Consider the following 70,039-nt stretch of genomic DNA (forward strand, 5'->3'; position numbering starts at 1 on the left):
CTTCTGGGCGAACAAATTCTCAATAGTATAACAAAAGTGTCAGCAGCAAAAAATACAGGACACAAAGTAAGCATGAATCTAACACAACAAGAGCTATGCAGAAGATGAACAGTTTATTGTTTCTGAGCAGCATTCATGATAATTTTCCTCAGGCCATCCTTGAGCTCCTGGTTCCTCAGGCTGTAGATGAGAGGATTCAGGGCTGGAGGCACCACTGAGTACAGAACTGACAGGGCCAGATCCAGGGATGGGGAGGAGATGGAGGAGGGCTTCAGATAGGTAAATGTGCCAGTGGTGATAAACAGGGAGACCACAGCCAGGTGAGGGAGGCAGGTGGAAAAGGCTTTGTGCTGTCCCTGCTCAGAGGGGATCCTCAGCACAGCCCTGAAGATCTGCACATAGGAGAAAACAATGAACACAAAACAACCAAAATATAGAAAAGCACTTAGCACAAGAAGCCCAAGTTGCCTGAGGTAGGAGTGTGAGCAGGAGAGCTTGAGGATGTGTGGGATTTCACCAAGGGGACCCTTGTGACACAGCGGGGGCTGATGGAACCAAGGAGACAATTGTGACAGTTCAGAGCCTCACAGAAACAAGACTCCATTGTGACACTGAAGGGAATTATGGAATCCAGATCACTGTGACACAGCCAGGCCACATGGAACCAAGGAGACCTGTGACATTTAGGAACCTCATGGAACCAAGAGTCCACTATGACACTGCAGAAACAAGGAGACCATTGGGACGTTGTGGAAGCTCACAGAACCAAGCAGCCCTTGTGGCACTCCAGGGCCTCATTGAAGCAGGGAGACCACTGTGACAGTCCAGAACCTCATGGAACTAAGGCTCTCTTGTGACACAGCAGGCTCCCATGCAACCAATTGTCCATTGTGACAATGCAGATCCCAGGAGACCATGGTGACACTAGGGAAGCTCATGTAACCAAGGGTCCAGTGTGACCCAGCAGAACCTCTTGGAATCAAGGCAACCATGTTACACTATGGAACCTCATGGAACCAAGGGTCCAGTGTGACCCAGCAGAACCTCTTGGAATCAAGGCAACCACGTCACACTATGGAACCTCATGGAGCCAAGGGTCCAGTTTGCCATTGCGGGGCCTCACTGGAGCAAAGGACATGGTTGATGGGACAGAAGCTCATGGAAACGATGGGATATTGGGACATTGCAGAGCCTCATGGAACCAAGGAGACCACTGTGACACTGAGGAAGAATTATGGAAGCAAGCAGCCACTGTAGAACCAAGGAGAGCACTGTTGACAGTACAAAACCTCCTGGAACTGAGAGGCCATTGTTCTACAGCGAGGCCTCATTGAACCAAGGGGCCATGGTGACACTGTGGGGCCTCATGAAACAAATATTCATTGTGACACAGCGGGGCTGCTTGTAACCAATTGTCCATGGTGATACTGCAGATCCAAGAGACCGTGGTGACATTATGGCAGTTCATGGAACCAAGGGGCTGTTGTGACACACCAAGGCCTCGTGGCACCAAGGAGAGCATTGTGGCAGTGCAGAACCAAGGAGGCCATCTTGACAGTACAGACCCAAATGGAACCAAGGGTCCACTGTTATCCAGCAGGGCCTCATGGAACCAAGGGGCCCTCGTGAAGGTGTGCAAGGGGCATAATGGAGTCAGGGACACCACTGATACTGAAATCTGCTGGATAGCAACTTTTGAACACAGTTTTGAGGATTTGAGAGCAGGTATTCTTTATGACACCATGGTGGTCACTTGGGCAATCCTTCATCTACTCGAGTGCACTGGGCACCAGGCAAACAGAGCTTTTATCACTCACACTGATGATGTATTCATTAGCTGTCACAGTGCTCGCCCCACAAGGCGTGTCTGCAAGCCTCTCCAACCCATGGGCTTGGGGTGGGCAAGTGTTCCTGAGGGAACAGGGATGGGACAGCTGGGCTGGACTGGCCCAAGGGATGTTCCATTCCATGTCACACCACGACCAGCAATCAAGTGGGAGAAGCAGGGATGGAAGGGGGGTAGAGGATTAAATTTTTTTAAGGACTTTTTCCTTTAAAAAACAGCATCTGCACCGAAAGAATTCTTTCCTGCCACAAGGTGGTTAAATATTTCCATCTGACAAGAGATTTCCTGAGGATTTGCTTTGGCTCTCGTTGTGGCCTTTGCTTTTTCTGGTTGGTTCTGGGGTTTTTACATTGTTGTGGGTGGATTTCGCTTTGGCTTCTTTGGTTGGGTTTTGTTTTTTTTTCGGTTGGGTGTGGTTCTTTTCCCTAGTGAACTGCCTTTCTTCTGATGCATAAGTTTTTTCTGCCTTTTCTTGTTTTTGGTTGGCACCTGACAGCAAGAGAAATTTACCTAACACAGTCACCTGCACAATTGCATTTAGCAGTCACCATTATTAGATGAGTTTGGTCACAGACTCCCTGCCATTTGGCAGCATCCACAAAGGAACTGAAAGTGCATTTCATGCCATTGTAGAGATAATAGAAACGTTCCACAGTGGTGGTCAAGGGCTGGTCACTGAGGGCTGTCACCAGGCAGTGGCTGCCAAGAGGACTCTGTGCCATGGATGACATTTCACCCTGATTGTTCAGCCAAATTCCCACCCACCCCATGTTCCAGTCCTGCAGCCCGGCTCTCTCCAGTCTGGCTCTGAGGAGAGCACAGCAGACCATGTCCCAGGCCTGGCTAAAGTCTGGGCACACAACATCCCCTTCTTTTCCCTCCCACGGGGGTTCTGCAATCCCTGCCTTGTGCTGCCAGTGCCTGGAATGGCTGCAGGAGGATTTGCCACCTGCCCTTCCCTGCTGAGCCTGACCAGTCTGTGACTGTCCCAGTGCCCCTCCCTGCCCTGTTTGCAGACTGGTTCCACGTCTGCCCTTCCCAAGTGCCCAGGACCCTCTGAGATGGCTCTGGCCTTTCCAAGGTGTTTGAGAGAGGACTCACAGTGACTCTACCCAGCCTTGTCACCATCCCTGACACCAAAGGCTTTTTCCACATCCCTCAGTTCCAGGTCAGAGCCCAGAACACAGTACAGCCCTGTCCAGGTCCTCGGGGTGGCTGAGAAGGGAGGCAGCTCTGATTTCTCCCCACAGACCATCACTCCAGTGGTCTCTTTGTGCAGTCCATGGCTGTCCTGAGCATTTCTTCCTGGAGCCTCCCTGCCCAGGATGTTTCTCTCTATGCAGTCCCAACCACAGCCCAGTAATGAATTCAGGTGGTTTCCCAGAGTGTAGTGGCCTCAAGGGACTCTTTGTGCCACCAGAACTGTGCCACCCCCGAGTGCTGGTGATGGTGTTTGTGCCCAATCATGTTCATCTCCCCACACACACACGATGCACTACTGAAATCTCCTCAGTACAGGGCAAACATGGCCTGCTGGCCTGGTCACTCGGTGTCCCTCCATGCAGGGACAAACAACCTCCTGCAGCTGGGGGAGAGGCCAGTGCTGGGTGTGGAGTTTGCAGGGGCTGGTGTGGGACAATTGCCCTGGGGCACCTTCCCAGGTGTTCTGTGCCCAGAACAAAGACACAGCCCAGGCCCTGCTCTGCTGCTCCCTCAGGTCCATCCCAGGAGCTCTGGCTGTGCCAGGACACTGCTGTGTGCCCCCTGCACACTGCCCCTCTGCCCCAGGCACTGGGCTTTGCTTGGCCAGGGCATTCCTGGAGCACATTGCTGACAGCAGCTCTGGAGGAGAGCAAAGCCTTCCTGCCCTGCCCTCAGGAGATGCCCTTTGCTGATGGAGCTGCTGTGCTGGAGCCCAGCTGTGTCCCAGCAGTGCCCATGGCCTGTCCCTGCCTGTGGGCACAGCACGGACACGCAGCAGGACAGGGACCAAGCTGCCAGAGCACTGCAGCCTCACAGCCACAGAAGGGCTGGCAAGGAGAGGGTGGAGCTGGGAAGAGCAGATGTGGGAAGAGCCAGGGCCATTGTCCCTGGCTGTGCTGCTGTGCTGGGAGTCTCTTCCCTCCACCTCTGCTCACAGGCACTGCCCTGCAGAGAAAGAGAAGGGCTGAGGAAGAATCGTGAACACACAGGACAGGGCAGGCACTTGCTTTTATTTAAATACAGAGGGACGAGACCTCATGCAAGTCTTTGTGTTCCAAAAGAAATGTAGATTATAATATAGAAATACAATGAGCAATGTTACAGTATTTTGTATGAAACACAAGAACAGTAGAAAAAATTACTAAATAAAAAATGGACAAATAAGAAAAAAATTAAAAAGAGATTGTGAAGAGTTACATTCTAAGGCCTCTGCAGAAGAAATGAGAGCATTTATTGCTTCTGAAAATGAAGATTGATAAAATTTCTCAGGCCATCCTTGAGCTCCTGGTTCCGCAGGCTGTAGATGAGGGGATTCAGGGCTGGAGGCACCACTGAGTACAGAACTGACACTGCCAGATCCAGGAATGGGGAGGAGATGGAAGGGGGCTTCAGGTGAGCAAACACTGCAGTGCTGAGGAACAGGGAGAGCACAGCCAGGTGAGGGAGGCAGGTGGAAAAGGCTTTGTGCCGTCCCTGCTCAGAGGGGATCCTAAAAACGACCCTAAAGATCTGCACATAGGAGAAAACCATGAACACAAAACAGCCAAATGCTAAGGAGGTGGTGAAAGCAGAAGCCCCGAATTTCCTGAGGTAGGATTTGGAGCAGGAGAGTTTGAGGATCTGGGGGATTTCACAGAAGAACTGGCCCAGGGCATTGCCATGGCACAGGGGCAGGGAAAATGTATTGGCCGTGTGCAGCAGAGCAGTGAGAAAGCCACTGGCCCAGGCAGCTGCTGCCATGTGGGCACAAGCTCTGCTGCCCAGGAGGGTCCCGTAGTGCAGGGGTTTGCAGATGGACACGTAGCGGTCGTAGCTCATGATGGTCAGGACATAATACTCTGCTGAGATGAAGAACAGATAAAAAAAGAGCTCAGCGACACATCCTGGATAGGAGATGTGCCTGGTGTTCCAGAGGGAATTGTGCATGGCTTTGGGGACAGTGGTGCAGATGGAGCCCAGGTCAGTGAGGGCCAGGTTGAGCAGGAAGAAGAACATGGGGGTGTGCAGGTGGTGGCCGCAGGCTACGGCGCTGATGATGAGGCCGTTGGCCAGGAGGGCAGCCAGGGAGATGGCCAGGAAGAGGCAGAAGTGCAGGAGCTGCAGCTGCCGCGTGTCTGCCAATGGCAGCAGGAGGAAGTGGCTGATGGAGCTGCTGTTGGACATTTCTGCACTCTGGGCATGGTGGACTGTTAAAAGAAAACATTGACAACCTGGGACAGGTTTCTGTGGGTTACTTCTATGCTATTTTCTTACATATTCACTGAAAATTTTCTTTGGGGAAATTTCACTTTTATTTTACTTTTTTTTTTTTTTTTTAGTTAAGCTTTTTGCTGCTGAGTTACTGCCTCATCTTCAGCATTGCTCTCAGCCTGAATACTGGGAAGCCCAGAGAGAAAACAGGGCTCCCTGTGCCCCACTGCGTTCAGACCTGCTGGTGACACACAGGTGCCGTTTGCTCATTACACCTCCCACTATTTCAGGGTGACCTTAGTTAAAACATATTTGAAAATAAAGTGGACTTTTTGATGACTCATGCTTAAAAATCGTTTTCTCCAAACCCTTCTCTCTTTTCTTGTGCAGCTGGACAGGAAGGGATACCAAGGGTTGCTCTGGCTCTCTGCTGCCTGCAGTTGTGCTTACGGGGAGCTCTTTCTCTCTATCCAAGCCTTGTCTCTGCCAATGCTCCCAGATCCCAGCCCAGCCCTGGGGGCTCAGCTCTGCCCTGCACACCCCTCCCAGCACAGGGCACTGCCCAGGGCCATCTCCCTGCCAGCAGGGCCTTAAAGGCAGCTCACACAAACTGAGATGCTGCAAGCCAAGGTGCTGCTGCTGCTGTCTGTAGGCACAGGAGGGTGAGGAGGCACTTTGTGAGGGAGATGGGAGGCAGATGTGCTGATGGCCAGTGGGACAGTGCAGGAGTGTCAGTGACACAGACACACCTGACAGCCCCTTTGCCTTGCCTTGAGGAGAAAGCTGAGAGCAGCCCTGGCCATGCAGCACCATCTCCACAGCAGGAGGAATCTGCCCTGATGGGGGTGGCTCCTTGCACCTCCAACTTCTCCCCACAGTCCATGGGGAGCTGCCAGGCAGGCTGAGAGGTGCCCCTGGCTGGTGGCACATGGCCTGGGCTGGCCAAGAGCCCTGAGGGCTGCAGGAGCTGCTCTGCAGGACAGCCCTGGGCAGCCCTGGCTGCAGCCCCAGCTTCAGCCCCTGCAGCCGTCCCTGGCAGCAGGAGCCGTCCTGCCCTGTCCCTCTGACAGTGCCCAGGGCAGTCCCGCTCTGCAGCACATCCTCATCTTCCTCCTCCTCCTCCTCCTCCTCCTCCTCCTCCTCCTCCTCCTCCTCCGTCTCAGAGAAACTGGGAGAGTCCTCCTGACACATCCCCCAGGCTGTGGGCTGTGCTGGCTCCAGGAGATCCCTCCAGGAGCACAGGGGACATTGCCCTGCACCCACACACTCACCATGTCCAGGGCTGTGAAGATGTTTCCCCAAGTGCAGTCTCAGCTCAATGTCTTCCCAGTCCCGATTGCCTTGAGCCTGTCTGTGCCTGGCTCCTGTGCCCTCAGTGCCTGCAGGCAGTGCCCTCAGCCCTGCTGGGCTGGGAGAGGAGCTGCTCCTCAGCACAAATGTCTTTTTGAAGCTTTTCTTGGTTGCCAGGAGCTGCCTCTGTGCCAGGAGCCCAGCCCAGCTCATCAGCACAGACACAGCACAAGGATTTTAATTAATCTCTTGGGGCTCTGGTTCTGTTTACTTCATAATCATTCCCTGAGAGAGTGTTCCAAAAACTTCTCAAGAACTCAAACATGAATTAAAATGCTCAAGTTTCTTCAAGTTTTAATGGGTCCCACTGAGGGACATGACTGAGAAAGTGTCATCAAGTTCCAGTTAGAGTAGGAAATTGGAGGCAGAGATGACAGGTGGGCACAAAGAGAAGCCAAGTCTCGGTGCCCTGGGGCACAGCAGGGTCTGTGCCACCAAGGGCTGGGAGGAGACACCTTGTCCTGAGCCACTGGGGCCTCCTGGCACAGCCCCAGCAAGGCTGGCCACTGTCACCCCTTGTCCTGCCCTCAGCATCCCCCCACATCCCAGTGGCCTCAGGGATCTGCTGGGACCAGTCCCTGGGGAGCCTTGGTCAGGAATGGCCCTGGGGGCTCCTTCATGCTCCCAGGGACTGCAGGTTTTTCAGAGCACTTTGGGTTTTGCTTTTGCCTTGGAGTCTCTGAAAGTTTTGTGCAATCATGGCCTCCAATTATCTGCTTTAATTCGTCCCTTGACAGCCTTTGTCAGTAATGATACTCAATGGGGCTCATTAATGCTTCAAGGTACTCAGTTTTTTAAGGTACTTGGAGTTTCCCTTTTTACAGGAACTCCTTTAGTAGTTTATGCAATCATGGTCCCAATTATCTGCTTTAAGGAGTCCCTTGAGAGCTTTGTACTGACACTCAGTGGGGCTCATTAATACTTCAAGGAACTTCAATTTCTTGAGGTACTTTCCTTTTTCCTTTCTTTTCTCAGTCTCTGAGAGGTTTTTGGGCAATCCTGGCCTCCAGTTCTTTCCTCCAAGCAGTCCATGAGGAGCCTGTGGTGTGGATGGACATCAGTGGGACCCATTACTGCTTCGAGACACTTTGGCTTTTTCTTCTGACTTGGACTCCTGGAAAGTTTTGTGCAATCTCCTTTCAGGTCCTGAGGGTCAAGGGCTCAGCACCAAATGCACCACGGGGCTGATTGGGATCAAGCAAGTCCTGACAAACCATGGCTCTGCCTTGATTTCCCTCTGGTCAAGAACATATCCAGCAATTGCTTAGATTATTTTGACTACTTTGATCTTTCCATTTTCATCACAATTTTCATGACCTATCCTTGGTAAAACTAGAGGTGTTTCTGGCAAACAAAGATTCTGGCTGCCTATCAAGATACAATTTACAGACATCAGTAGTACTTGAATGACATGGTTCTTCATTCTTTTTCCTCAGTCTCATTTGGGTTAGGAACAATAATTTTGTTGTCCATGGAGCTGATCCCTTTTTAATTCCAGAATAATGTCCCCAAGGTCCTTTGCTGTTCAGCTCTGCTGCACTGTCTGTGGCTGACAAGGCTTGGTGGGGTCCTTTCCCCTCGGGCTGGAGAGGTGCCAGGTCCCAGTCCCTGAGGGCCCCCAGGCTCCTGGCTGGAATTCATGTGCAAGTCCCTCAGTGCCACATCAGCCTCCACATGGAGCCCCATGGATCATTTTCCAAAGAGCTGTTGGGGCAAAGAGGGAGATTTGGTCTGGCAGGATCTGTAAAACAATATCCCATAACATCCACTTGTTCTGGCACTGAGCACTTGGCTGCAGGGACACATTCCCATTGCTTCTGCCCAGGTTTCAGGAGTCAAACAGTGTTGTCTTTTCCCCAGAGCTGTTCCTTCAGCTGGCTCGGGAGGGCCATTGGGCCTCTGGACCCACACTCTGCCTCCATTATTAGGACTGCTGCATCCAAACCCTCTGTCTCTACAAACACAGGTGGATTTGAGGTGGAGCTCCTTCTTTCACAATTGTTGTTAAAACTGCAATATCAGTAACTGTGCCACCCCGCCATGGGGTTGAATAATCCAATCTTGTTCACTATTACTTCACCGAATTACTTAAATTTCTCCTAGATAATCTGCATCAGTTCTTCCTTCCATGACATGAACGCTTTGTAAGGCCAAGCTCCAGCGAGCAGTTATCAAACCAAAGTGTCCTGGAGGAATCTGAATTCCTGTTCCTGTATTGTTAAGTCTCATTTGTTTCTGATTTATCCTAATTAATTCCAATGCATGAAGGCCCAGCCCTGCAGCCTCTAGGGGGGCCCTGCCAGGGGCCATCACACCCAGAACCATTTCCCAGGCAGTCACAGGCTCACTGTCCATGGCTGTATTTGCAAATTGGGTGCAGCCATGCACAGCGAGAGGGTTTCCATTGTTAAGGGCATGGAGCACATCTGTGAGATGGGTTCTCCACTGGGACACGTTCCCAATCTCCTCATATCTTCAACTACTCTTTTAACAATCCCTTCATCTCTTCAACCAATCCTGCAGCTTGTGGATGATCGGGTATATGAAAAACCCTTATGTCTTATTCACTGCATTTTTCACAGGAACACACAAAGCATTCCACATCACAGTATCAGCAAACCCCATAAAAATAGCCAATTTCATCCCTTCCTCCTTCATTCCTTGTATACAATTCACAAAGTTTACCACTGATGTTTGGGCCTTGGCTAGTCCTTTTCTGTAGGGTATTTAGTGTCACAGTGAGCAGCCAAAGCTGACATATTAGCATTGTCAGCATTATTTTACATTAGCAATTTTTAATGATATCTAAAAAGGAGAGATCATGTTATATTTTTATATAACCATTACTATGAATAATAATATTATATTTCACTTGAACAAATGAACATGAGCTCAAGATTTAAACCCTCCTCAGTCACTCCATGTGGGAGTGTTCCAAAACCAATTCTTCCTTCTGTTGGTGCTATTTCCAACGTGCTGTCAACAAAATCCATCCCTGTCTTCCCAAACCCAAAAAAGTTCTTTTCCTTTTCTGAGATGCAATTTTTGGATGCTTTGATAGTGCTGAATGAACCAACTGACAGCGCTTCTAGTGTGGGAACGTCTGGTTTCATTCTCCTCTTGGGTCCCTCCCAAAGCCTGGCCAGGGCTCAAGGAGGACCCAAGGGAGCTGACTTTGACCATACAGCCCCAAACAAGGCCAGATGTCAGATTTCGTGGCCTTGTCCCCTTTCTAAATGCAAAAAGGTCAATCCATGTTTGGCTAAGGAGTGGATACATCTATCACAATGCTACTGATCCTGCATATTTCAGGAATGAGTGGATACAAAGATAACCTTTGCTTGGAAGGTTCATTGAGACGTCACCTTTGGCTCAGGGCCTGTTGTTCAGGCCTCACTCGGGCCTTGGCACTTCAGGACTGGGTTTAGTGCTGAACTTGACACTGCTGGGTGAATGGCTGGACTGGATGAGCTCAGAGGTCTTTCCCTACAGAAAGGATTCTATCTGCTGCATTCAGCTAGGTCCATGTTAGCAGCATTACTTAGGTCCAAAAGTCCCCTCTTGGTCAGCTCTTGTGGCCTAAAGGCTTCAGCTCCTTTAGCTCCTGGTGCTGAGCTGCTCATGCTGAACGAGATGACTCAGAGAGAAGAACACAGTTCATCCAATTCCTTCTGGGACACTGAGAGGGGAGGCTGTGGAAACAGGAGCATTGTTTGCTGTGCTCTCCTCCCTGCCCTTCACACCTTTCAGCACTTTGAACCAGCCAAGAGCTTTCTCCAAGGGTGCAGTGAAGCAGCTGCTCCTGCTCCCAGCTCTGGCTCTTCCCACTCTCTGACCTTGACTGGTTTTGTCCCTCTTGCTGTGCCCTCTGTTCCCCCTGTGCTCGGTGGCTGCTGCCCAGGACTGTGGGACTGACACAGATCAGGGGCTCCAGCCCCTCCTTTCTGTGCCCTTGGAGCTGCCTGCTCACAGCAGCCTTTTCCATCTGGAAGCTCCACACGGACAGGGAGTCCCCACCTCTGTTCCCTGCACAACCTCCAGGAGCCCAGGGCTGCCATCTCCAGTCCCTGCTGGCCCTGGGGGCTCCCAGGTGGCCCAGGCTGCTGTGACACCACTGCACACGGGAGGGAAGAGTGGCAGGGGCTGTGCTGAAAGTCAGGTCCATGTGCTGCTGCTGCTGCTGCTGCTGCTGCTGCTGCTGTGGGGGTCATTTGTCCAGCCCTGCCCCAGAGTCAGGGATCAGATCCAGGCCCTGCTGCTGCTCCCTCGGGATCAGCCACAATTTGGGTGTTGCTGTCAGTGCCAGCAGAGGCCGTGGCTGGAGCAGCTGGTGCTGACACTGCCCCAAGCCCCGGGGCCAGAGGGGCTGGGGGGAAGCTGCCCCTTGTTCTCCCTCTGCCCCACACACAGCTGGGCCGGGCACAAGTGGGGCAGCACAGCAAACAGGGAGCCTGTCAGTCCCTTCCAGCCATGCCTGCTCAGAGTTTGGGCCTTGGAGCTCCAGGTGGACAAAGGCAGCTGCTCCTGGTCCCTCTGTGTGTCCCCGTGCTCTGCAGTGCTGCTCCACCAGTCTGTGCCCAGCAATGGGGAAAAGCCTCAGCCCTGCAGGGCCAGGAGCTGCCGGGCTCTGCCTGAGCAGCTCAGCCAGCGGGAAGGAGATGCTCCACATGGGAACCAGGAGCATAGGACGCTTCTTTTTATGGCATATTTTCTGTTTTAAGGAAAAGAAAAAGGAAAAAGAAAAGGAAAAAACCTCTATAAAATGTGAAAGATAAAAGCAAAACCCAAAAGTGCTGTGAAAAATCTTCTGTACCTTTAAGAGGTAACTGATCTTTTGCAACAGAAAACTCAGTTATTCACTTTGCAAATGAGTCAATGGCATTGATGCATCTTACTGGCCTCCGTAACATTTTTAAAAAAGATTTTGGGATTTGTTTCCAATATTGTTATTTGAAATTGTGGTGAAATTGGTGTGAAGCAAGAAGAAATTGCTTTGTGCCCTGCCAGCTCCTGGCAGGACTGGCAATCTCAACTCTGTCACCACCCAAAACTTTTAGAAGATTCCCTTCCTTCTCACCCTGTGAATGAGCTGCACATTCCCTTTGAAACTGTCAGAGGCTTCTTAAAGACACAAAGTCCCACTGAGTCTCACTCACCTGCAAAAGCACAAAGCTCAGGTGGAGTGCTCAGAACGGGCTCGTCTGAGACAAAGCTGTCACAGCCATGTGAGGGCAGGGCTGGCCCAGCCGTGCCCAGGCCTGAGCCCAGCAGAGTCCTGGCAGAGCCCAGAGCAGCCTCAGCATCTGCAGAGCCCGGCTGCAAGGAGAGAAACCAGAAACCACCCGTCAGCTGAAGGCTCCTGTCCCCCTTGTCCCAACAGCCCGCAGTGCCCAGGCCATGCTGGCCCTGCCCAGAGCTGGGCACAAACCTCCCAGTCACTGCTGCCTCTGGGAGCAGAGCAGGAGGGCGGGACTGTGCCCAGCCTGTAGCCAGCCATGGCACATCCAGCCCCTCAGCAGCTGCCCAGAGCCAAAAATCAGCTTGGCAGCCACTGAAGAATTCATTGCATCTGCCCCAGCAATTGGGGAAACCTTTGGTGCCCGGCCAGGCTGTGCCATGCCCACATCTGGCAGCATCCCCCTGGCTGTGGGCTCACCTGCAAATTGGGTGTGGAGTGTGTCTGTGAAGAAGGTGCCAGAATCAAAGTCGATCATCTTCAGCTGGCCACGTCGAGGAAGAGATTCTTGTCATTGAGAGTGTCCTTGGTGTCTCTGGTAGCAGCCCCATCTGGAACAGCTTCTCTAGGGGCTCCTTCTCCTTCCCTGGGGGCCAGACCAGGCTGTCAGTGATCTGCCCAGGGCCCCAGCCATCAATGAACCAGACAAGCAAACCTAGGGGGGATGGTGGCCACCAGTGCTTGCCACACCAGCTCTCCAGCTCAGCTCCAAGAGCTGTGTGTTCCCTTCTGATGATCCCTGCTCAGAACTACAGGCACTCTGGTTTGCTTTGCCACTGATTGCCAAGAGATGTGTGCAGCTGTTACCTGCCAGGCCTCTGGATCCAGCTGTGCACGTGGATCTCTCCCATCTTCTAGGGCAGATGAACACCCTGAATCCAAGGGTCACGGAAAAGGTCTTCTAAGGATGGCCTGTCCAACGGTTGCATGGACAAACACCTCTTAATAACATCTTGGCACTCTGAAGACAGAAACCAGAAATCACCAGTACGTTGCAGAAGTTGCCTCCCCCCCATCCCGTTCCCATGCCCAGGCCATGATGGGTGTACACAGGGTTGTGCCTAAACTTCCCCATGGATTCTCTGTTTGGAGGAGAGCAGGAGAGCAGGACTTGTGCCACCTCCTCAGCAGCTGCCAGAGCAGGATGCTCACACCCTGCTGCTGTCTCCCAGCACTGCTATTCCCCCCTGCCCAGGGATGGGGATCCACCTTGAGAGAGCCGTCGTGGGAACAAGATCCGTCCCCAGATGATCTCCTGGCCCCTCCTGAACGGCTGCTTCCCCACGACCAGGTGGTACAGCAGGAGGCCCAGGGACCAGATCGTTGCTGCCTCGCCGTGGTAGTGCTGGTGCTGGATCCACTCTGGTGGGCTGTAGGACAGGGTTCCTATGGAATACAGATGGAGTTCAGAAGGAGGATGCTGCTGCTCCCAGAGCCTCGCCCCAGCATCCCTGGGCATGCAGGGGCTGCCCCAGTGGCACACGGGGTGACTCGCTGCCCTCTCACCAGCACTTGGGACTTGTGTACAGACTCGGGGCTGGAAAAGAAGCCACTGGTGCTGGAAGAGGGCAGCAGAAGCCTTGAGAAGGCCCAACCATGACACGCAAAAGAAAAACCCACCCAGGGGTGGAGAAAACCCACTCTCCTCCTCGCCTGCACGGCCCTCAGAAAATGTTAGTAAGCCAAGGCAAACAAGGGGAGAGGTGCAGTTCGAGCCCTTCCTCGCCTGCACACCAAACCAGCCAGGGCACACAGTCAGACCCCCCCCTCTCTGCTACCCCCATGGGGGTTTCTGTCGGCCTGGCTGCCCCAGCTCCAACCCCAGACCAGGGCACAGTGGGTGCTGAAGGCTCTCAGCAGGGCTGGGAGCTGGCCCCCCTCACACCCCCACACAAATCAACTTGGCTCCAGCATTAATCCCATCCCGGCTCCAATAGGCAGAAGCCTCAGTGCTGCAGCCCGGCTGGGCCATAAGATGCCCGGGAGCATCCCCCGGGAGGGCTCACCTGCAAACTGCGTGTAGGCTGTGTCCTGGAGGAAGGCGCCACAGCCAAAGTCGATCAGTTTCAGCTGTCCGGTGGCCAGGTCGAGCACGATGTTCTCGGGCTTGATGTCCCTGTGCAGGACCCCGCAGCTGCTGCAGTGCCGCACGGCCTCCAGCACCTGGCGGAACAGCCCCCGCGCCTCCTCCTCCGGCAGGAACCTCCGCTCCGCCAGCAAACACGAGAGCTCCTGGCACCGCTCCGGACGCTCCAGCACCAACAAGAAGCTGCTGGGCAGCTCAACCCACTCCAGGAGCTGAATGACAGCAGCACACCCAGAGGACACCTTGTCCAGCAGCGCGATCTCCAGGGGCGCACGGGCGCCGTGGGGCTGCGCCAGGACCACGATGCCGTCAGTGGGGCTGAGGCCGTGCCAGGGCTCTGGGACCCCTCAGCCAGCCCGGGATGCTCCGCATGCCCCGCTCACCCCACGCCCGCTCTCCCTGCAGGGCTCCCGGCGGCTCCCACCCTGCCGGGCCCCAGCTCCTCGCCGCCCGGCACGCCCCGCCTTCGGCCGCCGGCCCCGCTCACTCACCAGCTCGCCCCAGTGCCGGATGCCATCCCGTGGCACGCATTTGATTGCCACCTGTGAGTAAGGGGCAGCAGCGGGCTGAGCTTACCGCCCGCTCCGCTCCGCCGCGCCCCGGCCTCCTCCTCTTCCTCCTCTGCCTCTCTTCCTCCTCCCCCGCCCTCCTCCTCCTCGTCCTCTGCCCGCCGCCGGCCCCGCCACTCACCGGGGCGCCGTCCGCGAGGCGCGTCCCCGAGTAGACGCTGCCGAAGCCGCCGCTGCCCAGCAGCGAACCCAGCCGGTACCGCTCCTGCAAGGCCTCCTGCGCCTTCCCTGGGGGCGACACGCGGCCGTCAGCGCTCGGCCCGGGACCAGACACGGGCCCTGAGCGCCCCCCGACCGTCCCGGGCCGGGCATCCCCACCCGCCCCGGGCCCCGGCGGCTCAGGGCCGGCGGCCGCGCTGCCGAGCGGCGGAGCTCGGGCCGGGGAAGCCGCAGCGGAGGCGGCGGGAGCGGCCGCGCCGCGTGTGTCCTCCGCGGGCCCCGGCAGGAGCCGAGGCCGGGACTGGACCCCGCGTCGGGGCCGGCTCCGGGCTCGGGACAGGCGGAGCCAAAGAGCGGCGATGCCGCCCCCGGCCCAGGCACTGATGCCCGCCCAGCAGCGCCAGCGCCAATACCGCCAGAGCCGGGCGGAGGCGAGACCGCGGCGGGACGGCCGGGGCCGGGGACGGGGCAGCCCCGCCCGGGGCCGGGAGTGGGGCGGGGGCATGGCCCGGCCTGGCGCGGGGAGAGGGAGGGGCCGGGACAGGGACAGCGAGAGGGGAGGGGGAGACCGGCAAAGGGATCCTGGGAGAGGCTGCGGGACACCGCGACAGAGTGTGGGACAGCGGGAGAGTGAGACGAGGAACAAGAGAAGGGACGCAGAGGGTCTGTGGGATCGCTTCTTTCCTGCTGCTGCCGCTGCCGAAGCGCCGCGAGCGTTTGTCCGCGTGTCCGTTGTCCGCGTGTCCGTTCCGCCCCGTGCGCCCCGGGGCAGCACGGGCCGCTCCCCACCGGGGTCGAACCGGAGTCACGGAGCATCTCTTCCTCCTGCACCCACTGAAAACCACCGTCTTGTTTAGCTGCTTCTTCATTAGCTTGGAACTGTGATAAATGTGATTCGTGCTAACTAAATTGTCACTGTATTAGCAAAATTGTATTTAGATCAATAGAAGACAATTGTTACAGACTGAAGGGGGAGATGGGTGAGACAGGGCAAAGGACATCTTCCAGATGCTGAGAGTCGAAGAAAAATGTTGGAAGGGAATAGTAGAAGGACATAGTTCTGACAAGCAGCATCTACAAACAGAAAGTTTCGACCTTAAAATGGGACAAAATGGGATGATTCCAGGCATGGGACTCAAAGTCTTGCTATGGAAAACATCTGCTCAGTCACATAGTGGCCATGCGCTCCCTGCAGGTTACACAGCGGACACTGAGGAAGACGATGAGCCTTCACTGGAAATAAGACCCTCAAAAGGATGAGAGAACCCCTAACCCATTAGTAGAGCATGCACCATACAACACAGTGACATAGATTTTAGGAATAGAAACTAGGAGGAGTTTTGTAGAAACTTCTGTAGCATCTAGTATATAAGTGGGATTGTCAGCCTTGATGCTTTGGTAGGTGAGGAAGGGCGAGTCCCTCCTCGTACCCCTGGTAGGGGGAGGGCCCCCTCCCTGGTCAGTTATGCTTATGCTTTATACAAACCTCAATTATACTAAATTACTTACTCTCAATTTTTACTTATCCTGAAATATATGTATTCAATATTCATTTTAATACTTTGATTGTATTAATTTCCAATCCTTTGATATTTTTTGTATTCATCTCTAATACTTTAACTGAATCCATTTATAATTGTTACTATTAAAAATTTGCTGCTACATTTAATCTCGTTGCTTGATAAATTGGAAAAATAGAATATCATTCCAAACAGAACTTTAAGTTCCGCAGGCTTGCAACTTGTCCCTCGTGCTCTCATGCCCCGGGCGCTATCCCGCCCGCTCGCCCCGCGCTGCAGTCTGTTCCTCACAAGCAAGCAAAGCGCTGTCCGCACTTTCCCCTGGAGCAGAGCAAAGTGCCGAAGGAGGAGCCTGCCAGCGCCAGGCAGAGCCAGCCCCGTGGGAGGGCAGAGCAGCACATGAGGAGCGAGACATGCAGCCCTTGCGGGGCAGCGCTGCTCTCCGGCCGCTCGGGGTGGGCAGCGGCTGTTCCTATTTTCTTGTTCAGTTCCGGGTGAAAATCGCAGACTGCCGACAGGAGAATTAAAATAAAAGGATCAAACTGCTATTTTTGCCGAGTTTGGATGCCAGTCCAATACAGCAGCTCAGCTGCCTGCCTCCTCCCTGCCTATCCAGCCCTTTCAGCCTGGAGCAAAGGCCCTCTCTGCAAAGAAACTGCTGGCTGCTTTATTTGTCCTGCTGTTCATCGACACAGCTAGAAAAGCACACTAGTTTGGATCCTGAATCTGTCAAAACACGTGAACTTTGCCATATTAAGTCAAGACACAGAGCCTTGAGCCCTGCACAATATCCTAGGAATCACCTTTGTTGCTGCTGTGTATTGTCACTGCTGAGGGTGAAATACTGTGAGAGCACATGCCCTGTCTCTAGATCCCATAGCTGACCAAAGCACTATGCTCTAAAGTCTTGCATTTGCAGGTTTTTGGTGTCTCCAGCATTGCTTTCAAAGCAAAACAGGGAGAAGACAAACTGTGTGTGGCTAATGATAGTGCAGAGTGCATCAAACTCGCTAAATCCTAGGTCTTCGAGGTAAGATCAGTTGATGTAGAACCAGTGCAACACAGAAAAGGGGAGTGTATAAGGAAAGGAATTAATAGTATATGTGAACATCTTGGGTTGTTTCTTTCCATTGTCATTTCACTTCTGGAAAGCTGCTCTGCTTTTCCAAGCATTTTCTCTACAGTGATGTTTGCTCTTTTCACAAACTTTTCCTGGAGGACGAGCTCCTGTCACAAGACGTGCCACCAACTGCAGAGTCTCTTAGCTTTCCACACTGTGCGTGCTGCACTGTCCTGCAGCAAAGCAGGACAAAGGTTTTGAGAACTTGAAAACTTGTCCTTTCTTTTGCTGGTGGGCTGGGGAGTTGTGCCGTGGGTAAGGTTTTCACTGTTACTGTTCTGATCGAAGAAAACAGGAGGTGGTACCAGGAATTGTTAGGGAATGCAACCCTGACTGAATGCAGGGAAAGAATCTCCAGGGCCTGCAGGCAGAAGTGGAGAGTTGTGTGATAATCATTCCAACCTCCCAGTGGACATCTTGAAAATTATCTGGAATGTGAAAATGGTCTGACAGAGAGGGTTTGTTTCTGAGTTCTGTGCAGACGATTCCACATCTGGTGCATTGGTGCATAAATCAAGAGTACAATCTGCTCATGATAAGCACCAGAACAAGCTGGACCTCTCAAAGTAGCCACCTAAAAGAATCTGAACAGGAGAAATGTAGGGAATGACTTGGTTAGCCTTGCCTATGTTATAGATAATAAAAAGATTTAGCCGAATTGAGTGTAATCAGAAATAAGTGATAATTTATTTCGTGGCCGGGATACGGTCCACGACAGCCACAATCACAAAGAGCAACGTCGAGCCCGGGATTGGCACCGGGTAAACACACTATGATCCAAACTCCACTGCTCCGGATTGCCCAATGTTCACAAAACCACTTTGGTCAGCCCAGTTTATATACAGTTTTTCATAGCCTGGAGCAGAGATCTTTGTCTCCTTTCCTCGCTTTGCATTTTCATGTGGTTTCCTTTCTCTGCCTTTGGCTGGACAAAACCATATTCTGGGAGACCATGAATTCTGATGAAGGCAGGCCTTGGTTTAGGGAAGCTGCTATTGAGATGTATTTTTCCCGATTAATCCCGGGTGCTTGGCTCTCAATGTCTGGGTGTTCTCTGGACTGTCTTTGAAGAGAGCCATCTCCTTGTGGCCACGTCCATTCACTTGTTAATTTGGGCTGTCCTGCTTTTGTTGGCTGTTACAATGTTGTGGTGAAGCAAGCGATGTTGGTTTTTTTTTTCCATTTGTGGTTTTCTTTTTGGTTTCTGAGTTTATTTTAGTCATACAAACACTGTTCATTAACTTACAACTTTACACGAATTACATCATATATTGCCCCCGGAAGAGGGCAATTTTTTCTAATAATTACTAATCCATTCCCTTGGCTTTTGGCTTTCTTAGCAAGGCCGTTTCCATCCCAAATTCACCATGAAGTGAGAAGCCTGAGCTTGTGGAAGTGCCTGAAAGATGCCGTGTTCCTCTGCAGGGACACTCAGGCTGAAAGAGGAGCCTGAGGCCTGTGTGGGGAAGCCTCCTGGGAGCTGGAATTTGTGCCGTGCTGGGAGAGGAGGAGCAGGGGGAGAAGGCTGGGCGCTGTGTGGCAGGAGCAGGAGGTTTGGGCTCAGGACATTCCGCCTGCGCCGCTGCCCCGCAATGGGCGGCCGTGCCCGGGGCTCTGGGCCTGGCCCCGCGTGCGCTGAGCTCCCGACACTGCGGGAGCTGCCCGGGCTGGGCTCAGGATCCCGCTGGGGCTGGGCAGCAGCCTGGGCTCCCACTGGCATCAGCAGCAGCTGGAAATACCTCGGGGCATCTCCATTTCCTGCTGCTGCTGGGAAGAAGCAATGAAGCTAGTCGAGAAGTTCTGGTTTCTGTTTCCCTGGTGGATTTTTTAATTTAATTCCACACCACAGAGACAATTTCTGTGATGGCTTCTGTCGGTTCAACAGTGCCAGCAACAGGGCTGTGTTTGGGCACTGCAAACGTGGCCTGTGTTGCTTTAATTCCCCTTGACTGAGTGCTCAGGGGCTGGTAGGCATTCCGGTATCTGCTGATCTTTATGCTTGGAACAAAAATACTGACTTCACTGTCATGAAAGCACTGTGGATAGCATGAATTAAAAGAGGCACTTTCAGTTTTATGGATTAAATTCAAGTGGCAAGCAGAAGAGGGGCAAGAGCAGGCATGATCTACAATTCTCAAGGCAAAGGCAACGACAGCCTCCTGCTGTCAGCTCAGGGTGAGTAAAAGAGGGCTGAAAGCAGCGCTGGGACCCGACCCTTTCTTTCTCTGCAGGCTGGGTCAGGGCAGCACAGGCGGGCCCTGAGGAATCAGGGCTGGGTGTGGGTGATTGTTGCTGTGATAAATGTGATTCGTGCTAATTAAATTGTAACTATATTAGCAAAATTGTATTTAGATCAATAGAAGACAATTGTTACAGAGTGAGAAGGGGGGAGATGGGTGAGACAGGATAAAAGACATCTCCCAGATGTTGGGAGTCGAAGAAGGAGGTTAGAAGAAAGTCAGATAAGAAGAGTCGAAGGACGAAGGTCTGATAAGCAGCATCTAGAAATACAGCTTCAACCTTGAAGCTGTCAAAAATGGAATGATTCCAAGCATGGGACTCAATTAAAGTCATGTTATGGAAAACATCTGCTCAGTCACACAGGGCGCCTGCGCTACCTGCAGGTCACACCTCGGTCACTGATGAAGATGATGAGCCTTCATCGGAAATAAGACCCTCAAAAGGAGGAGAGACCCCCTAACCCATTAGTAGAGCATGCACCGTGCAGTATAGTTACGTAAATTTTAAGAATAGAAACTAGGAGGAGCTTTCTAGAAACTTCTGTAGCCTACAGTCAATAAGTGGGATTGTTAGCCTGGATGCTTTGGTACGTGAGGAATGGGAGCCACTCCCCGTATCCCCGGTCGGAGGGGGGCCCCTCCCCGGTCAGTTTTGCTTGTGCTTGATACGAACCTCAATTATACTAAATTACTTACTGCCAAATTTTGTATATTCTTAAATATATGCACTTTGATTGTTTCATCTCCAATACTTTAATTGTCATCTCCAATACTTTGATTGTATTCATTTTGTTACTATTAAAAACTTACTATTAAATTTAATCTTGTTGCTTGATAAATTGGAAAAAATAGAACATCATTCATAACATTGCTGTAGTCCAGAATTGCCCTGGACAAAGGCCTTGGAAGCCGAGGCAGGAGCAGGTGGGAAGGGGCCGGCGCTGCTGCTGCTCCTGCCCGGGAGCCCCGGCTGGGCCGGGCCGGCGCCCACTGCGCTGCGGCTGCTGCTGCTGCCAGAGCCGGGCGGGACTCGGGGACAGGGAATGGACACGGGGGGACAGCAAAGGCCTTGGGGGCTGCAGGGATGTTGGTGCTGGGGCAGCGCCAGCACAGAGCTTCAGCCTGCAATGAACCCCGAGGGAAACGCTGGGGAAAGGCTCCATTTCAGCCTTTCTTTACTCATTGCTGTGAAAGGACCGAAATAAAAGGGGAACAAGCAGGGCCCGACCCCTTCTCCTTTGGGAGGAGCCATGAGGGGCCGTGAGGGGCCATGAGGGGCCATGGGAGGCCAGGCACCTCATGGAACAAAAGGTCCATTGTGACACTGTGAAAGCAAGGAGATTGTTGTTGGCAGTACAGAAGGTCACAGAACCAAAAGTCCATTGTGACATTGTGGGGCCTCAGGGAACCATGGAGACCATTATGACACCTCAGGACCCATTGGAACCAAGGGGCCATTGTGACACTCCAGGGCCTTGTATAACCAAGGGGTCATTGTAGCACGTCAGGGCCTCATGGAATCAAGGGGATCGTAGTGACACTGTGGGGCTCCAGGAGACCATGGGGACACTCTCAGTCTGTGAAACCAAGGATACCATTGTTACACATTATGACACCAAAGGGCCATTGTGGACTGCAGGACCTTGTGGAACCCATGAGACCATTGTGACATGGCAGGGCCTCACGGAACCAAGTGGCCATTGTGACACTCTGGGGCCTTGTAGAACCAAGGAGACCATTGTGACACTGTGTGGCACCATGGAACCAAGGGGCCATTGTGACAGTACAGGGTTCCATGGAACTAAGAATTCATGTAACAGAGAGAGGCCCAATGGAATCAAGGCATCATTCTGTACTTCAGGGCTTCATGGAACCAAGGTGGCATTTTGACATTGTGGAACCGAAAGAGTCCATTGTGACACTGTGAGGCCTCATGGAATCCTGGAGACCATTGTGACACTATGGGTCTCCATGGAAGCAAGGGGACAGTGACACAGCCAGGCCTTGTGGAACCAAGGGGCCATTCTGGCATGTGCAGTCCCATGGAACCAAGGAAACCATTTTGACACTGCAAGGCCTCATGGAAGCAAGGGACCATTGTTCCACTGCAGAGCCAAGGAGACCATTGTGATACTGCTGGGCCTCATGGACACAAAGATCTGTTGTGATACTATGGGGCCTCATGGAACCAAGGGGCAATTGCGATGCTGCAGGGCCCCAAGGATACAAAAACATGGAACAGGTCTGGCTGGCTTGGTCTCCTGGGGACGGCCTAACTGTTCCAGTTGACCTTGTCATGTTGAGGGTTGCTTCTCATTTGCCCCTGAAACCTCTGAGTTTCATGCTTTTCTTCCTGTGGGAAAGAACTTTCCTTCTCCTCCAGGTGCCCAATGGCCAAAATTGGGATACCTCCTCCAAATTTGATTATATTCTTGGATGGCTCCCATATGAAACCTGCCAGGACAGGCAACTCTGGCTGGCCATGGTCTCTTAGGAGCCACCTTGCATCGGCTTTTAAAACAGTGAGAGGCCATGCTTTTGTTCCCATGGAAAAAAACATCTTTCATGTCCAGGCATCTGTGGCCTAAATTGGGAATCTGCCTCCAAAACTCCTTATATCTAAGGATAGCTCCAAGACAAAAGCTGCAAGAAATGTCTAAGTTCCTTTGGCTTCCTGAGGCCCAGCTCTCATCTGCCTTTGAAACACTTGCCATGAAGAAGAACTGTAATTCCAATCCAAGGACCCACAGCTGAAATGGAATTCCACCTCCAAAACTCCACAAATATCCAAAAGTTGCTTTCAGAAAAAAACTGCAAGGACAGACAGGTCTGACTTGCCTTGGCCTCTGGTGAGTGTTTCTCATCTGCCCTCAAAACCCTGGAGTTCTCTGGTTTGATTCCTATGGAAAAGAACCATCCTTCTTGTCCAGGCGCCCATGGCCTCAGCACATGAGCACTGTATAGGGACAAAGAAGCTCTGTGCTCAGGGGAGTGGAGATGAAGGACAGTGGAGGAGAGCCCTGGGAGAGATTGAAGGGTGGTTTCAGAGATGGTGGACCCTTTTGACATAATGGAAAACAGCCAGAGAAAGAAAGAATTAATGCCAAGAACAGATGGGGTGGTCCAGAGGGAACCCCAGGAGAAAGGAATTTCTCTCCCAGGGCAGGGCTGTGGTGCAACATGTCCCCCAGAAGGAGCCTGGAGCAGCCCAAGGCTTTGTGTGTCCAGGCAGAGGCAGGCAGGAGGCAGAGCTGTCAGCAAAGGAAGGGGCCAGCGAGGTGGGGCAGCCGGGGGATGACGACAGCCTGCAGGGACAGAGGCGCAGGGCATGGACACCGTAGGACAGCCTGGGCTGCAGAGGGCACAGGGATGGGCAGCAGCTGAAAGGCCCTGACACAGCCAACTCCTGCAGCACTTGGGCCATGCAGGCTGGCCCTGGGCCTGAGGCCAGCAGGGGACAAGTGAGCCTTGCTGTGCTGGGGCCTCATTGCCTCCTTGTCCCTGCTCAGCAGCCTGGCAGGGGCCGCCCCATGGTGCTGCCCTTGGCATTGCACATGGCCAGAGCCCAGTGGGCCGGGAAGAGCCCTGAGCAATGAGGGAGGGACAGGATCTGCCTTGCCAGGGGCTGGGGCTCAGCCCTTGGCCCTTTGCATTCCTGAAACACATCCAGGTTTGCTCAGCATCACAGACACCTTTCTCTTGTTTGTCCCCACCTGTCATCGCTGCCACACATGTTCTGGTCTAACTGGATCCTGGGGACACTTTCTGAGTTGTGTCCCTCAGTGAGACCTGTTAAAAGTTGAAGAAACTTTGGAGTTTCAATCTGACTTTGAGTTCTTGAGAAGTTTTCCTTCAGCTCCCTCTCAGGGATTGATATCCAGGGACTCAGAACTGTTGGAAAATCCCAGCTCTACAGAGACAGGGAGACTGAGAGGTTTTTTTTTTTAAAGATCTTCTTCCATTATCAGTCTCATTGAAGCGTGAAGTATAAGAGATGTAAAACTCAATGCCATTCTATGAGAAGCCAAGTTATTTCCTGGTTGCAATACCTTATATATATTTGTCAGCCTCTTAAGCTTTTGCCACACAATGGTGCTAATATTTCTAACACCAATCACCTATTATTTTACCCTACATGGTGTTGCCACAGTGCATCTTTCACAGTTCTAATTCTCCAAAATTTCTGGTCTTTTTTCAAGACCATAGTTTGAAACTTGTTTCTATTTCAATCTCTCTCTCAGCAATGTCTTTTTTGTTCCAAGGCCTTTCTGAGTCAGCACACCTTATCTCAGAGTTTGCATCCAGATGTACAAGACTGCGTCAGCTTTCTGTCAGGCTTTGACAATCCTTTACAAATCCATTGCTTGCAAATATTAGTCACAAAACACTGGAATTGCCTCTGCTCTAAGGAGAACTTTAATAAAACAAGCCCTTGAAGATTGGAATGGATATTTCTAATAAGCTCTTTGACATATTTCTCCATAATTGGAGTTGAAAACCTTCCAAATGATCTGCACCAGACCAGAGGGATATCAAGACAGAGCCATGGCTTGCTAGGAAACCTCTCAAGAATTCAGTCAGAATCAAACTCCAAAGTTTCTGATCGCGTTCATGGGTCCCACTGAGGGACACAACAGAGAAATTGTCCCCAGGTTGCAGTGTGAGCAGGAAATTGGAGGCAGAGGTGACGGGTGGTGTGAGAAATGCAGGCACAGAGAGCTCTCAGGCCATTGTGTGTACAGGCTTAGAGATAGAGATGGATCCCGTGTTTGACCTAGTACATTGGATAAAGCTTGGAGAATTAGAGCATTAAAAGTAAAATAGATAGGAAAGAAGAATATAAGTTTGTAGTTTAAGTAGAAATATGCTTTAAGCAAACAGAAATATGTATCATGTAAGCAAAGCAGTATGTTAAGATAGTAAATGATTTTAAAGTTTAGCAATAGATTCCATTATAAAGTTAGAAGCTTAAGATGTATTAATGTGGGTTTGTGAAGTGTTATATGATTGGTTGAAAAATGATGCATTGTGGAAGAGCCATGGGGAGCAAAGCAATTAATGATTGATGTAAAAAGACATTAACAAACCTCATAGAAGTATGTGATTGGCTAAACAACTAACAGATGGCATTGTAACTAATAATTAGGTGATTTCTGATATTATGACATTGGAGCTAACACCTTTAATGTCTCACTTTTCTATGGGACTGGTGCAACCAAGTAACAAACCATCTTTCACAACATCTCTCAGTTGCCCCATCGCTTGTAGGATCAATCTCCCAATAGGGATTATTTGGACATCAGGTCTACCCATTGACATCACTGTAGGGACACCAGGTCTACCCTACTAAAAATCAATAAGGATTTAGGGAAACCAGGTCTACTCATTAAAGTCAATGACGATTTTGAGGAAATTTGGTCCTAAAATAGGGAAAATTGGGTAAATTTGGGGGAAATCTTGGGCTGAATACCGGGAATTGCTGCTCCAGGATTGTGGTGGTGATGCTCTGGAAGTCCTGGATGAATTCCTGGAAGCCAATCCCAAATCCCTGATCCCACACCTGTAGCCTGTGCTGGAGCTGTGCCTCTGAGTAAGTCTAAAAATCTCTGTTTTCACCCCAAAATCTGGGAATTCTGAGCCAAAAATTGGGATTTTTAGCATCAAAATTTTTGGAACATCAGGTCTAGCCACTGAAGACAATAGAGATTGAAGGACACCAGGTCTACTGGACTGAAATAATTTGGGAATTGAGGGAAATCAGGTCTATCTCTCAATCAAGTTGGATAAGGAATTGTTGCTGGTTAAACTGGGAGCACTGGCAGCCACTAAGGGGGCCTTTGTGGTTACTGGGAGCACTGGAAAAAAAGTAGGAAGACTGGGAGGGATCAGTAGAGATAAATGGAGATAAATAGGACCCCACTTAAGTCAATAGGAATTTAGGGACATCAAGTCTACCCATGAAAGTCAAAGGGGATTTAGGGACACCCGGTCTACCTGATCAAAGCAATGAGGGATTTTGGGATACCAGTTCTGGGGTGCCCCAGGGGTTTTGGATGATCCAGGTGTCCAAGAGGAACCCAGTAATTTTTGGGGCACCTAGGTGATTTTTGGTGGTACCCAAGTGTACCCAGGTGATTTCTGGGGATAGCCAGGTGATGTTTGGAGCACTCAAATGTCACGACTCACCTGGATGGGCCGGGAGAAGATGACGGCCACCCATTGCATCCTCCCGGTCGACAAGGACACAGATGACCCTCGGCAGCAGAGTCCTGTCAGGGGGCACCCCAACATTCAGGGGGTACCCCAAAACTCCAGGTGAGGGCCCCAGGGGTGGGAGGGAGCCCTGAGTGACCTCGGGAGAGGATGCAGCACAGGTACACCCAGGCGCTTTGGTCCGTGGGTTTGGTGAAGACGGTGTTCTGCACCAGCTCCAGCTCTGGGGGTGGCAAAGGGGACACCCCAAAATCTCAGGGAGGCAGCAGGGTCACCCAAACTGATGCACAGAAAAACTCTATAATCCACCAAGTAAGTTATAGGTGTGTATTTTATTCAGCACTGAGGTGCATGGGGCATAGCTCCTCCAAAAACCTGCACACCTTTGGCAACCTGCACCTCTCTTTTTATTCTCTACAAACTAAGATTGCACAATACACCTAATACACATCCAATTCCTAGCCCCGCCTGTCTCAGCTTTGTATTAAAATTACCTCCACGCCTCTTTGCAACTGCAAACTGTTCCTTGTTGGTTGCTCTGGTGGTCATCTGGGGGTCCTTGGGAGGAAGCAGTCTTCCCCTCAGTTGAACTTTTCACCTTGCCTTGTTGTGCATGCGTATTAGTCTTTAGTCGTTTTCCAGACCTTGATACCAGTCTTTGCTGGCTCAGGGGTCTAAGGAATCCCCCTTATCTGGAAGGGGCCTCGCTCTTCCACCCTGTTTGTGCAGTCTTGGCCCTCTATCTTATCTTGCAGCCTTGCTCTGTGCTCCTGTTCTTGCAAAGACAGCCAATGTTAAACACTCATAGACTCGTGTCAGTCTCCTTCTAGTCACAGCATCCTCCTATTTTTACCCTTCACTCGAATTTTAATTTTAATGCTCCCTATTTCAGTGTCATAATGGCTCCTTGGTTCTCTGGGTCCCACAGCTTCATCCTTGACCCTTGGTTCCACGGGAGTCCTGAGTTTCACAATGGTCCCCTTGATTCCATGAGGCCCCACAGTGTCAAGACTGACCCATGGTTCCATGAGGTTCTGCAGTGTCACCATGGTCACTGTCAGAGGCTGGATGAGATCAATGTCCCCAGAGGCCTCGGGATGAGCTGTCAATCTGTCACACAGTGGGGTGGTGCTGACCCAGGCTCTCATTGCCTGAGCAATTGCAAGTCCCAACTGGGGGGACGCCCATGAAGGCCCGGGGGATTAAAACACAGAGCAGCCCATGGTCCATCCCCTGCCTTCTCCTGGGGTCTGTGTCTCACCCACACTGGAACCCTAGGAGTTGGTAGCCATGTGTGTGTCTTTCTATAGAGCTTCTGACTCTCTGTCTCTCTCTCTTTCCTCTCCTTCTAATGCTCTTTATATGGAACAGTTTTGGGTACCTCAACAACTTAAGTGTTTAGAGGTTTCTAAGGTTAAAAGGGCAAAGTTCATGAAGTTACTGGCATGATAAGTGTTTTGTGTTGAATTGGATGTTGTATACAATCTTTTTCCAAAGTTCCTTGATTTTCTGTATTTTGCCAGTAAAATTTTGTGCCATTTTAACCTCTTGAGAATATCTGGCTGGGGTTTCTCCAGTGCATGAAACTCAAGTAAAGGAACCTTTGGTCACCCCCAGCATTTCAGTGTTCTGGGCTGTTACATCCCCACAGGCTCACCATGGCCTCTTGTTTCCATCAGGCCCTGCTGTGTCACACTGGCCCTTGGTTCCATGAGCATCTGGAGCGTCACACAGCCTGATGACATTTGTCCTTGCTGCCTCTCCCATCCCAGTGCCCCAGGAACAGCCCCGAGCCACCTGTGAGGGACAGGCCCTGCTGGCCCAGGCCTGGGCTCAGGCCTTGGCCTTTCTGCTTCCTCCACCCAGCCCAGGCCTTGCTCAGCATTGCAGTTCCCTGCTCACAGCCTCGGGCTCCTGCAATCCTGGCCCCAAGGATCTGCTCTCACCACTCCCTGGGGAGCCTTTGGCACTCCCTGCCCTCAGTGGGGCCAGTGATGCTCCAAGGGACTTGGAGTTTTGCTTCTGCCTCCTTGAGCAGCTTCTTCAACCTTCTCTCAGTGCCTGGGGCTCCTGGACTCAGCCCCAAATCCACCCTGGGGATCATTAAAATACAGAAAACCCTCAGGAGCTCTTTGTCTTCTTTTCAATGTCTTCCAGTCTCCAGGCCTTGTGCAGCTGCTTGGAGTTCAGTTTGGAGTTCTCTTAAGGAGGAAGATTTCAAGGTACAGCTCATGATTTTCAGTTTTATAAAAGGGAGTACCTTTTTCTTTTTCGGTTCAAAGAAGAAGCAACTTAAGCATTCCCCAGGTGATCTTGATGCTGAATGTCTCCTTAGGAGGTCTGCATACACAGAAGAATGAGCCCCTTGCAGGCTGACCCTGTTTGGACAAGCTGCTCCCCAAGCCCAGCCTCACCGTGTCTGACATGGCCCAGCTGGGACTGACATGCCTGGCCCTGCACCAGAAGCCCTTCCCCCTGAACTCTGCAGCTGGCTGTCCCTGCCCACTGCACCATGTCCCACGTGCTCTCCTCAGGGCTCTGCCTGCATCCAGGCCCGGGAGAAGTTTTCCTGTTGGTGAGGAAAGAAGGGAAAAGCCTGAGCAGGTTTCCTAAACGACAAACTCCCACTGTAGAAGCACATGCTGAGTACAGGCTGCCTGGAATGATGACACCTTTCTACTAGGGACAGTGGGACCAGAAATGATGTCTGGATGCAGAATTCTCAGAGTCTTCCAGCTGAATTCTCTGTCCTTGTCCTTTCCCTGCATCTGTGTTGCAGATGGAAGCTGCTGGTGCCTTTCTCAGCTGTGACCTCTCTTTTGAATGCAGACAGATGTTCCCAGGTGTGTTAAGCAGGTGCTTTGCAATGTTTATGCAAAGCTTTGGTGTGCTCATGGAACCAAGGGGACCCTTGTGACACAGCGGGGGCTGATGGAACCAAGGAGACAATTGTGACAGTTGAGAGCCTCACAGAAACAAGGCTCCATTGTTACGCTGAAGGCAATTACGGAATCCACATCACTGTGACACAGCCGGGCCACATGGAACCAATGGTCCCTGATGACAATGCAGATCCAAGGAGACCATGGTGACACTGTGGGACCGCATGGATCCAAGGGGCCACTGTGACACTGAAGAACTTCATGGAAGCCAGGGTGCAGTGTGACACAGCGGTGCCTGATTGGAACAAAGGAACCACTGCTGACAGCCCAGAAACTCCTGGAACCAAGGGGCTGTGGTGACACAGCAGGGCCACATGGAACCAAGGAGACCTGTGACATTTAGGAACCTCATGGAACCAAGAGTCCACTATGACACTGCAGAAACAAGGAGACCATTGGGACGTTGTGGAAGTTCCCAGAACCAAGCAGCCCTTGTGACACTCCAGGGCCTCGTTGAAGCAGGGAGACCACTGTGACAGTCCAGAACGTCATGGAACTAAGGCTCTCTTGTGACACATCAGGCTCCCATGCAACCAATTGTCCATTGTGACAATGCAGATCCCAGGAGACCATGGTTACACTACGGAAGCTCATGGAACCAAGGGTCCATTGTGACAAAGCAAGGCCTTGTGGAACCAAGGAGAGCATTGTGACGTAATGGAACCTCGTGGAACCAAGGGTCTATTGTTACAATCCAGAAACCAGGACACCATTGTGACAGTCCAGAACCTCATGGGACCAAGATTCTGTTGTTCTACAGTGGGGCTTCATGGAACCAAGGAGCCAGTGTGACACAGCAAAGCTGCATGAAACCTATGGTCCATAGTGATACTGTGGATCCAGGGAATTGATAAAGCAAGCTCTGTTTATTCTCTGTTACAATGGCTTTTTGTACTCTTAGCAAGCAACTTATACAGCTGTCACATTTTGATTGGTGTACACAGATCTCTACATTAATGTTTCTTTTTGCCAGGATTCTTCCTTGTTCTCATGAGAAACTTCTCTAAAGTTACATAGAGCAGGATGACAAGATTACAGTGTCCTTGTCACATCAGCACACATTGCAATACTTGTGAAATGATGAACAGCCTGTCTTGATCTGATAAACAAGGGGATTGTTCAAACGATGCCTCCAAAGACCCATGGCCCTGATCAGCAAGCCATTCCTCAACAATTCCCCCTTTCTCTTTTTGTACAACCAATGCTCGTTGAGTAGCTGCTGCTGTAGCATCATTTAACATTCATCACAAGCATTGAATCAAACAAGGCACACAAATAATCACAATCAATACAATTATCCCGATGGTGATCAGGTGCTGTACCAGGCTGGTAAGCCATGGTCCCAAACCCAGGGATTTCAGCCATCCTTCCAGGCCTGACCCATCCTGAATTTGGAGCTCTTTAGTAAGCCGCTTAAGCTCTGCTAATTGCTCATGAATTGACTGAGAGTGATCAGTCAGGTTCATGCAGCACATCCCTTCAAATTCATCACAACCATGTCCTTGAGCTAACAGTAAGAAATCAATTGCTGCCTGATTCTGTAGTGTAGCATGTCTAACAGAGTCCACATCTAACAAAAGATCTGACAAAGCCTTTGATGTTGCATTGGTTTGCTTTGTAAGCCAACAGCCTAACCTGTTGAGGGTTGCTAAGGCACCTGAGGAAGCAACTGCGGGTGCTAAAGCTGAAACTGCTATTATTGCACCAGGAGACCAAAATTTAACATTGTCTCTAAATTCATTGCTAAATTGGTGAGTCATACGTTTTGCTTTGTGATGTCTGGATACATTTAAAATCATTGATGTATTTCGTGCCAACAATGACAATCTCCCCAGTGCACCAGGTCCACCTCTCAGCCAAGAAGGAATTCCAGACCAAGCTCTATCACCACAAATAAGAAAGTATCCAGGTGGTAATTGAATGGGAGTATTGCTTGACACAGATCGATTGGGAGCTGTATAACCACAACAAAGTGACTCATTGCCATATACCAGTAAGGAAGAATTAACACTAACAGCAGCTAAATTACAACCTGGGTCTTTGCATTTGTCCAATTGAAGTTTACACAGCCTTCCGCCTTTACAAACCCTGAAAGCTCCAATTCTTGAGGTTTTGTGGAGGCTGTAGGGAGATGCAGTGCCCATTGATCCCAGCTCTCAAGGGTAGCATTCAAATTAGAAGAATTACATGTTGGAATGCCAGGAGGACAGGGCCATATCTCAGCCGATGCTGTCTGGCCCCAGACTATCGGGCCCCTTCACTGCTGGCCGTGTCCACTTGCTCGGCACCCACAGAGGACCTGTAGGGGTAAGCACACACATAGAACCACGGCCAACATAGCGAACCTCTGCTGGGCCTTTCCACATCCCTGACACAGGGTCCCTGTATAACACAAAAAAGGGTTTTCCTCTTTACTTTTTGTATCCTCAAGTCCACTATGAACATATGCCACGGGAACATTCTGTTTAGCAAATATACAAAGGTAATTCATCACAAACAATGCTTTGGCTAGACTTTCTTGCACATCTGTTATGTTTTGAAATTTTCCAAGGCATAACTTTAAAGTCTGATTTGCTCATTCCACAATTGCCTGTCTGGTAGGGGAATGAGCAACCCCAGTGGGATGCTGTATACCCCACAGCTGACAAAATTTTCTCAGCCTTTCACTGACATAGGCTGGACCATTTTCCGTCATTAATTGTTTAGGAACTCCCATGACTGCAATGCAGTAAGTTAAGTGTCGAATCACGTGTAAGGCCCTTTCTCCAGTTTGTGCCGTGGCCCAAATAAAGTGACTATATGTGTCCACTACAACATGCACATATTTGAGTTGGCCAAATTCCGATACATGTGTAACATCCATTTGCCATACTTCATTCGGGCCTAAGCCTCGAGGATTAACCCCAACACCGAGACCCGGACCATGATGGCTACAGGTAGGGCATGCTCGGACTATTCCTCTGGCCTCCTCCATCGTGATGTTGAAATACTTGTGTAAGCCACGGGCATTTTGATGAAATGTAGCATGAGCTTCACAGGCCTTGGTGAATTCATTAATTGGCTCTGACACAGAGACCAATTGGTCTGCACTCATATTGCCTTCTCCCAAAACTTGGATTCATTTGTGGCTTCTAATATGCAAGGCAGAAGATGATTTCTTCCCTTGATTGTTGCATGCTTGCAGTTGTCTCAACAGCTCAAAAAGCTGAGGGTTCTGTATGTCCTTGATTCTGGCATCTTCAATTCTTGCAGCTATTCCAGCCACATACAGAAAGTCAGTTATAACATTTAACCTGTCTTTTGGCCATTTTTTAAAAGACCAAACAACTGCTCTCAGTTCCAAAGTTTGTAAGGAGTCTTCAGTCTCTGCTTGTAAAATGATATGATGCCATTTAGAGCCATCATGCCACGTGGCAGCAGCACGCCGTGATTTTCTTCCTGCATCAGTAAAAACTGTAACTGCTCCTTGGAGAGGCTGTGCACTATATTTTGGAATCTGTAACCAGTTCTGCTGGCTCATCCACTTAAGCATTGGAACATTAAGTGAGCTGACATTGATGTCCTGTGCCTCACTCAGGAGACTAGTTTGTAACAGTTGAGAATTCCGCAGGTACCACTCCAGCTCTTCTCTTTTAAGAGGCAAGTAGATGGTTCCAGGCTCCGTGCCCAACACCTGCACTATTCAAGTTCTTCCTTTACAAATAAGTTCAGCCAAGTCCTCAACCTTTTGCTGGATCGTTTTTCATGGTTGTAAGTGTGGAAATAGCCATGCAAGAACTTTGACCTCCTCTTGCTCCCGCTTTTTCTTTTTGTGCTGCTTAAGTGCACCAAGCAACTGTGATGGCCCAATTAGAATGGTAAGATCGATTGGAAGGTCAGGGTCAAGATGATCGACCACTCGCCGTGCAATTATAGTGCTCAACTGCTTAATCATGTTATTCTGCAAGGGCGAGAGCCTTACTGGAGCAGTGGGATCAGTTCCTTTCAACAGTGGTCACAAATCTTCCAACTGTTCATTAGTAATCCCAAACACTGGTCGTAGCCACTGTGAGTCTCCCATGAGTTTTTGTCCATCATTTACATTTTTTACATCCATTTTGATAGTTAACTTTTGTGGCCTAATTGTGGCATTATCAATTTTCCATCCCAAATATTTCCACGTAGGAAAACGTTGAACTTTTTCTGGGGCAATTGATAAACCCTGTTGCAGCAACTGTTGTGTCAAGAATTTCTCTTGTTGTGGATTCAAGGGTTGTTTCTGAGCCACTGATATGTCATCCATGTAGTGGTAGATCATGGCATCTGGCCATGCAATTCGAATGGGTTGTAATGCACGAGCCACAAACAGCTGACATAGAGTGGGACTGTTCTTCATTCCTTGCAGTAGAACCACCCATTCAAAGCTCTGCGCAGGTGCTTCTCGATTAATGGATGGAACTGTAAAAGCAAAACGCTGTGTATACTCTGGATGTAAGGAAATTGTGACAAAACAGCCTTTGAGATCCACAATCAGTAGATGCCAATGCTCTGGGATCATTGCTGGATTAGGCAGTCCAGGCTGCAAGGCTCCCATGGTCTGCATCTCTGCATTCACTGCTCTTAAATCATGCAGCAAATGATATGTCCCAGATTTTTTCTTTATCACAAAAATAGGAGTGTTCCATGGGCTTGTGCATAATTTTAAATGTCCTTGATTTAATTGCTCTTGAACTAACATCTGAACCTGTTGTAGACTTTCCTTTTCCAGTGGCCACTGGTCGATCCATACCGGCTGATCAGTCAGCCATTTCAGCTGAATCGGGAAAGTCCATCCAATGGCCCCGAGGGAAAAGGTCTCTCTGTTGTTAGGACAAAGCCTAAAGAGGTCAGCACATCTCTTCCAATCAGGGCATTAACCTTTTCTGGCAGTGGCATTATGGTGACATAGGTAGAAACAGTTTTGCCATCTATAGTAACTTGGACTATATCTCGGCTTCGCTGTGCAATAGCAGCTCCACCCACTCTTTCTACTCCTCCCATCATTCTTTGTAGGGGACATTGTGGTGGCCAAATCGATTGGCAAATGATAGTCAAGTCCGAGCTGGGGTCTAAAAGGACAGGAAGACGTAGAGTTTGTCGGCCACACTTAATAACTGCATTTACAACAGGACGATTTTCCATTGAAAGTGTCAATAATGCAAGTCCACCTGTAGATCCAAATCCTTTCCCACCTCTTTTCCTTATTAGCTGGAGTCATTGCAGCTGTTAACTGCTGCATAGGTACAAGCTGTGAGATCTTGCTTCCTTTAGGGATATACATTGGTGCGAAATGTGTTTGAACCATAATGCAGATTTCTCCATTATAATCCACATCAATAAGTCCAGGTAATGCAAAAAGTCCCTTCATTCTGCTGGAGGACCGACCCAATAACAATGCTCCATGGGCTTGGCCTCCTATAATCAATGGTCCTTTTAGTCCAGTGGGACCTTTCTGTGGTCTGTTGTCGATCAGGGTGCCGTCTATTGCGGTTGCCAGGGCCAGTGCGAGGCTCCCTGAGGTGGCGGGTTGGAGCCTGGCTGCTGATTGCACTGGCAGGCGCAAGGTGGCGCTGTTGTCACCTGAGCCGCTGTTGGGGTCTGCGAGCCGCCACTTCTCGCTCTCAGTCCATCGTTTTTTGACTTTCGGCGACAAGCTTCCAAGCTGTGGTTATTCATTTGGCACTGTGGGAACCACACCTTTTGTACTTTGCATTGATGCCGCAGGTGTCATCTGCATCCACAGCGATGACACTTTTCCTTGGACCGTGGGACACCTTCCTTTCGAGGTGAGTTCGGGAGAAGAGGAGCAAGGGCTGCTGCGAAAGCTTGTTGCTGTGTCTGCACCAAATCTTTCCCTAATTCCTTCACTGCTTCCACTAACAAAGCTTGATGATCTACGGGCACTCTGCTCATTCTGTCTAACATTTCCTCAACTGAAGCATCAGCCGGCAATGTCACTAGTATGTTCCTTGTAAAAGGGTTAGAATTCTCTAACACACACTGTCACAGCAATGCCCCTTTCATCCATTCCTGAACATCTGCACTATTTATTGCCCCTGTCTCATTTACAGTTTGTCACAACTGCATCAGCAGTCTCCAGTCAATAGCATTGTATTCTCCAGCAATTCCTCCCTCACTCGGTGTATATACAACTGGGAAGGCTAAAATATCCTCTCCTACATTCTCTACAAACTTATAATCCTGATTCTCCATTGCTGTTCTTTGAAATGCTTTCCAATCTACTTGGGGAATTCGAGCTCCTCCCTTTTTCCTTTTCTCAATCCCTTTCTTGTCTTTCTCACTTCTCATGCTAATCAAACAGTCATTACCATCCCCATGATCTCTGGCTGCCTCCTCGTCTATCTCAGCCTCCTCCCCTGGGGACAATGAATCATTATCCTCATCACTATCCATCCGCGGGGCAGAGGGTCGTGCACGATCGGTCTCTGACTCCGGTTGGCGGCTAACTCGCACCGGACCTCCCGTCGGAGGAATAGGCACGGACTGAACTCCTAACTTCAGTCTGCCTGCATCCGACTCTGCAGCAGCTGTTCCTGCATTTAAGTGAGAGGATGCCACTGCAGCAACCTGCTTCTCAGTTAAATGCCTCTGCAAGCACTTTGTAATTGCCCGCCAAGGTTTCATAAGATTTTTAGCTGGTTTAGAGTCATCTATAACCATATCCCACAATAACTGACCAATAATTTATTCGACTCATCTGCTACAAACAAATCTCCACTGTCCTTAAAAAATCCTGATGCCTTTTCAAAGGCAATCAGACCTGCCAGTTCTTTTTTAAGGTCAATATCCTTTACTCTCCACTTTTCTAAAAGCGTAGAAATAAATGAAAGGCTACCTCATTATCCATTTTACCCACAGCCGGCAACTGTCCCTTACATGTACAGAAATGTGCAGCCTTTGCAGGTTCAGCCCTTCCTCAGACGGTGAACTCCTCCTGTAAGGCAGTTCAAGCACAGATCAGGATTCTTACGCCAGCGTCACCCGATCTTCCGCTCCCCGGTCGCTGCTACCGGTGCTGCTCTGATCTCCCTTCGCTAACCAGAACAAGGAGTGGGGGTCCCTGTTCCGGGCGCCCAACTGCAGGGTGGGGCGAGTGACGGCGAGGGGAGGCATGCAGACAATCAATATGATTGATAAAGCAGCTCCGTTTATTCTCTGTTACAATGGCTTTTTATTCACTTAGCCAGCAACAAGTACAGCAGTCACATTTTGATTGGTCGCACACACATTTCTGCCTTGCTGCTTCTTCTTGCCAGGGTTCTTTCTTGTTCTCACGAGAAACTTCTCTCAAGTTACACAGAGCAGGATGACAAGATTACAGTGTCCTTGTCACATCAGCACACACTGCAACACTTGCAAAATGATGAACAGCCTGTCTTATTCTGATCAACAGGGGGATTGTTCGAACAATGCATCCAAAGACCCATGGCCCTGATCAGAAAGCCATTCCTCAACAGTGGCCTCAGCAGATGAGCCTGTGGGCTACGGCCTCCCCCAGCCCCAGCCTGGCCCAAGCTGATTTTCAGGACAGCTCCAGGACGCTGACTCCATCTCCATCTTCTTCTTGTGCTGAGAGATCCTGCCCAGAGCACCTTTCCTCATGGCAGTCTTCAGGGTAGATGTTGGTTTTGATGGGGAACAGCCCCTGCTCAATGCAGGCTTCCCCTTGGGATCCCTCTTGGCAGCTGCTGGTATCGTTGCTGCATGCTACCAGGCCTGAGCTGTCACCTGCTGCCAGCCCCTGCCCGCTGAGGGCCTGCTCTTCCAGCCTGCTGGCCATGGGGCTGGCTGCTTTGGAGCTGGGCTTCACGTTTTCGTGCTCCATGTGCAGTGCAGAACGTCTGGCACACAGAGATCCCGGGAGCTGCTTCCTCCTGAGTGAGTGGCACTCCTGGCACTGGGCAGTGCAGGGCCCTGGGCCCCTTCTATAGCCCTGCAGGTTGGGGCTGTGCCATGTCACCAGGACAACAGAATGTCCCTCATCACCCAGGAACCCGATAGAACACCCCTGTGTCACAAAGGGCCCAGCCCAGCAGCCCTTCAGCAGCCCAAGGCCCTGGAAGTGGCATGGAGCAGCAGCCAGACTGGAGGGCTTCCAGCCCCTTGTTCTGATCCACTGATTGAAATGATCAGAAATGGCTCTGCCTCAGTTAGGGTGCAAATGAGACCATGTGCCAAAGTCAATAGTGTGGATTTTACTGACGAGCAAATGAGAGGCAGAGACAATGACAGAGAGAGAAAAACCAAAATGGAATAGAGGTGGGGGGAGAGAAAGAGAGTGACAGAGCCAGATGAAGTAGAAAACCTCAGCACTCTGTGGATCCCAATGGAATTCTGCTCTCTGATGGAGACCATCCCCAGATCCCTTGGAGATGGATCCCAGTGGCATAGTGTGGATGCTCTACATCTCTGTCTTCTTGGTGCTCAGGGTGCCCCACAAACACGGAGTTCTGGGGGTCCATACACTCTTGGGCCAGGGGGGAAGGCCCAGGTTCCTCCCCTGGCAGGGACAAGTCTGACACAGGCTCTGGCAGCAGCCTCTGGCTCTGCTGCATCCCTTTGCATCAGGAGCAGTGCTCTGCTGCAAGGCCTCAGCAGTGAGTCTGGGCAGCGCTTTGGGGCTCTGGGATGGATTCTGGCCCCTCCTCAGGTGTCCCTCACGGCCATGTGCCGTGGATGTGGCCTTCCCGGGCTGGGCATTTTCCAGCGGAGCCAGTTTGTGTGAGGGAGGATGGGTGTTGAGTGCCTGTGAGCAGAGGTTCCCCCACAGCCCCAGAACTCTCGTCCTCCCTGGCTGGCTGTGGGCAGTGTGTGCAAAGGTGGCCTCAGCAGATGAGCCTGTGGGCTACGGCCTCCCCCAGCCCCAGCCTGGCCCAAGCTGATTTTCAGCACAGCTGCTGGCTTTGGCTTTCTTGGGATACATTCTCCTGCCTCAGTGCTGTGTCCTTGTCCCTAGAGCAGAGAGAATTGATCAGTGGTGTCACCTTTATGGTACCTCAGGTGCTGTTTGGCAGCTCAAGTCCCAGGCCAAAGCTGCAGTCAGGTGAAGGAGGGATGGGCTGGGCTGGTCTCAGCCTCTTTATTCAATAGAGGATTTTTGAGGTCCTTCCCAACCCGAAATATACTGCGACTCTAGAAGATGTGTGGATGTGCATTTTAACTTGATAATAAAAATTATTATTATCATCACGATTTTATTTTTTTAATAATCATTTCCGCCTCATGCTATTTCTTCTTATTCCTCTTCTTCTTCTTCTTCTACTTCTTATTCTTCTTATTCTCTATATTACTCTTCTTACGTCTATGCTTATAATCATTATTAGTTTTACTACTACCACTATTTCTTCATCTTAGTATTTCTATTATCTGTCTTGCTATTATTATTATTTTCCTTCTTATTATAACTATTTCTTCTTATGTGCTTCTTCTTGTTCTTCTAATTGTACTTGTACTTGTACTTCTACTTTTACTTGTTTTGTCCTTCTTCTTCTACTTTTACTTGTACTTCTTATTTATTCTTATATTCCTGTGTTCTAATTCTGCCTATATGCCTTATGGTTATATATGCCTTAAAATACCCTGACCAGTTCCTCTCCATCTTTGCTTTCTTTCCTCTTTCCTGATCCACATTTCTTGCTCTTGCCCACCCCTGTTCCCTTCTCTACAAACAGCTCATCCCTGTTTGCCCTTTCCTCTCTGGCCCCACTCCCCATTTCAGTTCCTGAGCTGGCACCATGGGAACGTCCCTTGGGGAGCAGGATCATCCTCCAAGTGCTGCAGGAATTGTCTGCAGGGTCCTGCAGTGCCTCGTGCTGTTCCCTTGCCAGAGGCACCACAGGCCAGGGGGGCACATCTGGGCTGCTGTGTCTGGGTGTGGGGCTCCCTGTTGTGGGCAATGAGGAGGGGCTGGAGAGGCTCTGCAGGACTGACAGGATGGGCTTTGGGGCTGTGTGGAGAAGCTGAGGGACCTGGGCTGCTGGACCTGCTGAAGAGGAGGCCCAGGGTTCATCCTGCACCTGCTCCAGGGGTGGTTTCAGGGAATCACAGAATCAGCCAGGCTGGAAAAGATCTTGGAGATCATCAAGTCCAACCTGTGTCCTGACACCTCCTTGTCTCCCTGAGCCTCCTCTTCTCCAGGATAAACATCCCCAGCTCCCTCAGCTGCTCCTCACAGGACTTGTGTTCCAGACCCCTCACCAGCCTTGTTGCCCTTCTCTGGACTCACTCCAGACCCCCCCATGTCCTTCCTAATTTGGGGGCCCAGAACTGGACACAGCACTCGAGGTGCTGCCAAACCAGTGCTGAATACAGGGGAAGAATCACTGCCCTGCTCCTGCTGGCCACACCATTCCTGATCCAGGCCAGCTGCCATTGGCCTTCTTGGCCACCTGGGCACACTGCTGGCTCATGTCCACCCTGCTGTCCATCAGTGCCCCCAGGTCCCTTTCTGCCTGGCTGCTGTCCAGCCACTCTGTGCCCAGCCTGGAGCACTGCAGGGGTTGTTGTGGCCAAAGTGCAGGACCCGGCACTTGGTCTTGTTAAACCTCACCTTGTTGGATTTGGGCCCTGGATCCAGCCTGTCCAGGTCCCTCTGCAGAGCCCTCCTACCCTCCAGCACATCCTCACTCACACCCAGCTTGGTGCCATCTGCACATTTGCTGAAGCTGCACTCCATGCCCTCATCCAGACCATCAATGCAGATATTGAAATCCACGCTGGCTGGCTCTGATCCCTCAGCCATCCTGGAGGTGCCCTGGGATGGCACTCAAGGTGATCTGTTCCATCACCTCACCAGGCACCCAGGTCAGGCTGACAGGCCTGCAGTTCCCCACATCCTCCTTCCAGCCCTTCTTGGGGATGGGCTCACATTGGAACCTCCAGTCCTCTGGCACCTCCCTGCTGAGCCAGCACTGATGAGAAATGATGGAGAGCACCTTGGGCAGCTCATCCAGCAGCTCCCTCATCCCCCATGGATGGATCCCATCTGGTCCCAGAGACACCTGTGATCATCTGAGTGGCTCAGCAGGTCCCCAGCTGCTTCCCCCTGGATTCCAGGGGTCTGTTCTGCTCCCTGTCCCCATCTACCAGCTCAGGAGAACACTTGTCCTGAGGACAGCCTGGCTTATTGTTGAAAACTGAGGCAAAGAAGGGGTTGAGTACTTCAGCCTTTTCCTCATCTTTGGTAAACACATCCCCCCCAAAAAGGAATGGAGATTTTCTGTGGTTCTCCTTTTGCCATTAATGCATTTATAAAATCATTCTTGTTATCCTTCACAGAAGCAGCCAGGTTAACTCCTCATTTGAGCTTTCACCTCTGATTTTCTTTCTGCATGACCTAACAACTTCTCTAAATGTTTCCTGAGTTGACTGCTCCTCTGTCCAAAGGTAATGCACCTTATTTTCTCCATGACTTCCTGGTAAAAGCTCCCTGCCTAGCCAGGCCAGTTATTTTCCTCTCTAGCTCACTTTCCTCTGTGAGGAAAGGAGGGACAGGCTGCTTCTGCTCCTTCAAGATTCCTTTCTTGAAGTGTCTCCATTCTTCCTGGAATCCTTTAAGAGCTGTTCCCCTTAAAAAAACCCAATTCAGTTATCCCCAATTCTGCATTCTGAATAGGCCAAAGTCTGCTCTCTGTAGGTCCAGTGTAGAAGTTTTGTTGATGACCCTCCTTCTTTCACAGAATATTAAAAAACTGCATTATTTCATGGTCACTGTACCCCAAGGAGCTTCTGAGCACCACATCTCCCTCCAGCCCTTCTCTGTTTGTGAACAGCAGGAGACAGAGCTTGCCTTGCCAGTGAGAAGAGAAGGAATTTTGGTTTTAATCAAGGCCATATTATTTTTATTTTTCAGTTCAGAGAAGGGCTGACTGAAGCATTCCTTAAGTGATCTTGGTGCTGAATGTCTCCTTAGGAGGTCTGGGCTTGCAGAAGAATGAGCCCCTTGCAGGCCAACCCTGTTTGGACAAGCTGCTCCTCACCCCCAGCCTCACCATGTCTGACATTGCCTAGCTGGGACTGCCATCCTAAAACATAAAAACCCTCTATAAATTTATTAGTAATATTGTAATTTTATTAAGTACTGAAAGTATAATTATGCTTTCATTTTTATAATAATATTATTACTTTTTTATACCTAATTTTTCTATTTATATGAAAAAATCTATGCATTTTAGCAATCAGAAAAATTAATGGCCATTCATTCTAAGTAACACAATTCACTTCATTAATTAATTGGTCACTATTGGCCATTGATTTCTCCCTGTTCATGATAATTAGTCCTATTTTAATCCCTTTCTCATCTTTTTAATCATTTTCACAGACAGGATAAAACAGGGCCACTTTGGGGCCCATGAAGATATGTTCTGGGTTATATTTCAGGAAGTTTTGGGTCTGGGGAGGGAATTTAGAGAGAACTTGATGGTCTGAAGGACACTTCAGGTAGCCAGGTGGTCACTTAAGGATTCTGACAGAAACTCCAGGGTCCAGGGAAGCTCTTGGGGGTCCAGGGGGCACTTGGGGGTCAGGGAAGGGAATCTGGGGCCATTTGGGGTCTGGGCGGGCACTTGGGGGGCTCTAAAGGGGCTTTCCGGGGTGCGGGGGATGATGGGAGTTGTAGGCACAGGTATAACACGGTTCAATACGGCCGCGGAGCATCATGGGAGTTGTAGGTGCAGCTACAATGTCTCTCGGTGGGGCGCGGTGCATGATGGGAGATGAAGTCACGGCTGCAATAGCACTCTATGGGAACCGCAGAGCATGATGGGAGCTGTAGTCCTGGAAGTGGATGTTTGGGGATCCAGGAAGGCACCTGGGGGACACTTTTGCATCCCAGTTGCAACTTGAGGTGCTTAGGAGGGAACGTGAACGGTTCGGGAGCACTTGGGGGGAGCTTGGGAAGCTCTAACCGGGCTCTTTAGGGCACAGGGAAGGGCAGGAGTTTTAGGCACAGACCTGTGTTCTGAGGGACTCTGGGGGACCCAGGGAATGACAGAAGCTGAACTCCCAGAAGTGACTGTAACAGGAATCTGTGGGGTTGGGAGCTTCCATAGGATCTGGGGATGCTTTTGGGGTGGTCCCGAATGGGCGCTGAGGGGGACCTTAGGAATCCTGGAGGCTCTGGGGGACACTTACGGGACATGTCGGGGGCAGATACCGGGGTGCTGGGGAGCGCGGTGCATGATGGGTGTTTTACTCCCGGCTCCAATGGGGCTCAACTGGTGTGTGGGGCATGATGGGAGTTATAGGCAAAAAGAAAAGATGGCGTCGAGTCTAGGCACCGCCCATGATGTCACGATCTCTGGAGCTGATTGGCTGTGGGCGATGATGGGCGGGAGCCTCGACAAATGGGAGGTGGCGTAGGCAGGAACAGACCATTCAAGCCTTCCCAGTACAGCCCAGTTCATCCCCAGTACAGCCCAGTAGAATCCCAGTGCACCACCAGGCCCTTCCTGTACAGCCCAGTTCATCCCTAACACAGCCCAGTCCATTCCCACTGCCCCTCGAGGCCCTACCAGTACTCTCCAGTCTCTCCCAGTACACCTTAGTTCATGCCCAGTCCCTTCCAGTTCCCCCCAGTGTCATCCACAGTATGTGCCAGTGTCTGCCAGACTTCCCCACAGTGTTCCCAGTGTCCCTAGTTTGTCCAAGTATTACTCACATTAGCCCCAGTTTGCCCCAGTATGGCCCAGTATCACTCCCAGTACATCCTGGAATGTCCTCAGTGTGTCTCTGTGTACCCCCAACATCCACCCTCACAGCTGGCCCAGGGCAGCTCTGCAGTGGATTTGGTGGAACCTTGGGCTGGCACACACCTGAGGAGTGTGTCTGTTTGCAGTGGGGAACATTAGGAGTTTTAGATTGCTTTAAAAAAACCAAAAATACAAAACTCCTCTTTGCCAGACCTTCTGAGGAGAGACCCTGGATCAACATCAATCACAGAATGCTGCAATCACCTCTGCTCTAAAGAGAACAGTAATAAAATACGCCCTTGAAAATAGGAATGGATATTTCTAAGAAGCTCTTTCAAATATTTCTCCATATCTGGTGTTGAAAACCTTCCTAATGAAATGCACTGGACCAGAGGGAAATCATTGCAGAACCATTGTTTGTCAGGACTTGCTTGATCCCAGTGAGCCCCGTGGTGCATTTGGTGCTGCCAAGGAGCTCCAAATAATATTTTGGAAAGATTGGCTCCCTCTGCAGTGCTGCCCTTGCCAGGAGCCCAGCCCAGCTCAGCAGCACAGACACAGCACAAGGACTTTAATGACCCTCTCGGGGTTGGGGCTGAGGCCCTGAACATCAGTCCCTGAGAGGGAGCTGAAGAAACCTCTCAAGAATTCCAAGTCAGATTCAAACTCCAAAGTTTCTCCTACTTTTAGTGAGTCCCACTGATAAACATGAAGGAGAAAGTCTCCCAAGGGTTGAATTAGAGCAGAAAATTGATGACAATGATGTCAGGTAGGCAAAAATAGGGAAAAGGAAGAAAAGAAACCTCTCAAGAATTCAAAGTCAGATTCAGAGTCCAAAGTTTCCTGAAGTTCTAAAGGGTCCCCCTGAGGGGCATGACTGAGAAAGTGTCCCCAGGTGTGGGTTTATTGTATTTACATTATATTTTTCAAATGTGGGTTTGTTTTTTTTATGACATGTTTTTAAAGTGTGGGCTTATTATTTTTATGTTACAATTTTTTGGTGGGGATTTTTTCTTTTCTGAATGAAACAGAGAGACAGGACTTCAGAGTTGCTTTAGAAAGTGTGATTTATTTTTTTAATTTTCTCTCCTGGCAGAAAGGGTAAGTTTGTCTTACAGATGTTCACAGCATAGCTTAGAAGTCAGAAGACTTATGGCTACAAGGTCTGTTCAGGATTTATTAACCAATAAAACACTGTTAACAGAGATATTTAGGTTTCTAATTCAATACTAAGATATTTCGCCTTACTGACCCATAATACAGAGTGAACTTTCTTAGCCCATTATATCCTGACAGACAAACTTACATTGCTGCACTCTAAAACTTCTTGTTCCCTTTGTAAGTACCTTTATTTCTTCTAGATCTTACATTCCAAAGCTAAAGCTATCTCTACTTAACTGTGTTTAATTCTAAGCTTTGGCTTACAGGCTCTTGCATTTTGAATTCTAACACAGCCATGAATTGAGTTTGCTCTGGGTGTTGCCTGCAGCCTCCATCAGCTCCAGCTGGGCTTTGCCTTTCCTGAACACATGAACACACGCTCAGGGCAGATTTCTGAATTCCTCCTCTGTAGCTTGTCCTCACTTCCACCTCCTGGTCGTTGTGCTGTGGCTCATGCCTGTCATTTGTCCCTGAGGCAGCACAGCCCCCCTGGCCAGCACAGGCCCCACATCCCCTCATCAGACACGGCACAGCACAGGGAGTGTTTTGGGTGGGCAAATGTTCCCTACCACAGTGTCCACTCCACACCTCAGTGTCCAGTCCCAGCACCCACATCCTGTGCCAGGGATCACAGAGAGCCCTGCTCTGGGCTCTGCCAAGGGCTGGGTGAGGAGGGAGCCCGGGCAGGGCTGATGCTGCCCCTAGAGCAGTGCTGAAATGGGCAGGAGGAAGGAGATAAGCACAGAACAAATAGACCAAGACACTGGGGTGAGAGCCCAGGTCTGGAAGTGGCTGATGGAAGAGGCTGGAGGGATGCTCAAAGCCCTGGGGCACCTTCTCACACTGGCCATGCCACCAAGGCCACAGACCAAGCTCCTCAGTGCTGCACCTGCCTGTCTGAGATCCCTGCCAGGGGACTGGCACAGCAGCACACACCTGCTGGAACGTCCTGGCCCTGCAGAGTCACAGAGCTCAGCTGACACGAGTGGGTTTTATCTCCTGAGCTCTCGCCTTAATTCCATGGGGCTTCAGACTTCCACAATGCTCTCCTTGCTTCTGAAGTGTCACAATGGTCCCTTGCTGCCATGAGGCCCTGCAGGGTCACAATGGCCCTTTGGTTCCCCACAGTGTCACAATGGTCTCCATGATTCCGTGGGGCCTTGCAATGCCACCATGGTCTCCATGGATCCACGGTGCCCTGCAGGATCACAAGGGCCCTTGGGCTGCACCAGGCCCTGGAATGCAACAATGGCCTCTTGCTTCCACACAGCCCTGCTGCTTCACACTGGGCCCTTGGCACCATGCAGCCCAGCAGGGCCACAGTGATGTCCTTGGTTCCATGAGATCCCACAGTGTCAAAATGGTCCCTTGCTTCCATACAGCCCAGCAGTGCCACAATAATGTCCGTGGTTCCACAGGGTCACCACAGTGTCACAATAATCTCTTGGATCCCTGCTGTCCCCACAGTGTCACAATGGCCCTTTCATTTCAGAACGCCCCACAGTGTCACAATGGTCTCCATGGTTCTCCATGGGGCCCCACAGTTTCACCATGGTCTCCACAGGAAGGAATCCATGAATCCCCCGTGTTTCATGGCCTCAGGAACTGCAGCCACCAGAGGCAAAGGCCAGACAGATATGACTGTCCTGGCAGTTTTTGTCTGGGAGAAACCCTTGCAGATAGGAATTCTGGAGGAAAAGCACCAATTTTCGCCATGGGTACCTGTACAGGAGGGATGGTTCTTTTCCATAGGAAGGAAAGCATGGAGCCCCAGTGTTTGAAGACCGGTGAGACCCAGCCCTAAGGAAGCCAAGGGCAGCCAGAATGTTGGAAATGGCAACTTTTGTTTGGGAGCAATCACAGATATTGAGAATTTTGGAGGGGGAAATCTCATTTTGGCAAGGGGTGCCTGGATGAGAAGGACAGTTCTTTTCCATGTGAAGGAAAGCCCAGGGTTTCAGGGGCACATGAGAAGAGACCCTCAAGATGCCAAGGGCAGTTGGACCAGTCAGGCCAAGCCAAGAACACCTGTTACCTGTTCCCTTGGATCCATGTGGTCCTGCAGTGTCACCATGGTTGTGTCATATTAGATCCTTGGTTCCATGAGGCCCAGCTGTGTCACACTGGCCTCTTGTTTCACTGGGGCTGCACAATGTCACAATGGTCCCTTGTTTCCATGAGCCCTTGCAGTGTCACAGGGGTCTCCTTGGTGCCACAGTATCCCAATGGACCCTTGGTTCCATGGGCACTCACAATGTCAGAAGGGTCTCCTTGGTTCCATGAGGCCACAAAGTGTCACAGTGGCCCCTTGGTTCAATGAGGCCTGTGATGCCTTAAGATTTTAGCCTTTCTATTTTTCAAATCTTATACTCAATAGTGCATAACTCTAAACTCCATACAAAATGTTAGTGAACTGTCTTCACATTTTGGTCAGACAAAACAATTCCTCTAGGCCTGAAACTTAAGGACACCCTGCAGCCTCAGGCTCTGAAAAATATCAACAAAAGTGAGTTCAGGGCTGAGAAAACTGAGGGAATATGGCTTCATTGCCTGAAGCTGTAATTGGAGGATTTACCTCTGATACCAAATGAACCAAACTTAAATCTGTCTGAAAAATTCATCACCACTATCCATCTTGGGTGTAGCCTCTGGGAGGCTTTTGACTGCCCAAGGTGAATCTATTGAAGGCCTTTAATAAATACTCACTTTATTCTCTTAACCTTGTCTAGCCTCTGTTCTAGGTAGCCACTCCAAGGCATCCCCTGTAGTGTCACAATAGTCTCCATGATCCCATAGGGCCCTGCAGTGTCACAACAGACCATTGATTCCATGAGACCCCACAGTGTCACTAGGGTCCCCTTGTTTCCAAAATGCCCCAATAGCCCTTGACTTTCAGAAAGCCTCAAACCTTTGTAAAAATGGTCTCCTTTGTACCATGATATCCTGGACTGCAACAAAAATCTCCTTGGTTCCACAGTGTCAGAATGGTCCCTTCTTCCCATGGAGCCCCACACTGTCACTGTCGTCCCCGTGATTCCATGAGGCCTTGCTGTGCTACAATGGCCCCAATGGCTACAATGGTCTCCAGTGGGGCTCTCTACAACCACTGAAGAGAGGTTGTAGTCAGGTGGGGGTCAGTCTCTTCTCCCAGGCAACCACTGACATAGTGAGAGGACACAGTCTGAAGATGAGCCAGGGGGAGTTTAGGTTTGACATCAGGAGAAAAATTCTTCACTCAGAGAGTGATTTGGCACTGGAATCTTCTGCCCAGGGAGGTGCTGGAGTCACTGTCTCTGGTGGCATTTAAAAACAGACTGCACGTGGCACACAGAGCCATGGTTTAGTTGATGAGGTGATGTTAGGTTGGACATGATGATTTCAAAAGTCTTAATTTCCTCTTCATTTCCACTTCATTGCCTCTGTGATTCGTTTTCATAATAGTCTCCATTGTTCCATGAGGCCCTGCAATGTCACAATGGACCTTTGGTTCCATGAGTCCCCACAGTGTAACAATGGTTCCTCAGTGTCACAATGGTCTCCTTGGATCCACAGTGTCACAATGGCCCCTTGGTCACAATGAACTTCTGGTTCCATGAGCTTTCATACTCTCAGCAATAATTCTGCAGTGTCACCATGGACCCTTTGTTCCATGAGGTTCTGTGCTATAACATGGTCACCTTGGTTCTGTGAGGCCCTGCAGTGTCACATTGGACTCCTTGTCTCTGTGAGGCCCCACAGTGTCACAATGCACCCATGGTTGCAGGAGGTTCCACAGTGTCACCATGGCCTCCTTGGATCTGCGGTGTCACAATGGCCCCTTGGTTCCATGAGGCCTTTCTCTGTCACAATGGACTTTTGGTTCCAGGAGGTTTCTCAGTGTCACAATGGTCTCCCTGGATCTGCTGTGTCACAGTGGACCATAAGTTCCATGTGGTCCCATTCTGTCAAAAAGGATTTTGGCTCCATGAGCTCCCACAGTGTCAAAAGGCCCCTTTATTCCTTGAGGTTCCATAGTGGAATATTTGACTCCTTGGTTCTGTGAGGCCCAACTGTCACCAAACCTCCCAAATATCAGAATAAGACTCCTTAACACTAATTTGATGATAAAAAGGACATCATTTTTTTCAGGTCTGAGGTCCAATGTGGGATAACTCCTAACATTACATGGACACATTATTCTATAAGTGTGTTCGTATATTCAGTCATTACACATCTATTACAATTTACCCATTCCTATAAAACCCACCCCAAGCTCCCAATTCAATCCTTTTTTCTTCTGTCACTGCCCCCATGAGCCAGATGTCTTCTTCTTCTCTTCTGGCAGTCCCTGCGGGGAAAGCAGCCCCTGTATGCCTTGTTCCTCTGGTGAAAGTTCACAGGGACAGTAAAACTTGAATTACCCCTTTTGGCATCAAGGCCAAGGCTCTGTGTGTGCAGGTAGAGGCAGGCAGGAGGCAGAGCTGTCAGCAAAGGAAGGGGCCAGCGAGGTGGGGCAGCCGGGGGATGACGACAGCCTGCAGGGACAGAGGCGCAGGGCATGGACACCGTAGGACAGCCTGGGCTGCAGAGGGCACAGGGATGGGCAGCAGCTGAAAGGCCCTGACACAGCCAACTCCTGCAGCACTTGGGCCATGCAGGCTGGCCCTGGGCCTGAGGCCAGCAGGGGACAAGTGAGCCTTGCTGTGCTGGGGCCTCATTGCCTCCTTGGCCCTGCTCAGCAGCCTGGCAGGGGCCGCCCCATGGTGCTGCCCTTGGCATTGCACATGGCCAGAGCCCGGTGGGCCGGGAAGAGCCCTGAGCAATGAGGGAGGGACAGGATCTGCCTTGCCAGGGGCTGGGGCTCAGCCCTTGGCCCTTTGCATTCCTGAAACACATTCAAGTTTTCTCAGCATCAGAGACATCTTTCCCTTCTTTGTCCCCACCTGTGATCAGTGCCACACATGTTCTGGTCTAACTGGAACCTGGGGACACTTTCTGAGTTGTGTCCCTCACTGAGACCCATTAAAACTTCAAGAAACTTTGGAATTTGAATCTGACTTTGAGTTCTTGAGAAGTTTTCCTTCATCTCTCTCTCAGGGACTGATGTCCAGGGACTCAGCACCAAAGCCCTGAGAGGGTCATTAAAGTACATGTGCTGTGTTTGTGCTGAGCTGGGCTGGGCTCTTGGCACAGAGGCAGCTCCTGGCAACCAAGAAGAGCTTCAAAAAGACATTTCTGCTGAGGAGCAGCTCCTCTCCCAGCCCAGCAGGGCTGAGGGCACTGCCTGCAGGCACTGAGGGGACAGGAGCCAGGCACAGACAGGCTCAAGGCAATCGGGACTGGGAAGACATTGAGCTGAGACTGCACTTGGGGAAACATCTTCACAGCCCTGGACATGGTGAGTGTGTGGGTGCACAGCAATGTCCCCTGTGCTCCTGGAGGGATTGCCTGGAGCCAGCACAGCCCACAGCCTGGGGGATGTGTCAGGAGGACTCTCCCAGTTTCTCTGAGACAGAGGAGGAGGAGGAGGAGGAGGAAGATGAGGATGTGCTGCAGAGCGGGGCTGCCCTGGGCACCGTCAGAGGGACAGGGCAGGACGGCTCCTGCTGCCAGGGACGGCTGCAGGGGCTGAAGCTGAGGCTGCATCCAGGGCTGCCCAGGGCTGTCCTGCACAGCAGCTCCTGCAGCCCTCAGGGCTCTTGGCCAGCCCAGGCCATGTGCCACCTGCCAGGGACAGCTCTCAGCCTGCCTGGCAGCTCCCCATGGACTGTGGGGAGAAGTTGGAGGTGCAAGGAGCCACCCCCATCAGGGCAGATTCCTCCTGCTGTGGAGATGGTGCTGCATGGCCAGGGCTGCTCTCAGCTTTCTCCTCAAGGCAAGGCAAAGGGGCTGTCAGGTGTGTCTGTGTCACTGACACTCCTGCACTGTCCCACTGGCCATCAGCACATCTGCCTCCCATCTCCCTCACAAAGTGCCTCCTCACCCTCCTGTGCCTACAGACAGCAGCAGCAGCACCTTGGCTTGCAGCATCTCAGTTTGTGTGAGCTGCCCTTAAGGCCCTGCTGGCAGGGAGATGGCCCTGGGCAGTGCCCTGTGCTGGGAGGGGTGTGCAGGGCAGAGCTGAGCCCCCAGGGCTGGGCTGGGCTCTGGGAGCACTGGCAGGGACAGAGCTTAGATAGAGAGAAACAGCTCCCCGTAGGCACAACTGCAGGCAGCACAGAGCCAGAGCAAACCCTTGGTGTGTCTCCCTGTCCAATTGCATAGGGAAAGAGAGAAGGGTATAGAGAAGCTTTATTTGAAACTGGTGCCTTAAGAAAGTCCACTATATTTTTCAAGCATGTTTTGGTTCAGCCATCCTGAAATAGAGGGAGGTGTAATGAAAAAGGCACCTGTGTGTGACCAGCAGGTCTGACAGCACTGGGGCACATGCAGCCCTACTTTCCCTCTGGGCTCCCCAAGTGTTCAGGGTGAGAGCAATGCTGCAAGAAGATTTCTCCCCCTTTGAAGAAATCAAAACCCCAAGCTCATAGATAAAAAAAAGGTGACTGAAATTTAGGCAAAGAAAGAGAAATTCCTTTAAGTAAATGTGTAATAAAATAGCATAGGATTGACTCAAGGAAACCTATCCAGGATTGTTAATGTCTTCTTTGAACAGTCCCCGATGGTGAGAATGAAAAAATGACAAACAGCAGCTCCATCAGCCACTTCCTCCTGCTGCCATTGGCAGACACGCGGCAGCTGCAGCTCCTGCATTTCTGCCTCTTCCTGGCCATCTCCCTGGCTGCCCTCCTGGCCAACGGCCTCATCATCAGCGCCGTAGCCTGCGGCCACCACCTACACACTCCCATGTTCTTCTTCCTGCTCAACCTGGCCCTCACTGACCTGGGCTCCATCTGCACCACTGTCCCCAAAGCCATGCACAATTCCCTCTGGGACGCCAGAATCATCACCTTTGCAGAATGTGCTGCTCAGGTGTTTTTCTTTATGTTCTTCATGTCAGCAGAGGTTTCCCTCCTGACCATCATGAGCTACGACCGCTACGTGTCCATCTGCAAACCCCTGCACTACGGGACCCACCTGGGCAGCAGAGCTTGTGCCCACATGGCAGCAGCTGCCTGGGCCAGTGGCTTTCTCACTGCTCTGCTGCACACGGCCAATACATTTTCCCTGCCCCTGTGCCATGGCAATGCCCTGGGCCAGTTCTTCTGTGAAATCCCACACATCCTCAAGCTCTCCTGCTCCAAATCCTATCTCAGGGAACTTGGGGTTTCTGTTTTCACTACCTTCTTAGCACTTGGTTGTTTTGTGTTCATTGTTTTCTCCTATGTGCAGATCTTCAGGGCTGTGCTGAGGATCCCCTCTGAGCAGGGACAGCACAAAGCCTTTTCCACCTGCCTCCCTCACCTGGCTGTGGTCTCCCTGTTCCTCAGCACTGGCTTTTTTACCTACCTGAAGCCCCGCTACATGTCTTCCCCATCCCTGGATCTGGCCCTGTCAGTTCTGTACTCAGTGGTGCCTCCAGCCCTGAACCCCCTCATCTACAGCCTGAGGAACCAGGAGCTCAAGGCTGCAGTGTGGACACTGATCACTGGACGATTTCAGAAAAAGTAAACTGCTGGCCAATTGCTGCAAATCATTTGTAATATAAGAAATCCTAGATTTTAACTGTTGGTTTGGATGTTGGTTTTGGTTTGGATGTTGGTTTGTTCTTTTATTTCCTTTGTTTTCCTTTTTTAACATTGCCCACTAAGTAATGTAATTTTTTGTGTTTTTCTGTTTTTGTTTCTGTTCACCTTTTCTATGACACACAGACTGTGTCAATGAGGAGCTGTGCTCTCAATAGCTTCAAAGGAAATAAAGGATCTCACCACAGAGTTTTTACCAGAAATTCCCCTTTTGTTCCCTTCTCTGGAGCTGCAGCAGCAATGTCTGTGTGTTGTTGCTGGGGCAGATCAGTGCTGGCACAGCAGCTGTGCCAGCAGCAGCAGCACTTGGTGTTGCCAGTGCTGCTCCCGTGCCACTGCCCCGCTGCCCTCCTGGCCCTCGTGTTGCTGCAGGGCCTGAGTGCTCTGGGGGCAGGGCACAGCCCTGGGGGTGGCAGTGCCAGGGCTGCAGCAGGGACAGGCCATGGGCACTGCTGGGGCAGCACTGACACCTCAGGGCAGGGCCTGGGGACTCCAGGCTCCTTGGCCAGGCTCTCTCCACAACACTTGGCCAGGGCAATGCTGAGCAGAGAAAAGCCCCGGGAGCAGCCCCAGGCTGGCCGTGGGCAGGCTGGGGGCAAACAGCATGGCTGGTGCTCTGCAAGCTCCCTGCAAGGGGGACACCCTGGCAAGGAGCAGCAGAGCAGGGGCTGATCCATCCCCACTGTGCTGGACACCCCAGGGCAGCGTCCCAGAGCGTCCTCATGCACCTGCCAACAACATCCCCCCTCTGCAGCCCTGGCCTCTCCCCCAGCTCACACAGGAGCCGCATCCTTGCAGGCACACACACGGCAGCACTGGCTCAGGAGCCCCTGTTTGCATTGCACACAGCAGGCTCAGCACCCCCATGGTGCTGCTGTGGGGACATGGAGCTGAGTGAGCACAAATGCCATCAGCCCCTGGGGCCAGCAAGAGATGGGTGATGGCAGGGAAACCACTCAGGTTTGTTGTAGCCTCTGAAGTCAGCCAGAAAGTTTGTTCCCATCAGCCGTGAGTTTCCTGTCCCACTGCAGATGTTGTCGCTCAGAGCCAGGGCTGCCTGGCAGCCACCCCCAAACTGCCCTGAGCATTTGCTTTGCTTCACCTTTCCTTTCTTTCCTCTTTCCTGATCCACATTTTTCCTCTTCTCCATCCCTGTCCTCTCTCCCACAAACAACCCATTCCTGCTTGCCCTTTCCTCTCTGGCCCCACTCCCCATTTCAGTTCCTGAGCTGGCACCATGGGAACGTCCCTTGGGGAGCAGGATCATCCTCCAAGTGCTGCAGGAATTGTCTGCAGGGTCCTGCAGTGCCTCGTGCTGCTCCCTTGCCAGAGGCACCACAGGCCAGGGGGGCACATCTGGGCTGCTGTGTCTGGGTGTGGGGCTCCCTGTTGTGGGTAATGAGGAGGGGCTGGAGAGGCTCTGCAGGACTGACAGGATGGGTTTTGGGGCTGTGTGGAGAAGCTGAGGGACCTGGACTGCTGGACCTGCTGAAGAGGAGGCCCAGGGCTCATCCTGCAACTGCTCCAAGGGTGGTTTCAGGGAATCACAGAATCAGCCAGGCTGGAAAAGACCTTGGAGATCATTAAGTCCAACCTGTGCCCTGACACCACCTTGTCTCCCTGAACCTCCTCTTCTCCAGGATAAACATCCCCAGTTCCCTCAGCCACTCCTCACAGGACTTGTGTTCCAGACCCCTCACCAGCCTTGTTGCCCTTCTCTGGACTCACTCCAGACCCTCCATGTTCTTCCTAAATTGGGGGTCCAGAACTGGACACAGCACTCGAGGTGCTGCCAAACCAGTGCTGAGCACAGGGGAAGAATCACTGCCCTGCTCCTGCTGGCCACACCATTCCTGATCCAGGCCAGCTGCCATTGGCCTTCTTGGCCACCTGGGCACACTGCTGGCTCATGTCCAGCCTGCTGTCCATCAGTGCCCCCAGGTCCCTTTCTGCCTGGCTGCTGTCCAGCCACTCTGTGCCCAGCCTGGAGCACTGCAGGGGTTGTTGTGGCCAAAGTGCAGGACCCAGCACTTGGTCTTGTTAAACCTCACCTTGTTGGATTTGAGCCCTGGATCCAGCCTGTCCAGGCCCCTCTGCAGAGCCCTCCTACCCTCCAGCACATCCACACTCACACCCAGCTTGGTGCCATCTGCACATTTCCTGAAGCTGCACTCCATGCCCTCATCCAGATCATCAATGCAGATATTGAAATCCACGCTGGCTGGCTCTGATCCCTCAGCCATCCTGGAGGTGCCCTGGGATGGCACTCAAGGTGATCTGTTCCATCACCTCACCAGGCACCCAGGTCAGGCTGACAGGCCTGCAGTTCCCCACATCCTCCTTCCAGCCCTTCTTGGGGATGGGCTCACATTGGCACCTCCAGTCCTCTGGCACCTCCCTGCTGAGCCAGCACTGATGAGAAATGATGGAGAGCACCTTGGGCAGCTCACTTGTTTTGAGGACAACCTGTCTTATTGTTGAAAACTGAGGCAAAAATGGGTTAAGTACCTCAGCCTTTTCCCCATCCTTGGTTACCACATCCCCCCCAATACACAAGGGAGGTTCTTCTTGTCCCTCCTATTGCCATTAATGTATTTATAAAGTCAATTTTTTGATCCTTCACAGAATTGGCCAGGTTATGTCCTGTTTTGGGGTGACTTTATCGTGCTTGTATCTTCAAATCGTCTGTTTTGTTGGTGTTGAACATTGAGTTCTGCAGCTTTAAGACCAGTTCCAGGAGCAAAGGGGAGAGAGAAGAGGTGCAAAGTTACTGATCAAAGTCTGCACTCGCTCCTCCGTGTGCTTCACCCAGCCTGTGCTGTCTGCAGTGGACAGTGGAAGAGAGCTCTCCTTTGCTTTTAGTTGGTGTTTCTGGCTGACTGAAGCAAGAAAGTTCCCTGGACTGTAATTTTTTTTTCTTTTTCTTGGCATTGTTCGAACCTGCTCTGGACTGAACACCCAGGGGAGCACTGGGAGCTCACACCTGTGGCTCACCAGGCCTGGCCTGGGCCGTGGCATTTCCAACGCTGGAGAGACTGAGAACAGACTGAGTGAGCCAGGCTGCAACCCACACAAGGGACCCTTCTGAATTCGCCATCTCTTCAGAGCACCAAAGTTTTGCTGTTTGTTATTGGTCATTTTTGTGCTAAAAAGTGCTTTGCCTATTGAATAAACAGGTTTTTTTCCACTTCTCTGTGAGAAAATATTTTTCCCCGAACCAGTTAAGAAAAAGACTATTTAAAACTGTTTTCTAAAAAAACTCATTCCAAAGTTTCCTCCCAAATGTACCCTAAATCAAAACAAGTCCTAATGGAGCTTTCACCTCTCTAATTTTCTTTTTGCATGACTGAGTGACATCCTTAAACATTTCCTGAGTGTCCTGTCCCTCTATGCAAAGGTGATGCACCCTCTTTCCTCCCTGAGTTTCTGGAAAAAGCTCCATGCCCAACCAGGCCAGTCATTTTCCTCGCTAGCTCATTTTTGGCACAGAGAGACAGGCTGTCCCTGCTCCTTCAAGATTTCTTTCCTCAAGTGTGTCCATCCTTCCTGGAATCCTTTGCTTATAAGGATGGTTTCCCCTCAAAAAATTCAAGATCTGATTTGGGACTCTCCAAATCTGCATCCTCAATAGGCCAAAGTCTGCTCTCTGTAATCCCAGTGTAGAAGTTTTGTTGATGCTCCTCTGTCTTTCACAGAATATTGAAAATTCTAATACTTCATGGTCACTGTAGCCCAGGCAGGCTCTGATCACCACATCTCCCACCAGCCTTTCTCTGTTTGTGAACAGCAGGAGACAGAGCTTGCCTTGGGAGGGGGAGTGTTACCAAAAATTCAGTAACATAAAAAACTCCTGAACATCAATGTAGCATTAAGAAGCGGCATTCTTTATTTGGCTGGATGCTCGGAGGGCCAGCTCCTCCCAAAGCCGTGCATGCTGAGTACAGGAAAGTTTCTGTTTATATTTTGTATTTTTCATACATATTCATTGACTGTCTTGGACTAAACACATACATGATAATCATTTCCCCAAAATCATTAACGTATTTCCCCTCCCCTTTACCCATGGATTCTTCTGTCCTGGGGGTCTCTCGGGTGGTCCCTGGTGGTCGTGGACCCCAATGTTCCAGTTCAGCCTGGCTGAGCTGGCAGGACACTGAGGCTGGGGAACTTCCAGTTCTGCTTCTTCCACAACGAGCATTGTGCAGTTCCCAGAGGCCAGGGGTTTTGGAGAACAAGCATTGTGTTAGCTCAGCTGGGGTGGGCAATTTATCATCTGGGAACATGAGGTCACAGAGTGGGCTGTGACATCACAGAGTGAGGTATGTGAGGTCATTGAGCAGCTATGACATCATAGTCTGCATCTGACATCATAGAGCAGGCTTTGACATCACAGGGCAGAGATTTGACATCATAGAGTAAACAATGACATCAAACAGCAGGCTGTGACATCGTAGGGTGGGTTTTAGCATCAGAGACCAGCTGTGTGACATAAGAGAGCAGGCTGTGACATGAGGGACAAGGCTGTGACATCACAGGAGGGGCTGTGTGACATCCCAGCAGGGCTGTGTGAGGTCACTGCGTTGGTCACTCTGCCCCAGCCCCCCCTCACAGTTTCCCCAGACAAGTCCAATGCTGTTCATGCCCAGCAGGGTCCCCTGTCCCCCGGGATCCCCCTGCTCCACCTGGAGCCACAGCCTCCCCCAAGGATGTTCCACAAATCAACCCCAGAGCCTGACACGGGGACAAGGGGCCAGGGCTGTGTGACCAGGACATCAAGGCCGTGGATTATCCAGGTCACTGGGGCCTGGTTTGGGTTGCCCAGGGCAGGAAAGATGTCTGGCAGCTGGAGCAGGGTGAGGGAAGGGCCTCCAAGGTGGGGCTGGAGCCCTTTGGCTGTGAGGAGAGGCTGAGGGAGCTGGGCTTGTCCAGCCCGGAGCAGGGAAGGCTGAGGGGCTCCTCATGCCAGCCTGGCAGTGCCAGCCAGGAGCTGATGGAGAGCACAGAGCCAGGCTCTTCACCGGGGGGCCTGGGGGGACACAAAACACAATGGGGGAAAGGGGAAAGAGGGGAGATCAGCCTGGGCAGGAGGAGATAAAATGAGTCAGGCTGGTTTCAGCAATGCCTCAACTTCAAAATTAGCCTGAGTCTCCTTCTCCATCTACCACATACAGCTTTGAAAACAGGGCATTGTTGGAGCTCTTGTACCCCTACTTTTGGGAGAACATCCTGACATAACATATTATTGTGTTTATATCTAGCCTAGAGTCATCTTTGTCTAAAATTGCTTTGGTACACATATCCCCTGTGGATGGTAGACATGTCAGATACAGCTGGGATGTCTCACATTGCTGACACAAATACCAGTGTTTATTAAATTTTAACATACTTACATTTTTAATGTTGGGCGTGAAGACAAAACTTTTGGCCCCCTTATGTCTCACAACTTCATCACCCAAGGACAGAAACCTGATGAGGCTGTGGAGATCAGGAGCAGGGCACAGCCAGGGATTTGGGGTGGTTGTGAGCCCAGGGCAGGTCCCAGCCCTTGGCCTTGCTGAACCTCATCCAATTGTCCTGGGCCCATGGCTCCAGCCTGTCCAGATCCCTCTGCAGAGCTTCCTGCCCTGCAGCACAGCCACACTCCCACCCAGCTTGGCCTCACCTGGACACTGACTGAGGGTGCCCTCCATGGCCTCGTCCACATCAGCAACAAAGAGATTTCACTGCCCTGGCCCCAACCCTGAGCCCTGGGCACACCCCTGGATGTGGCTCCATTGCCCATTTATCTCTGCTAATCCCTCCCAGTGCTCCTAATTTTTTTTCCAGTGCTCCCAGTAACCCCAATGGCCCCCTTAGTGGCTCCCAATGCTCCCAGTTTAACCAGCAACCATTCCTTATCCAACTTGATTGAGGGGTAGACCTGGCGTCCCTCAACCCCCAAATTATTTCAGTGGAGTAGATCTGTGTCCCTCAATCTCTATTGCCTTCAGTGGCAGTTGGTGCTAAAAATCCCAATTTTTGGCTCAGAATTCCCAGATTTGGGGCTGAAAACAGAGATTTTTAGACTTACTCAGAGGCACAGCTCCAGCACAGGCTATAGGTGTGGGATCAGGGATTTGGGATTGGCTTCCAGGAATTCATCCAGGACTTCCAGAGCATCACCACCACGATCCTGGAGCGGAAATTCCCGGAATCCAGCCCAAGATTTCCCCCCAAATTTACCCAATTTTCCCTATTTTAGGACCAAATTACCTCAAAATCGTCATTGACTTTAATGAGTAGACCTGGTTTCCCTAAATCCTTATTGATTTTTAGTAGGGTAGACCTGGTGTCCCTACAGTGATGTCAATGGGTAGACCTGATGTCCAAATAATCCCTATTGGGAGATTGATCCTACAAGCGATGGGGCAACTGAGAGATGTTGTGAAAGATGGTTTGTTACTTGGTTGCACCAGTCCCATAGAAAAGTGAGACGTTAAAGGTGTTAGCTCCAATGTCATAATATCAGAAATCACCTAATTATTAGTTACAATGCCATTTGTTAGTTGTTTAGCCAATCACATACTTCTATGAGGTTTGTTAATGTCTTTTTACATCAATCATTAATTGCTTTGCTCCCCATGGCTCTTCCACAATGCATCATTTTTCAACCAATCATATAACACTTCACAAACCAACATTAATACATCTTAAGCTTCTAACTTTATAATGGAATCTATTGCTAAACTTTAAAATCATTTACTATCTTACTTAACATACTGCTTTGCTTACATGATACATATTTCTGTTTGCTTAAAACATATTTCTACTCAAACTACAAACTTATATTCTTGTTTCCTATCTATTTTACTTTTAATCCTCTAATTCTCCAAGCTTTATCCAATGTACTAGGTCAAACACGGGATCCACCTCTATCTCTGAGCCTGTACACACAATGGCCTGAGAGCTCTCTGTGCCTGCATTTCTCACACCACCCGTCACCTCTGCCTCCAATTTCCTGCTCTAACTGGAACCTGGGGACAATTTCTCTGTTGTGTCCCTGAGTGGGACCCATGAACGGGATCAGAAACTTTGAAGTTTGATTCTGACTGAATTCTTGAGAGGTTTCCTAGCAAACCATGGCTCTGCCTTGACTTCCCTCTGGTCTGGTGCAGTTCATTTGGAAGTTTTTCAACTCCAATTATGGAGAAATGTCAAAGAGCTTCTTAGAAATATCCATTCCAATTTTGAAGGGTGTGTTTTATTAAAGTTCTCCTTAGAGCAGAGGCAATTCCAGTGTTTTGTGATTGACATTTGCAAGAAATGGATTTGTAAAGGATTCTCAAAGCCTGACAGAAAGCTCACACAGTCTTGTATATCTGGATGCAAACTCTGAGATAAGGTGTGCTGACTCAGAAAGGCCATGGAATAGAGAAGACACTGCTGAGAGACAGACTGGAATAGAAACAAGTTTCAAACTATGGTCTTGAAAAAAGACCAGAAATTTTGGAGAATTAGAACTGTGAAAGATGCACTGTGGCAAGACCATGTAGGGTAAAATAATAGGTGATTGGTGTTAGAAGTATTAGCACCATTGTGTGGCAAAAGCTAATAGGCTGAAAAATGTTTATAAGGTATGGCAACCAGGAAATAACTTGGCTTCTCATAGAATGGCATGGAGTTTTACATCTCTTATGTTTCACCCTTCAATGAGACTGATAATGGAAGAAGATCTTTAAAAAAAACCTCTCAGTCTCCCTGTCTCTGTACAGCTGGGATTTCCACCAGCGCTGAGTCCCTGGATATCAATCCCTGAGAGGGAGCTGAAGGAAAACTTCTCAAGAACTAAGTCATACTCAAACTCCAAAATTTCTTGAAGTTTTAATGGGTCCCATTGAGGGACACAACTCAGAAAGTGTCCCCAGGTTCCAGTTAGAGCAGAACACTGGCGGCAGTGATCACAGGTGGGGACAAACAAGGGAAAGGTGTCTCTGATGCTGAGCAAACCTGGATGTGTTTCAGGAATCCAAAAGGCCAAGGGTTGAGCCCCAGCCCCTGGCAAGGCAGATCCTGTCCCTCCCTCATTGCTCAGGGCTCTTCCCGGCCCACTGGGCTCTGGCCATGTGCAATGCCAAGGGCAGCACCATGGGGCGGCCCCTGCCAGGCTGCTGAGCAGGGACAAGGAGGCAATGAGGCCCCAGCACAGCAAGGCTCACTTGTCCCCTGCTGGCCTCAGGCCCAGGGCCAGCCTGCATGGCCCAAGTGCTGCAGGAGTTGGCTGTGTCAGGGCCTTTCAGCTGCTGCCCATCCCTGTGCCCTCTGCAGCCCAGGCTGTCCTACGGTGTCCATGCCCTGCGCCTCTGTCCCTGCAGGCTGTCGTCATCCCCCGGCTGCCCCACCTCGCTGGCCCCTTCCTTTGCTGACAGCTCTGCCTCCTGCCTGCCCACACAAAGCCTTGGCCTTAATACTAAGAAGGTTTATTCAAGTTTTACTGTGTCTGTGCAATTTCGTAGAGAAACAAGGTATTGAGGGGCTGCTTTTCCTTCCAGGATGTTTGGAACACAAGAAGACATCTGTCTCAAGGGAGCTGTGATTAAAAAAATAAGGACTGAAACTGGGAACTTGGGGTGGTTTCTTGGAAATGGGTAAATTGTAATACTCATGTAGCAACTGCATATGAGCAACATGCTTTTGGCATCACATGTCTATGTAAGGTCTGGTGTTTTCCCCTGCTGGACCTCAGGCCTGAATAAATGATGCCCTCTTCAAGACCACATTAGTGTTAAGGAGTCTTATTGTGATATTTTGGAGATTTGGTGGTAATGTGGCCTCACACCCAAGGAGTCAACTGTGACATTGTGGAACCTCATGGCACAAAGGGTCCATTTTGACACAGCAGAATCCCATGGAACCAAGGGACCATTTTGACATTGTGGGGCTGCATGGAACCAAAATCCATTTGGTCACAGCAGAGTCAGATTGGCACTGATGGTCCACTGTGATAGTGCAGATCCGTGGAGACCATTGTGACACCACAGAAACTCCTGGAACCAAAATTCCATTGTAACAGAGAAAGGCTTCATGGAACCAAGGGGCCATTGTGACACACCTGGGCCTGACAGAACCAAGGAGTCCATGGTGACACTGCAGAACCTCATGGAACAAAGGGTCCATTGTTACACTTGGGGACTCTGTGGAGCCAAGGGGACCATTTTGATACTGTGGTGCTCCATGAAACAAAGGGCCCATTCTGATTGTGCCAAGCCTCATGGAACCAAGAGGCCAATTGTGTCACAGCAGGCCTTTATGGAAATGAAGGTCCATTATGACACTGCAGGGCCTCATGGAACAATGGAGACTATGGTGACTCTTTGGGACCCACTGGATCCAAGGGACCATTGTGACACTGCAGAGCCTTGTTTAACCAAGGGGCCATTGTAACACAGCAGGGCCTCATGGAATCAAGGGGACCACAGTGACACTGTGAGGCTCCATGGGATGAAGGGTCCATTCTGACACCGTGGAACCAAGGAGACCTTTGTTACACTACAGGGCGTCATGGCACCATTTTGAAGCAGTGGGGCCTCATGGAACCATGGAGACCATGATGACACTGTGGGGCCTCGTCTAAACAAAGGACATTGTGGCACTGCAGGGCCTTGTGAAACCAAGGGGACCTTAGTGACACTGTGAGGCTCAATGGGACCAAGAGGCCACTGTGACACTTTGGGTTGTCATGGAACCAATGGTCTGTTGTGACATTGCAGAGCCTTATGGAATCATGGAGATACTGTGACACAACAGGCCTCATTGAACAAAGGGGCCATTGTGACACTTTGTAGCCCCATGGAACCAAGGAGTCCATTGTGACACTACAGGGCACTGTTGGGCCAAGGAGTAGTTGTGGCACTGTGTGGCACGGTTACCAGGGGCAATTGTGGGGGTTTAGATAAGTCCCTGCCCTTTGCCCAGGCCTCTGGCAGCAGGCAGTGTCTTTATTGAGGTGGTCAGCACCCAAAAACTCACTCTCATTTGCAATATCTTTAATAAATGCTGATTCGGTCTATTATAGAATGAATTTTTATTTAATAGACAGAAAACTAACAGACAAAAGACTTAAATTAATACTACACAGGAATAAGGACAAAAAGAGACTTCTAGCAGATATATACTACATGAGGTTAAATGTACCTCTTAATATTACAGCTAGCAAAGATTTAATATAACTTAGGATTCATTGTATCTTACCATCCAATTGTTGGTGGAGTCTCACATCCAGATCCTTTCCCTCAATCCCCAGGGAAGTTACTGTGGAATCTGTGTGCAAACTACAAGAAGAAGCCCTTTACACCTTCAGGGTGTGCATGTGGTGGCTTCTGCTTCTGTGATAACTCGTATGTCTTTTAAGTTTGTAAAACAGTGTCTCTCAGTCAAGAATATTTCTTTTATCTCTTCCTACATCTGCTTTCCAGACTAAGATGTTGATTCTGAGCTGAGGCCTGAGCCCTTCTGGCCCCAGAGATGATCCCTTGCTGGGTCTCTCAGCCCGGGTTATCTCTTTATGCACCGACTGTCTGTGGTAGGGGTGGGTGGACGTCCTGCCACAGGCACCCCTGAACCAAGGAGACCCTAGTGACACTGCAGGGCCATGGAACCAAGGGGTTATGTGAGAGTGTGGGACCTCATGGAATCACTTTCTGCATGCTTTTACTCTAATCATGATATGTACAGCTTCTATCCCTCAGCTAAGCTCTGAACCATTTGATTTTTGCTTCAAAGCGTGGGGTGGAGAAAGCTCAGATTTGCACAAGGCTGCTCTGAGTCCAAGGGGTTGGATGAGGGAAATGGTGGGGTAGGGGCAAGGACAAAGTGTGATTGATTGTCAGCCATAAAGGGTCTTGATTTTCATATCTGTTCAGACTGCATTAGGAGGTTCTTGGGATCAATATGAACTGCAGATTGCTGATACCAATGTATAATCATGAAGAGAATAAATGGTAAAAAAGATATTCTCGTTTTTGTTTTTAAATACAATGTTTTGAACAGAGTGGAAGTCCTGCCTTATACTCAGGTTTCTGGCAGTAGCTCTGCTTCAGGTGACCTGCACCCCAAATTTCTGTTGCTCTCATGTTCTTTAGAATGGCTGATTAGGTCTATTATAAAATGAATTATTCACCGAATGGACTCAAGATTAACAGACAAGAGACTTTAAATGGACTACTGACTGCACAGGATAAACAAAAGAAGTAAAGGGAGATACAAACACAGTGCACAATTAAGTTCCCTATATTACAGCTAGTGAAGAAATAGCAGAGCTCAGGAGTCAATGTAACTTAGCACCAAACTGATGAGGGAGTACACATGGAGCCCTTTCACTCAGCTCCCAGAAAAGGAACCACAAAGATGCATCCAGAATTGGGAGAGAAGCCCTACCTGTTTCCAGGGACTATGCAGAAGATTTCTGCTTGGTGAAAGTTTTGTGTAGCTTTTCTACTTTTGTAAAGTGAAGTGTGTGTCACTCAGAAATTCAAGGCTCATCTCCATTCAGCTGCTCTCAAGGCCAGATGTTCATGGTCAGCTGGGAATTCCACCTCCCTGGCACCAGAGAGAACTCAGGACAGGACAGATGTCCGGCCTGGGTTATCTCAGCAATTCCTGAGAGGGGGAAGATGCCCTGAGTGATGGCCCAGCTGATGGACAGAACAGATGAGCTCTGCTGGGCCATAGGGGAAGTCCTGCTGCAGGAACCTCATGGAACCAAGGCTCTGTTGTGACATTGTGGTGGGTCCTGGAAACAAGGAGACCATGGTGACACCAATGAACCTCATGGAACCAAGGGTCTGCTGTGACACTTTGGAACTCCAGAGACCATTGTTGAGTACAGAACCTCATGGAACCAAAATTCCATTGTGACAGATCAAGGCCTGATGGAACCAAGAAGAGCATTGTGACACCGTGGGACCCCATGGACCCAAATCTCCACAGAACCAAGTGTTTATGATGACAACAGTAAGGACTTGTGGAAACAGGGAGCCCAGGGGTTTAAAATATTCCTTGCAGAGTTCTGCCTTGGGGAAAGGGAACCTGCATGGTCCACCTTGAGCTGGCACAAGCTAAGGGAAGGTGTCTGTTTGTAATGTGGAAATCCAGGAGTTTTAGATTGCTTCAAAAAAAGAGAAGGAAGAAAACACCTGTTTGGCTGAGTGCAGTCAGTTCTCCAAGCAAAGCAGGTGCCAGGTGAGTGAGGACAGACAGGATGGGGTTGGGGAATGTGGAGCAAGGTTGTCCACACTGGGTCAGACCTCAAGGCACAGCTTCTCTGAGCAGGCCAGACCTGATCAATATCAATCACAGAACGCTGCAATCATCTCATCTGTAAAGAGAAGAGTAATAAAATACACCCTTGAAAATAGGAATGTGTACATCTTAGCAGCTCTTTGAAATATTCCTCCATAACTGGAGCTGAAAACCATCATAGTGAACTGCACTGGACCAGATGGAAATCAAGGCAGAGCCATGGTTTGTCAGGACTTGCTTGATCCCAATGAGCCCCGTGGTGCATTTGGTGCTGCCAAGGAGCTCCAAATAATATTTTGGAAATATTGGCTCTCTCTGCAGTGCTGCCCTTGCCAGGAGCCCAGCCCAGCTCAGCAGCACAGACACAGCACAAGGATTTTAATGACCCTCTCGGGGTTGGGGCTGAGTCCCTGAACATCAGTCCCTGAGAGGGAGTTGAAGAAACCTCTCAAGTATTCCAAGTCAGATTCAAAGTCCAAAGTTTCCTGAAGTTCTAATGGATCCCACTGAGGGACATGACTGAGAAAGTGTCCCCAAGTGTGGCTTTATTCTTTTTATGTTATATTTTTAAAGTGTGGGTTTATTGTTTTTTTGACATATTTTTAAAGTGTGAGCTTATTTTTTTTACATTACAATTTTGATGGGGATTTTTTCTTTTTCCAAGTGAAGCACAGAGATGGGACTTCTGAGTTCCTTTAGAAAGTGTAGCTTATGTTTTTTATTTTCTATTCAGGCAGAAAGGGTAAGGTGGTCTTACAGATGTTCACAGCATGGCTTAGAAATCACAAAACTTATGTTTTCACTGGCTTTTCAGGATTTATTAACCAATAAAACACTGTCAACAGAGATATTTATGTTTCTAATTCAATATTAAATATTTTGTCTTATTGAGCCCCAGCCCCTGGCAAGGCAGATCCTGTCCCTCCCTCATTGCTCAGGGCTCTTCCCGGCCCACTGGGCTCTGGCCATGTGCAATGCCAAGGGCAGCACCATGGGGCGGCCCCTGCCAGGCTGCTGAGCAGGGACAAGGAGGCAATGAGGCCCCAGCACAGCAAGGCTCACTTGTCCCCTGCTGGCCTCAGGCCCAGGGCCAGCCTGCATGGCCCAAGTGCTGCAGGAGTTGGCTGTGTCAGGGCCTTTCAGCTGCTGCCCATCCCTGTGCCCTCTGCAGCCCAGGCTGTCCTACGGTGTCCATGCCCTGCGCCTCTGTCCCTGCAGGCTGTCGTCATCCCCCGGCTGCCCCACCTCGCTGGCCCCTTCCTTTGCTGACAGCTCTGCCTCCTGCCTGCCTCTGCCTGCACACACAAAGCCTTGGGCTGCTCCAGACTCCTTCTGGGGGACATGTTGCACCACAGCCCTGCCCTGGGAGAGAATTTCCTTGCTCCTTGGGTTCAGTCTGGACCTCCCCAGCAGCACCTGGCATTAATTCTTTCTTTTTCAGGGATTTCTCTACTATTTCCAAAGGATCCACCATCTTTGAAACCGTCCTTGAAACACTCCCAGGGCTCTCCTCTGCTGTCCTCAGACTCCACTCCACTAAGCAGAGAACTTGATCCCTATACAGTGCACATGTGCTGGAGGCCACGGGTACCTGGACATGAATGACAGTTCTTTTCTGTAGGAAGGAAACCACAGAACCCCAGGGCTTTGAAGGCGGATCAGAATCACTCACCAGAGGCCAAGACAAACCTGACCTGTCTGTCCTTGCATCTTTTGTCTGAAAGCAACTCTTGGATATTTGTGGAGTTTTGCATGTGGAATTCCATTTCAGCTGTGGGTCCCTGGATTGGAATGACAATTCTTCTCCATAGGAAGGAAAAGGCAGACCCCCCAGTGTTTCAAAGGCAGATGAGATCTGTCCCTCTAGGAAGCCAAGGGAATCTGACAGTTTTGTCTGGGAGCTATCCTTGGTTATAAGGAATTTTGGAGGCAGAATCTCAATTTTGACCATGGACCCCTGAAGGTGAAAGATGCTTTTCTCCATGGGAAGAAAAGCAAGGCCTTTCAGTATTTTAAAAGCAGATGTAAGGTGGCCCCCAAGAGACCAAGGCCAGACAGAGCTTTCTATCCTGGCAGGTTTCATATGGGAACAATCTAAGGACATAATCAAATTTGGAGGAGGAATCCCAGTTTTGGCCATTAAGCCCTGGATTTAAAGGACATCTCTTTCCCACAGGAAAGAAAGCATTGAATGCCAAGTTTTTAATGGCAGATGAGAAGCGACCCTCAACATTCCAGTGTTAGCTGGACCACTCAGGTGGCCCTTAGGAGGCCAAGTTAACCAGACCTGTTCCATGTTCTTGGATCCTAGGGACCCTGCAGCATCAAGATTCTCCCTTGGTTCCATGAGGCCCCATAGCATCACAACAGATCTTTGTGTCCATGAGGCCCTGCAGTATCACAATGGTCTCCTTGGCTCTGCTGTGGAACAATGGTCCCTTGCTTCCATGAGGCCTTGCAGTGTCAAAATGGTTTCCTTGGTTCCATGGGACTGCACATGCCAGAATGGCCCCTTGGTTCCACAAGGCCTGGCTGTGTCACTGTCCCCTTGTTTCCATGGAGACCCATAGTGTCATATAGTGGCCCCTTGTGCCCATGAGACCCTCCAGTGTCACAATGGTTGCCTTGGTTCCAGGAGGCCCTGTGGTGTCACAATGGCCCCTTGCTCCCATGGGACCCAAAGTGTCAGAATGGTCTCCAGGATTCCATGAGGCCCCACAGTGTCACAATGGTCTCTTTTGGTTCTGCAGTGTCACAATGGCACCTTGGTTCCATGAAGCCCTGAAGTATGGAATGGCACCTTGATTCCATTGGGCCACTCTCTGTGACATGAATTCTTAGTTCCATGGAGCCCTGTACTGTCACAATGGCCCCTTGGTTCCGTGAGGCCCTGCCATGTCACAACGGTCTCATGGGTTCCACAAGGTCCTGCAGTCCACAATGGCCCTTTGGTGTCATAATGTGTAACAATGATATCCTTGGTTTCACAGACTGAGAGTGTCCCCATGGTCTCCTGGAGCCCCACAGTGTCACTACGATCCCCTTGATTCCATGAGGCCCTGACGTGCTACAATGACCCCTTGGTTATACAAGGCCTGGCAGTGTCACAATGGCCCCTTGGTTCCAATGGGTCCTGAGGTGTCATAATGGTCTCCATGGTTCCCTGAGGCCCCACAATGTCACAATGGACTTTTCGTTTCATGACCTTTTGTAAACAATCTCCTTGTTTCCACAGTGTCACAATGGACCCTTTGTTCCATGAGGTGCCTGGCCTCCCATGGCCCCTCATGGCCCCTCACAGCCCCTCATGGCCCCTCATGGCCCCTCACAGCCCCTCATGGCTCCTCACAGCCCCTCATGGCTCCTCCCAAAGGAGAAGGGGTCAGGCCCTGCTTGTTCCCCTTTTATTTCGGTCCTTTCACAGCAATGAGTAAAGAAAGTCTGAAATGGAGCCTTTCCCCAGCGTTTCCCTCGGGGTTCATTGCAGGCTGAAGCTCTGTGCTGGCGCTGCCCCAGCACCAACATCCCTGCAGCCCCCAAGGCCTTTGCTGTCCCCCCGTGTCCATTCCCTGTCCCCGAGTCCCGCCCGGCTCTGGCAGCAGCAGCAGCCGCAGCGCAGTGGGCGCCGGCCCGGCCCAGCCGGGGCTCCCGGGCAGGAGCAGCAGCAGCGCCGGCCCCTTCCCACCTGCTCCTGCCTCGGCTTCCAAGGCCTTTGTCCAGGGCAATTCTGGAGTACAGCAACAATCACCCACACCCAGCCCTGATTCCTCAGGGCCCGCCTGTGCTGCCTTGACCCAGCCTGCAGAGAAAGAAAGGGTCGGGTCCCAGCGCTGCTTTCAGCCCTGTTTTACTCACCCTGAGCTGACAGCAGGAGGCTGTCGTTGCCTTTGCCTTGAGAATTGTAGATCATGCCTGCTCTTGCCCCTCTTCTGCTTGCCATTTGAATTTTATCTGTAAAACTACACACAGCGCCCAGCCTTCTCCCCCTGCTCCTCCTCTCCCAGCACGGCACAAATTCCAGCTCCCAGGAGGCTTCCCCACACAGGCCTCAGGCTCCTCTTTCAGCCTGAGTGTCCCTGCAGAGGAACACGGCATCTTTCAGGCACTTCCACAAGCTCAGGGTTCTCATGGGGAATCTGGCATGTAAGCAGCCTTGCTAAAAAGGACAAAAGCAGAGGGAATGAAGTGGAAATTCTTAGGAAAAAATGACCCTTCTTACAGACAGAGTTCATTCCCTGCATTTCTCCTTTTCAGATTCTTTTAGTCACCTACTCAGAGATGCCCTGCTTGTTCTGGTGCTTATCATGACCTGATGGTACTCTTGATTGATACCAGTGCAAGAGATGTAGAATTAGCTAAACTGAACACAAAAACAAACTCCCTCTGTCATCCCATTTTCATGTTCTAGGTCACTTTCAAGATGTCCATGGGGGTGTTGCAATGATTATCACACAACTCTCCACTTCTGGCTGCAGGCTCTGGAGATTCTTTCTCTGCATTCAGTCAGGGTTGTATTCTCTAACAATTCCTAGTACCACCTTCTATTTTCTTAGCATAGAACAGTAACAATGAAAACCTTCCAATGGCACAAGTCCCCAGCCCACAAGGAAAAGAAAGAACAAGCTGTCAAGTTCTCAAAATCTTTGTCCCGCTTTGCTGCAAGACTCATGCTGCACACAGTGTGGAAAGCCAAGAGAAGCTGCAGTTGGTGGCACATCTTGTGACAGAAGCTGCACCTCGCTCTCCAGAAGAGCTTCTTGGAAAGAGTGAACAGGACTGTGGAGAAGATTCTTGGAAAACTGAAACTGCTTGTCAGAAATGAAATGAAAATGGAAAGAAACAATCCCAGATGTTTTTCTCTATTTATTTTTATGCTCCCCTTTCCATGTTGTGCTACTTCTCCATTCTATTAATTCCAAATGGATCTCACCTTTAAGATCCATGACTTGGAAAGTTTTAGACACTGTAGAATACTGTGTTCTGCACACAGTTTGCCTTTCCCTGTTTTTCTTGGAAAGCAATGCTGGAGACACAAGTGCAGTGCTTGGGTCACGTACAAATTCTGCATTCAGACAATGTGCTCCGATAGTGGTTGACTCTCAGCAGGGACAATGCACAGGAGCAGCCAAGGGAATTCCTCTGCCACTGTGCAGGAGTCAAGACTCTGGGTCTTGGCTCAGCACAGCAGAGTTCCCGTGTTTGGACAGGCTCAGCGGCTGCCCCTGGGGAGCGCGGGGCTCGGTGCGGGGGGCAAGAGGGCAACGGACACACGGACACGCGGACAAACAGCGCCAGCGCTTCACTTGCAGCGGTAGGAGTGAAAGAAGCAGCAGAGACAGCAGCAAAAGAAGCGACACTATCAACCCTCTCTTGCTTGTCCACACCTCTCCTGCGGTCCCACACCCACTCCCCGTCTGCCTTTTGTGCTTCACGAGCCCCTCCTTCCCCAGCCTCCCTGTCCCCGTTCCTGGCCGGGCCATGCCCCGTCCCCGTTCCCGCCCCGGCCGTCCCGCCGCGGTCTCGCCTCCGCCCGGCTCTGCCCGTACTGGCGGTGCCGCTGCTGGGCGGGCATCAGTGCCTGGGGCTGGGGCGGCATCGCCTCCCTCTGGCTCCGCCTGGCCCGGCCCGGCCCCGGCCCCGGCTCCTCCCGGGGCCCGCGGAGGACACACAGGGCACTGCCGCTCCCGCCGCCTCCGCTGCGGCTGCCCCGGCCTGAGCTCCGCCGCTGTCCCGCTCCACAGAGCGAACGCCTGGGGCCTCCCGGCCCGGGCGGCTGAGGGGCGCTCGGGGGCCGTTCCTGGCCCCGGGCCGAGCGCTGACAGCCGCGTCTCGCCGGCAGGGAAGGCGCAGGTGGGACTGAAGGAGCAGAACCGGCTGGGTTCGCTGCTGGGGCTTCGGCAGCGTCTGGGCGGCGACGCGGCTCTCGGACGGCGCCCGGGGAGCGGCGGGGCCGGCGGGGGCACAGGAGGAGGAGGAGGAGGAGGAGGGCGCAGGAGAAGGACGATGGGGCTCGGCAGAGTGGGCGGGGAGCTCAGCCCGCTGCTGCCCTTGGCTTGCAGGTGGCCATCAAAAGGGTGCCACGGAATCGCGTCCAGCACTGGGGCGAGCTGGTGAGTGAGCGAGGCCAGCGGGAGAAGCCGGGACGGGATGAGCCGGGGACCAGCAGAGTGGAAGCCTCCAGGACCCTCGAGGGACAGCGGGCGTGGGGCCAGCTGAGCGCCCCGGGCTGCATGAGGGCTTCCTGACCCCTGGCACAGCATCAGCCCCGCTGACGGCATCGTGGTCCTCCAGCAGCCCGACGGCACCAGGGCACCTCTGGAGATCGTGCTGCTGGACAAAGTGTCCACCGGCTTCCCTGGTGTCATCCAGCTACTGGAGTGGCTTGAGCTTCCCAACAACATCGTGATGGTGCTGGAGCACCCGGAGCAGTGTCAGGACCTGCAGCATTTCATTCGGACACGGGGGCTCCTGTCCGAGGAGGTGATGCAGGAGCTGTTCCGGCAGGTGCTGGAGGCCGTGTGGCACTGCACCAGCTGC

General features: G+C 50.9%; 4 protein-coding genes across 4 annotated transcripts in view; 2 read left to right on the forward strand and 2 right to left on the reverse strand.

Moving 5' to 3' along the window:
• Positions 1–4,210: 4,210 nt before the first annotated feature.
• On the reverse strand, positions 4,211–5,212 carry LOC148217414 (olfactory receptor 14J1-like). Its single transcript, XM_088158651.1, has one exon. It carries the CDS (start codon positions 5,210–5,212, stop codon positions 4,280–4,282), a length of 933 nt encoding a protein of 310 aa, XP_088014777.1. The 3' UTR covers positions 4,211–4,279.
• Positions 5,213–12,679: 7,467 nt separating this feature from the next.
• On the reverse strand, positions 12,680–26,281 carry LOC148217415 (serine/threonine-protein kinase pim-1-like). Its single transcript, XM_088158612.1, has 8 exons — positions 26,227–26,281; positions 25,898–25,955; positions 25,706–25,788; positions 14,602–14,708; positions 14,403–14,453; positions 13,832–14,198; positions 13,035–13,211; positions 12,680–12,786 (listed from the first exon to the last, which is right to left on the reverse strand). Exons 1-8 carry the CDS (start codon positions 26,279–26,281, stop codon positions 12,680–12,682), a joined length of 1,005 nt encoding a protein of 334 aa, XP_088014738.1.
• Positions 26,282–41,970: 15,689 nt separating this feature from the next.
• LOC148217416 (olfactory receptor 14J1-like) lies at positions 41,971–51,366 on the forward strand. Its single transcript, XM_088158613.1, has 2 exons — positions 41,971–42,068; positions 50,354–51,366. Exons 1-2 carry the CDS (start codon positions 41,971–41,973, stop codon positions 51,150–51,152), a joined length of 897 nt encoding a protein of 298 aa, XP_088014739.1. The 3' UTR covers positions 51,153–51,366.
• Positions 51,367–68,613: 17,247 nt separating this feature from the next.
• Positions 68,614–70,039, forward strand: part of LOC148217417 (serine/threonine-protein kinase pim-1-like) — a 2,288-nt gene continuing 862 nt past the window's right edge. The window contains 5 exon segments of the mRNA XM_088158614.1: positions 68,614–68,813; positions 69,244–69,390; positions 69,392–69,455; positions 69,562–69,612; positions 69,797–70,039. The exon segment at positions 69,797–70,039 is cut by the window's right edge and continues 124 nt beyond it. Of these exon segments, the coding sequence (XP_088014740.1) occupies positions 68,614–68,813; positions 69,244–69,390; positions 69,392–69,455; positions 69,562–69,612; positions 69,797–70,039 (705 nt within the window).

The sequence above is a fragment of the Sturnus vulgaris genome, unplaced genomic scaffold (assembly GCF_052056855.1).
Source record: "Sturnus vulgaris isolate bStuVul1 unplaced genomic scaffold, bStuVul1.hap1 Scaffold_84, whole genome shotgun sequence".
Classification (NCBI taxonomy): Eukaryota; Metazoa; Chordata; class Aves; order Passeriformes; family Sturnidae; genus Sturnus; species Sturnus vulgaris.

Excerpts from the sequence above, each read along its gene's own strand:
- LOC148217414 (XM_088158651.1), bottom strand. The coding sequence starts at position 5,212 with ATGTCCAACAGCAGCTCCATCAGCCACTTCCTCCTGCTGCCATTGGCA.
- LOC148217415 (XM_088158612.1), bottom strand. The coding sequence starts at position 26,281 with ATGACCACCAGAGCAACCAACAAGGAACAGTTTGCAGTTGCAAAGAGG. Across the intron at positions 14,709-25,705 it reads TCTTCTCCCGGCCCATCCAG|GGAAGGCGCAGGAGGCCTTG; the intron begins GTGAGTCGTGAC and ends TGTCGCCCCCAG. Across the intron at positions 14,199-14,402 it reads TCCGGCACTGGGGCGAGCTG|CCCCACGGCGCCCGTGCGCC; the intron begins GTGAGTGAGCGG and ends GTCCTGGCGCAG.
- LOC148217416 (XM_088158613.1), top strand. The coding sequence starts at position 41,971 with ATGGCGTCGAGTCTAGGCACCGCCCATGATGTCACGATCTCTGGAGCT. Across the intron at positions 42,069-50,353 it reads CTCGACAAATGGGAGGTGGC|CGCCGTAGCCTGCGGCCACC; the intron begins GTAGGCAGGAAC and ends CCTCATCATCAG.